The sequence below is a fragment of the Muscardinus avellanarius genome (assembly GCF_963383645.1).
Source record: "Muscardinus avellanarius genome assembly, chromosome: 1".
Lineage (NCBI taxonomy): Eukaryota > Metazoa > Chordata > Mammalia > Rodentia > Gliridae > Muscardinus > Muscardinus avellanarius.
The window spans coordinates 137,143,743-137,215,831 of NC_137786.1; positions in this window are offsets into that span (position 1 = coordinate 137,143,743).

Below are 72,089 nucleotides of genomic sequence, written 5' to 3' on the forward strand. Positions count from 1 at the left end.
AATTCTCTCACTGGCATACAGCCAGAGAATGTAGAGGGGAACCTGGGACCTATCGGTTAATGTGAGACGGAGGCTGTTCCTGACCTGAAGCCGCAGGAGACCCACCTCAGCCAGAGGTGTCTAAGGGCTTATTCTAGCTCTCTTGGGCAGCCCTGGCCAATGACCATGCAAAGTTACTCATACAGAATTCTGGAGGCTGAAGTCTTCAGCAGGGCTGGATTCCCTGGGGGCTGAAGGAGAATCCATTTGTGCCTGTCTTCCCATTTGTGGGAGTTGCCCGTAACCCTTGTTCCATGGCAGAGGCAGAGTCACTCTAGTCTCTCTCTGCCTTTGTCATCATGAGGGCTTCTCCCTTTGTGTGTCTGTGTCCAGCCTTCCTTGTTTTTAAATAAAGATACCAGTTATTGGATTGTGGTGGGTTTACTCTAACACAGGACGACCCCATCTTAAGAATGAATGTATATCTGTAACTATCCTGTTTCCAAATAAGGCTGCATTCACAAGCTGATCATATAGTTTGGGAGGAACATGTTCATTCAGTACAGAGCTCCTTGGGGATGACTCTGTGGGGGGCAAGGTATTTGCCCATTTAAGAGCAGGATGAAGGCATGCCAGAGAGGAACTAGATGGAGAGAACCAGGTTTAATTTGTCCACTGCAGCTTGTGTTGCTCCTGGGTCTCAGGAGGACTGGACAAGAGACTATAATTGGAAATCTACCTGCCATGCATACACACCTGGCCCATCCCCAGCTCTGCTCCTTGCTCTTCTTCAACAATCCTGACTTCTTTGCACAGGCAATAATGTCCAAATATGGATGGAAATGGAATGATTATCAAGCAACTATGATTTCTTAAGCATTTTATCACAGTGCCAGGCACTGTACAAAGAGCTCTGTATGCATTATTTTTTTCTACTCGAAAATATCAGTTATTATTTCTTATCTCCATTTGTTGTCTGAGGAAACAAAGCCGTTGGGAGGTCAATTCATGTGTTCAAGGTCACAGGCATGAGAAGTGGTAGGAATAGGGTTCCAGTCCAGCTCACATAAGGACTGAGGCCAAAGTTACTACATACCCCGATTCCCTCATATATTCTGAGCCTGTGTCCTGGGGATTGGAGGACAACCTAGTAGAATTGGGGGGACCCTTGAATGGAAGGGATGGAACAAGAAGCTTATAAGGAACATCAAGGGGGGGTAGAGAAGTGAGCCCCTCCGTGCTAAAAGGCTTTGAACTATTTCCAGCCAGCCACACTGGAATCTTCTTTCTGTCCTTCTGGGGTTGCTGGGGAACTGTGAGAGGAGGAAATGAAGCTTCCACCTCCCTGCTGTTTCTGTGGGGCCTGCAGTGCTTCCCCACCCTATTTGCAAGGCCATAAATAATCGAGATGTATTACTCAGGGATTGCCATGGTAACATCTTCAGGTTACCAGGGATGCGAGATCCAAACAAAAGTACTCGATTAAATATTTCTGGCCACTAGAGGAATCCAGGCTTGTAACATTGGGATGCAGGGAGAGGAGAAGTACGAAGGCTCATTGCTTCTTTCTCCTTCCTGTCCTCGGCTTCCTCCTCAGGGAATGACAGCTCTGTGGGGAGGGCCTCTCTTCCTCCTCTCTTATTTCTGGGCCCTTTCTCTGCTCTGGAGATACAGGTTTCCCACCTAAGACCCATAGCTCTAACATAAACCAGGATCCTGAAGGTAGTTCTAAAAGAGATGCCCTGGGCTCTCAATAAACACATCCTCTTCTAATTGACTTAGGATTGAGTTGACCATCCAATTTAAAATAGCTCACACATACATCATTTTCTTAAAAGGCATCATCAGGCCTGAAAGTCAGTCCCTCTCAACCCACTGCCCCTGCCAGGTGCATAATATAGGCATACAATGATAATACTTACAGAGAAAAGAAACAAGAGTACAATTGATTCAGGCCGGGGGCCCCTCTGTCTTGGTCCTGGGGGCTCAGCAGCTATGGTCCTCCCTGGGGACTGACCTAGGAATGAATCTCTCTCCATTCCTGGAGCCACACCATCACTATAAATATGCTTCTAATAACCCAGTGGTGTTTGTCTAACATAAACTTGCTCTGCCCTCCATGGTAGCCTGAGAAAGTGCCGAGTGAAGCAGAGTTTAGAAGGTGTAATTTAAGGTCGTGTTGGCAGGCCTTGGTGCACCAGCCTGGCAGAGGATAAATCTCTTAGCAGCGGAGTAACCCTCTCTGTAGGTCCCCCTCAAAGTGGTTAGAGCTGGATTTCAAAGATCTTACTGCAAGGCTCTCCTTCTCAGTGAAGGGAGTCGAGTGGGAACTGAAGGGTCTCACTGAAGCTTACCCAGCCAGTGTGTGACCCTGCTAAAACACAATTTCCTAATAAGACATTTCTTCCCTGATCCAGGGCTCTGGCTCTGTGTGGAACTGTTGGGTGGTGCGTGCAGCCTGAGAATCTGGAACCGGGGAGGCCTGGGGAGCACAGGCACTCAGGCAGCCTCTAAGCCTGCTGGGGAGCACCTCAGCCTGCCAGGTCTGCCCTGTGCTCTGAGCCTCCACTGGCCCCAGCTTGTCAACCAAGCCCTTCTGCTCTCTGGCATCTCTAGTGGATCGATGATTCCCTGGACAGGCTGGGCCTTGTAGACTACTGATTAGCTATCCCTTTCAAAGAGCAAGACTATCCTTGAAAGAAGCCCCTGTTCCACTCAAATACAATACAAGCAAGTGGGCTTTGGGACAGAACCTTAGTCCAGACGGAAGGGAGGAGGGGAGCCTGGCCAGGGCAGAGAATGGCCCCCTCCCCAACCACCTGCATGCTCTCACCTAACCTGGACTTGCTTAGCATATCATGCGTTGTTTATGAAGCCTTTGTCCCTGGGCTCAAGGTGAGCCAGGGAATCAGACAGATGAATAAATAAATAAATAAATAAATAAATAAATAAATAAATAAATAAATAATTCTAAGCAGCTCTGAGTGCAGGGGCCAGGAGAAAAGGCTGCAAGGGCTGTTTATCTTGCATATTTTATCATCCTGCAATCTCGTGACCCCTCTTCCCTCCTCTCCCGTCTTTCCTGATGCTGCTGTGATGAGAGTTTATATTATCCAGCCTACTCATCTGTAAGTCTATTTACAACCTGGGCACCATTAGTTTGCGTGAGAGAGAGAGATGGCCCATCCCCAGATTAGTTAAATTGGAAATAAATTGGTTGTTAAATAAAAGTCCTCTGTGGGATGTGACAGTGATGTATGAGGGATGGATGCGCCTGGGGGAGGGAGTGGTGGTTTTCTGGATTGAAATTGTGGAGCTGAACTGGTCCAGGGAGCTTGGGCTGGAGCCTAGATGGTCAGGTTCTGAGGACAGAGTGTGGTAGAGCAGGACTGGACACTGGAATATAGTTATGGAGGGGAATCGAGGGCCCAGAACTGGAGCATTTTCTAGGACTGTATTTTATTAGCTTATGGCTTAAAGAACACTTCTGCATCTTTGATTTTTTTGTTTTAGGTTTTATACCATTGTGACTTTTTTTTAACTTTACAGGTACAGAAACTATAGCAAAATGACTTGTCAGTTGTAATTGTTGAATAAAATCAAATAGGTTCTTTATTTCTGTCTAGTGGGGTGAAAGTGTAGCACAACCAGATACAGGCCAGTGTTTACTGACGAAGGTGGCTTCTTCCTAGGATGGGCAGTTTGGCAGCTCAGGCTGAGGGTGGCCTGGAGGAAGGAGAGGAGTTAGGCTGAAGTTTGGCTAACAAGAATTTTGTTCAAATTGATCAGTGGGGAAAAGCAGTCTGGCCATTAATTTATGAGGCAAAGAAAGGGATTTGGAGTCTTTGTGTTTGGCCCTGTTATAAGTAAACAGGTTGGCATCTGAGTCTTATATGAATCATAGAGGAGCCAGGAGTAGTGACACATGCCTGTAATCTCAGTACTTGGGAAGCTGAGATAGGTGAAGGTTTGAGGGCAGCTTCAGAAATGTAGGGAGGGACCATCTCAGCAACTTAGCAGGACCCTGCTTCTTCAAATAAAAAGAGCTAGGGGTGTAGCTCAGAGATAGAACATACCTAGGTTCAATTTCCAGTATAACACACACACACACACACACACACACACACACACACACACCATAAAGGAAAGAAGGTTTGATTTTTGTTGTGAGCTATTTTCTAGGACATTAAGAATTGGGGAATTTCTCAACTCCACTGTCTCCTGGGATCTCAGAACAGATAAAATTCAACATTGTCAATCATGCATATTTGTGTGTGTTCTATCATTCCAAAGACTCATGTGTTGGAGGCTTTGTCCCCAGGGTGGCTCTGTGGGGTGGTGGGATCTTTAAGAGGCGGGGACTTGTGGGAAGCCCCAACATCATGGGAGAGCTGCCCTCAGAAAGGTAATATTGGTCTCTTGGAGATAGTTCTTTCCAGGAAAGTAGTTGTTACAGAATTCTGAGCCTAAGGTATGAGTTGCTTTATAACTTTCTCTTGGTGGTGTGATTATTTCTTTCCCCAAAGGCTCTGCCATTTGTCATGGTACCTCTCAACAGAGCTAGTACTGAGCTGTTAGGACTTTCAGCCTCCAAGGTGAGAGTTAAATATACCTCTTTTCCTTCAAAGTACCTGCCTCAAGTACTTTGTTATAGCAATGAAAAAGGGATAAATACATTGCTGTTACATGTGGCAGTGTTAGGACTGAAATTCAGAACTCTGGGCTCCCACCACTTAAATATTTCTTTATCTTCTTACCGCTTTCATAACGGAACTGTCTATATCTTTCTATTCATTGTCTTCTTCCTATTAAAGCCTCCTATCAGGAACAGAGATGCCTGTGACAACTTAAACTATTGCCCTTCCTCGATATGGTTATGTTTGATTAGGCCCCAAAGCTTAATATTTGGAATCTGAAAAAGAGAATTCCTTTCAGAATTACCTATCTTGACTTCTCTTTTTTCCCTGTGTGATCCTTCTGTCTCAGCCTCCCAAGCACTGGAATTAACAAGCATGCGCCACCACACCTGGCTACAAGGTTACCTCTTGAATTTGGGAAGGATAATAGGTCCTAAGGAAGATGGCTGATGATAGAAGTTGGTTGATGGCAGATCACTGAATCAAAAAAAAAAAATCTCAGAGTTAGAAAGGACCTTAGAATATGTTACAATCCCCCATTACACAGATGAGGAAAGTGAGAAGCAAGAAGAGATGGTAGCTTGACTTGATACTAAATAAGGGTGTCTCTAACCATTCATGCAATGAAGAGAATGAAGGTAACACAGGACTCTTCTCTTCCCCCACCAGCACCAAGTCTTTCTTTTTTTACTCCATGGAGTCCCGAGTGGACCAGTACTAATCAAGCTGTAATGTGATCAGTTATAACCAACACGCTGTGTGTAGGTGCCTGCAATTTCACTCCTCTCCTGGATTATACAGTGGAGCCCAGGAATTTACACTTTACCAGAATTTGGGACACACTGATAGAAGCCCTTGCAGGGGTCTCAGAGTATGGTGGACATCCTCAGCAATCAATGACTCCCATCAATTCAGCAGGTAGAGTTAGGCCAGCATGAAGGGAGGGCAGGGGCGTGACCATTATCATCCCGTCCCTAGGAGTTGTTGGTGTTTAGGTTAGCTTTCCCCTTCTTCAATTAGTTTCTCCTCACAACAACACAGAGACAGAGCCTGGGGGAAGGGAAGTATTCTTCAAGGGAATTATAGTCTCTTCCTTGAAAGGTAACACATTCCTCACTAATTATGCAATTATTTTATTATGCAGCCTTAATGAAAAAAATACACAAACCACTCAAAGCCTAAAAAGAAGGCTGAAGCCAGGACTTATCCAATTTAATAAATCCTCTCCATCCTGTAATTATTTCCTTGATTCTTCTTAATGCAAGTCTGCAGGAGGGTGGAGGAGCCATCTCTCCCTGGCTATGGCGGGGTGGGGGGCAGGCCCACCAGGAGAGCGGGGTTGCTCTTCCCCTTCCTACCCATCTCACCTCTCATCTTTTTCCTCCATCCTGCCATCCCAAGAAAAGGGACATGAAGGCAGGAGACGAGTCCCCATCTTCTACCTGTGATTGCTCTGGAAGCTTGGGTTCTATTTCAGCAGCCTTACTCTCAAACAACAGTAATAAGGCCCAGTTCCCATAGGGTAAGATGATAACATGTGGATGTGTTACCCCTTCAAAATCACAGATTTTGATGCCTGGAGCAGTGCTGCAGGGCTATAATTCCAGCTACTTGGAGAGAGAAGAAGAAAGCTTGCAAGTTTGAAGCCAGCCTCAACAATTTAGTGAGATCCTGTCTCAAAATAAAAATTTGAAGCTGGGCATGGTGGCTCACGCTTGAAATCCCAGCATTTGGAAGACTGAGACTGGAGGATCACGGTTCACGGACAGCCTCATCTACTTAGTGAGGCCCTTTGCAACTCAGAGAGACCCTGTTTCAAAATAAACAATTAAAAAAATGGGTCTGGGAGCATAGCTTGGAGGTAGAATGCTCCTGGGTTTCATCCCTAGTACCACAAGGAAAAAAAATTTTTTTGAAAGGGTTGGGGATATAGCTAAGTGGTACACTCAGCACTGCAGAAAAAGAAAAACTCACTGGGTTTTATTGTTTGTTTTTGGTATTGAAAATTAAACTAAGTGCCTCATGCGTGCTAGGCAAGTGCTGTACCACTGAGATACATCTCTAGCCTCAAAGTTACAGATTTTAGGCTCATGGACCTGGTCTTACATTTTATCTTAGCTAAGCACTGGATTGTGCTTAAATTCTCTAAGTCTTTGTCATCTTTATCCATAAAATGGGGATGTCAACCCTTCCTTTCCAGGATGTTATGCAGATAAAAGTTTTAAAGGAAGTAACACATTGATTAACACATAGCTGGTGTCTAGCAGTGATAGTTCCCTTCCATGTCACCACCTCCTTGGAGACAGAATGAATATCCCTGGGGCCTCATGGTGCTAGAAGAGATGCTGAGACAGTGGACACTTTCTTGTCTTTTCTGAATCTCCTTCACTCACTTTGCCACTTTCCCTGTAGCCTTGTGATGCTGCTGCTATAACGGGGCTTAAAATCTAGAGGGGTGTGCGTGGCCATCACAGAGGGCCTGGGAAATTTTTCTGTCCTCATTAGAGGGGCTGGGCCAGGGAGGACACACTGCTTAGTGCTGTCTCCATTACCATCACCATAGTGACTTGTCTATGTCTATACTTGCTTGTTTTCTCAGCATCTCCACTAAGGTGAAACTAGCCATGTTTCCTTATACAGCATGCTGGATGTGGTGGTTTATTTTGTATTGTCAAGTTGTTTGGACCAAGAGATTCCTAAAATAAAAAGACTTCTGGATGTGTTGATGAGGGTGTTTCCAGAAATGACTGGGAGGCAGAACAGCAAAATCTAGGTGGAAGTCTCACCCTGAATGTGGGCAGCACTGTCCAATAGGCTGGGGGCCCAGATGGAACAAAAGGCGGAAGAAAGAACCAGAGTGAAGAAAAGCTCCATTCTCCTTGAGCAGGTGCATGTACTCTTTTTGATCTTGCCCAAGAACATCAGACTCTAGTTCCTTCGCTCTTCCACTGTGGGCTCTCACCAGTGATTCTCTACAGAGGTTCTAGGCCTTTCTATCTTGAACTGAGTCTGCAGTCCATTGATCCTTCATGCTCTGAAGCACCGGCTTTTTGGACTAAGCAGTGACTGTCTCTTTGGCATGCAGGTGGCCATTTGGGGGACTATTCAGATTCTGATTGTGTAAGACAATTTTATAAATTCCCTTTTATAGTACACATAATCTGTTGATTCTGTTCCTCTAGAGTACCCTGAACAATACTCTTGGCATACCTGGGTCTTGATAGCCCTATACCTTTACTGCCACAAAATGATGGATCAGTGTGAGAAGACCACCTTGTAACAGCTGAAACACTACCAACAACCTTTTTCTCTCTGTACTCATTTGCTTTGAAATAGAAAGCACTGAGCAAACTGAGGGTGGGTAAAGTGAGGCTAGCAGAGACTTGAACATTTGTTGAATGTCTATTATTGTGTGAAACTCATGTACACACATTGTTTCATTGCCTATTCATGAAACAGGGTTAAGTTTCTTCATTGTACCCACTAATAAAAGGAGGTTTAGAGAAGCTAAATAAATTTTCTAAGCTCCCTTAGCAGAAAGCCAGAATCTGAACAGCAGTGTCTACTGTGTAAGAAACTCTGAGATCACTGCTCTTCTGGATACTGATTCACAAAGAAATTTTTATTGAGTACTGTATTAGTCAAGGTTCTCAGGAGAAACAGAACCAATAAGGTGGTGTATGTGTGTGTGTGTGTGTGTGTGTGTGTGTGTGTGTGTGTGTGTGTTTATTGAGGCCAAGAAGTCCCATGAGCTGACTGCTGTCTGCAAGCTAGTGAGCCAGGAAAGTTGATGGTGGTAGAGTTCAGTGTGAATCTGAGAATCAGGAGCACAGATTCCCAAGGGCAGGAGAAGATGCATGTTTTCATCCCAAGAAGAGAGAATTAATTTGCTAAACTGCGTTGATATTCTGAGCCCTCAACATATTATATGATACTCAGCTGCACTGGTGAAGGGGATCTTTATTCACTCTACTGATTCAAATGCTAAGCTCCCTGGAAACAACCTCGCAGAAACACCCAGAAATAATTCTTTACTAGATATCTGGGCATCCTTTAGCCTAGTCAAGTTAACACAAAATTATCACAGGTATGTACCTATGAGGAGTATAGGGGACACCAGAACAGTATATGATAGGGTCTTTCTTGACCTCTAGTAGCTTAGATTCCACTTGCAATAATAGAACATGTAAAACAAATCAGCTTCACATGGGAAGACCATGACAAAGTCATGTATGGAGACACACAGCATAAATTCATGAAGGTCAAAAGGGACTTCTCTCTCTGGGATGGTGTCTTAGGTACAGCTTTATGAAGTTTTAGGGACTTGAGCTAGGCTTTAAAGAATAGATGAGATTTGAAGAGGCAGAGAATGTGGGTCAGCAATCTGGATAAGAAGGATGGAGATTCAGACCATTTGTAGAGAATCCTAGAAGTGCTGAAGTGGGGAGCTATTAAAAATGGCTATTGATTATTTTCCACATGGAGCTACAGAGAGTTGAATGTTGCTTCTTGAATCAATAAAACAGCAGAGAAAAATGTATACCCAAACATATACTCTTACAGAATCAGTTCGCCTCAACAGTCACCTTCTTTCCTTTGGAAGTCTGCAGCAGAGTGGGCACTAAGCTGCTTCTCCGTGTTTCCTGCTGTGTCTGCTTCTGATCTCTGAATCAGTCTATGCAGTGGCTCCCAGCATGGTCCTCTGACTCTCCGAACTTCAGGCCTAGCTTGATCAGACCTGACATCCTCTAGTGCTGAGGTCAGAGGAGGTAGTATATGTGCTGTTGGGTCCTGAGGATCCTCAGAGAGGGCTTTGGACCTCACCTCTTCCCAACCATCTGAAGCCCCATGGTGGGGATGAAAAAATCATGCTTGAGTGTTACTGCTGAAATGAATGTAGGTACAGATACTTTCAGGTAAGGGTGAACATAGCATAGGCAAATCATGGGTGCCTGGGAATGGGGTAGTGTTGGGTATATACATCACATATATGCCTCTTCAGGGTTTATACTAAAGAATATAGGGGTTGGAAATAGCCCGGTCTTTAGCTCTTTTCTTTGCACCTTTTTCTGTGCCACTTCAGGTATTGAAACAGGCTAAGATCTTCATATGGTAACTTCTTCTACCTTACATTGGTACTTTGTCCTACCTCCTAGTAGGGTACCATGTGTCTTAAGCCAGGACCAACAGTTGTGTGTAAGGCAATTCTAGGTGTAGAAGATGTACTGGATGACAAGTTTCATAATCACAACCTGGAGACTTAATTCGCCTGACTCAGATGACCATATTAATCAGACTTGCTGACTTACTCCTTATGCCCTGGATTTGGGGCTACTCTGTCTTCATACCCATATCTTGGACACATTTCCTTACAAAGCACTCTTTTCATTCTGATTCCTTTCTTCGAACAAGTCCCCTTTTGATGACCTTCTGTTTTGCATTTCAGGTTCTCCAGGTAAGCATTAAGGCCTGGTGCGGGCCTACCCACAAATGTACCCGTAGATCCTGCCTCTGCTTGTTTTCCTGCTCCTGCACCTGGAGTTTTAGTATCTGGTGAGATGTTCCCCCTCTTTCCTCTTCCTCTACCATTTATTGAACTTGTCATCCTTTCTTCTCTCCCAGTGGGTTTTTGTCTAGGCTTTTCCTCTCCTTACAGTGGCCCTGCAAGGCCTGTTTTTCTCCTCTGGCCTGTTTTTCTGAACCTTTTTCTAGGTCATCTAATCCCCTGACTCTCATAACAACAACAACAACAACAACAACAACAACTACTACTACTACTACTACTACTACTACTACTATACTACTTTTAAATTTCATGGTACTGGGGAGTGAGCCCAGGAGCATCCTATCTACACACTGTACCCCCCCCATCCTATTTTATTTTTACTAAGAATCAGGGTCTTGATAGGTCGATGGGAGTCTCATTATAGCCTGAATGATAAGCCAATCCTGCTAGAATGGGAATACATCATGTCAACAGTAACAGCTTGGTTGACCCTTCTGAAATGGTGTGCAGTCCAGGCCAAATTTCAAAGACAACCCTTGGGGCAGACAGCTTCTGAAGTGGTCTTAATCTCAACAAGGGTCCAAGATTAGGTCTACCAACCAGCTATGGTGGTGCATACCTTTAATCCCAGTACTTGAAAGGCTGAGACAGGAGGCTCCTGGGCTTGTGTCCAGCCTTAGCAATTTAGTGAGACCCTCAGCAACTTTGTGAGATCCTGCTTAAAAAAAAAATTTAAAAGAACCAAGAGCTGAGAGGTAGAATGCCCCTGGGTTTCATCCTCAGTAGCAAGGTGGGGAATGTGTGTGGGGGGGGGGATTGGCCTACCATCTTAGTCATTCTCTGTTTCTCCTTTTCCCTCTAATTTATCCCACACCATTCACATTCTTTCCCTTTAAGAGGAGCATGATCAGGGCTGGGTAGAAGGGGAACAGAATTCCTGAGATATCTAACTGTTCCTCAGTTTTTTCTGTTTATAGCCTTTCCCAATAGGAGAAACATGATCAAGGGGTAGCAGGGTGGGGAAGGGGGCAGAACTCCTGGCATATCCAACAGTTCCTCCATTTTTCTCTTTAGCACTGACGTTTTTGAATGCTCCCAGGGAGAAGTGATAGGTTTTTATGGCTCAAGCCATCAAACACTGGAAGACTGGGTTCAGCCAGATGTGATGGCACATACCTGTAATTCAAGTATTTGGGAGACTGAGACTGGAGGATCCTAGGTTCAAGACCAGACTCAGCAACATAGCAAGATTCTCTGTAACCTAGTGAGACTCTGTTTCAAAACAAAAAGGGTTGGGGGTACAGTCCAGAGGTGTGTCCAGTAGCATACACATATAAAAAGGGTTGGGTTCATGTGGCCCAAACTCCTCTGAGTTTCCAAGGTTACAGACGTTCTCAACCTTTACTTTCTAAGCTTTCACCAATTTCTCATTTGGTTGGCCCCACTATAATACAGGACAAAGCCCCTCTTTTTCCAGGAAGGCCAATTGTATGTTTATAGGCATTTTGTTATTATAGTTATTACTTCCAGTAAATTTCAAACACATAAAAAAACCTGAAAGAGTATTGTTGGGAGCCTATTTTATTGCTATAGCTTTAAAATAAACAAAAATAGTAATTCCATTAGTAGTTGAAAATCATAGTACTACTGTATTGTTAAGCATAAATTTTACTGCTACAGTAACTGTGAGCCACAAAGATAATAAACACACCATTGAAGAGCAGTTACTGGCAGGCCGAGTAGACAGGAGACTACATGTCAGACTTGCAGAGCCACCTGGGGATTGAGATGGAGGTCTGCTCAGTGTTCTGAGAACTATGCTTCCTTGTACAAGGAGAAGGCTATGAGGTGGTAAAAAGAGCACAAGTATAAAATCTCTCCTCAGCCTGTTTCTAGCCGGAAAAGCAAGAAGTTCATTTAGCATTGTCATCAAAATGGTTATAATCCTACCAGGTGGTGAGAATTTGAGGATTAACTGTAACACTAAGTATAAAGGTTTCTTTGAATTACTCAACTATAAATTACATGAGGGCAGGGCTTCTGTCCATCCTGTCCTCCATTTTATCCCCAGTGTCACCTTAGTGTCTAGCAAGTAATACGTTTATTAGTGCAGTTATGAGTGTACTACTTGTGTGTTTGTTATAGCTAGTGCTCTCTCTCTCTCTCTCTCTCTCTTGTTCACTTACACACTCTCTTTTGTAATCAAAGTTCTCTGATCTAGTTAATCCCCTACCTCTCCTAGCTAAACTGGATTCCCCAACCCAAGCCCTAGAGCCTGAGAAAACTAAAGGGTAACCAGTTGGGAAATCTAAAGAAGGCTTGGATCATAAAAACACAAAAAAGCCCAGAGGGCTTCCCACCAACCCATTAGATCCACAAGCTACAAGTATGTATATTTTAACCTTTTGGCAAAGCATTTCTGAAGCAAATTACAATACATGATTTAATAGCAAGACTCCCGGATACAAAGCAAGCCTTGGATAGGCCAGGGATTTGTAACTTGATTTATGGGAAATAGTTTTGGTGTAAATGTTTATTAGAGACAAGTTCTCTTTAAAAGTGATATACAGCATGAATACACATTAGCATGAAAAGGAGTATCTCTGGATCAGGCTGCATAGGGTGAAACCATCTCAGCTTCCCTGACCAGGAGCATTGCTTTCTGTTGCTCTTGCCCCACAGCACTTAGTGTTCTTTGTCAACACTATGCCTCAGTTGTCACACCTGCATGGTTCCAATCAAGCACCTTTTAGCACTGTAGATGACTTTCTGCCTTTTAGATCATTATTTCTATTTTTTGGAGAGAGGTAAGTGAGGGTAGCTAGCTCGGGAACCTCAGTTTCCCTACCTGTAAAACAAGGAAAGCAAATACATCTTCCTCACTATTATGTAGACTTTTCAAAACAGGTGCCTTGTTTTATTTTACTTTCTACCTCCAGTGCAGTGCATCATACCTGATGCTTGGTAATATTTGCTCAACAGCTTTGGGTAGAAGGAATGAGTGAATGGTATCATGTTTGGGAACTTTAGAGCAGTGAAGTTTTGTGCAATTTGTTTTCTAGACATTCAGAGAAATTTAGTTCTATTTAATTTCAATGAACCTTTCTTCTCTCTTCCTTCCCTTTCTTGGTACTTTTGTCTGTGGATATTCCTAGCTAATTTAGCTCCTAAATCCTGATGTTGCTGTGTGTTTTAAGCCCCTACCCAATACTTTCCTAGGTTGCCCCTCATTGTCTATTTGTGAACCCCATTCCCTTGTGGATAGAGTTGGCAAACACTATATAATTATATTGGAAATCACGGGTTCCTAGAGACTGGGGAATAATTATACTTAATAGGAATAAAATGAATTCCCAGTTGCCCTCTACAGGGTGGATGACAGTCCGACCCTATATTTACCTTCTAATGATATGGCAATTACCATCTAATAATTACCCTGGTGCTGGCTGGCACATACCCAGCCATTAATTGGTTAATGGCCATTGTGCCATGCAGAGAACTGAGAAATATGCCTGCTCTTTAATTTCCATAACTTAAAAATCTTCAGCTCTTAGGGAGGCTTTCAGAAGATGATAGGGGAACTGGAAGGAACAGTACTGCCTGACAAAAGATAGGGGTTCTTAGCCCAGGGTTTTGTCACCTGAGTAGTGGCCAAAGGAGGCTACAAGGAGAGAAGTCCACTGAGAGCAGGATGACTCTTCTCATTCCTGTCTTTATCCAAGGAAGGGGCCGGAGATTTTGGAAAAAGTCATATTAGAAGGCAAATCAAATCCTATCTTATCCCTTAAATATTAAATGTTAATTGAAAATATTTTCCCACCTGTCTATTGAACATACACATAAAGCAGCACTTTGCCAGCCTCTTTGGCACACAGAGATTTTGCCCTTTTCTGACCCTCCTCTTTGAGGTCAATGTGTGTGTGTGTGTGTGTGTGTGTGTGTGTGTGTGTGTGTGTGTAAAATGGGGATTGGACCTTGGGGCCTCACACATGCTAGGCAAGTGCTCTACCACTGAGCTACATCCCCGGGGCCCCCTTGAGATCTTGTTTGTTAACTCTGTCTTGTGTACTCTTTTCATTGTTTCCAGAATCTCAGTCTTGCCTCAGAAAGAAGACTGGGAACTTTCTCAGGGTAACATTTGCATAACCAATCCTTTTGTCTGGGCAGCAGAGTGGGCTCTAAGTCCAGCACAGGGGAATTTAAGGTATGTGTTAAGTGAATAATATTTAGCAAGAGGAAAAGTGCATGAAATTTCAGGTTTGGTTTAAATTTAAACTTTGTTTATTGTTTAATGACCTTGGACAAAAAAGTCACTTATCTTCTCTCAGATTTTCCCCCCTCAGAAATGAAAACAATAATAATTAATACACAGTCAACATTGTTGCTATCCTGATTGTTGTAGTTGAACTAATGATAGTAGAAGTTCAACATCTATGACTAGTTTGAAGTAGAGCAGTCTCACTGGCCTGTTGGTCCCCATTGGTGCCATATTACAGCAGCTGTGATAACATCGTTCCCCCCATTCATCAATTAATTCAACAAATATTCACTGAGATGCTAGTATGTGTCAGGAACTATTCTGTGTTGGGGACACAAGGGCCCTGACTTCAGAGAAGTCATATTTGAGTGTGGCAGAAAGATACTAAACAACTTACCAAGTAAACAGAGAAGATAATTTGAAGTTGGGTTAAATGCTACAGAGGAATTTAACAGAGTGATATGGTAGAGAGGAATGGGGTGGGGCAGGCTTCTCTGCAGACCTGAATTGAGAGAAAGCACTAGCTCTGCACACAGCTCAGGGTTGTGGGTGTGCGGAGAAAGCATCCTAGGAAAAAGGAACCTCCAGTGCTATGGGAATGAGTTTGGCTTGTTTGAGGAACAAGCAGCAGTCAATGAAGTTGTGAGAAAATCAGTAAAGTACCAGATTAGAATCTTCCAAATCCTGCTGAGATGCTTGAGTTTTATTCCAAGTACAATGGAGGAAGCTATCAGTAAAGCAACCCAAGCTCCTGGGCTGTGTAAGGACCTGCAGATTGAGAGCATTGGTGGAAGGCCAAGAAAGCAACCCCTGGCTCATTAGCAGTTGAGCTAGCCCATCAGCCACAGACTGTTCCTACCCCTGGGTGGGCCCCATGCCAGCCCTGAGAATGGAAAACCCAGTTATCCTCTCTGCCTACAATGCATGCTAATAGTCTGCATGCGTCTGCTCCCTGCCTTCCTCGGCTTTGCTGTCCTTCTGACTCTTACACCACTCCGTGAAATGTCAAAGAGTCCTGGCCACATCAGAAATCTGCATTTTCCCCTCTGCTGGGTTGAGCAGGGATTGTGACCTATCCTCTCCTCTAAATGAGGAATCCTAGAGTCATGTGGTAGGTCTAAGATCCCACAGCCAGTATATAAAGGAAGTTAAACTGAAAATGAGGTTTTGTGACTACTACACCGTTTCTCCTTTCCCTCCTTCTGCTCCTGAGCCTTCAGGACAGGCTCACCCAAAGAGTCCAAAGTGTGTCCTAAAGCCATTTAAAATAATAGATGGAAGTAGGAGATGTTCTGTGTATAGTGGTCTTTAAGGCCAATACCTATGAGCTGTCAGCTCTGATCTACAGCCAGCCACTATTATCTGCTATTAGTACTGCCCTGTATTAGCAACTATTATCACCTACCAACTATTAGCTGCCATTAGCTACTATTATCATCTAGCTCCTATTATCCATTATTAGCTACTCTTATCAACTATCTACTATTATCTACTATCAGCTTCTATTATCTTCAGCCATTATCCAGTATCTTCCATTTGTTATCTGTGATCTACTATCAGCTACGATATATTATCTGCTATGTGCTACAATCTATGAGCTACTTTTTATTCTCTACTATCTATAGTTACCTACCATCAAACAGCTACTATCTATTATTTAACATCCATCAACTGAATCTAGCTATCATTCTTCATCTTTCCATCTTTCCCTTCTACCTAAGCTCAGCACAGTAATTAATAGCCATTAGGAATATCGAGCCAATTTTTTTTTTTTTTTACATATGTCCCTCTGGGATGAGAGGCTTCTTTCTGACACCACAAGTTTTGAGTGGCACTGTTCATGGAGAAATGGGGGAGGAGTCTTGTGTGTTCATAGCTAGAGAGGCCACGGGCCTTTTCTGCCCCTCCTGACATTCCTAGCTCATGCAGATCCAGAGAAATCTTTTGACAGAAAGAGCCAAAAATCTACTCGTGGGACTAGAAGAAAGGCATAGCTTTAATGACACACATTTGGTTTGTCCAATTAAAATCCGTATGAGGCAGAATGTCTGCTCCCATGGGAATAAGGATTCAGAAAACTGTTCATGGACAAGATAGATCAAAACAGACTGACTTATCTGTCCCTCATCTCCAAAACACATCTGTCTCCAGTATACCCAGATAGACATGGAATGCAGGCTTGGGAGGATGTGCTGCAATCCAGCAAAGGCAAGGAGCACCAGATACAGAAGGACAAGTAACAAAGCACCTATCTTCTAGGGAGCCTAATGGCCTGCATCAGGTGAGGGGGAAGGCAGTGGAGGCTGCCTAGCCACTGACCTTTATCTCAGGAGGCAGATGGCTGTATGTAAAGCTCTGGACTTATGGCCATATCATGCAGGCTAAGTCATTGCTCCAGAAAGTAGTGTGACATTGAGTGAAATATTTAACCTTGGGGAATTCGTGAAAATATGTAAAAGAACTGAATGCCAGAAGAAACATTCTGGAGATGGGGAGGGAGCAGGGAGGCACATGGGAACTCATCAGCTCTGAGGAGCCCCTCTGGAGGAGGAGAAGTCTGGGTAAAGATCCATCAAGCAGCACAGCTTGAATGGTCATTAGAGAGCACCTAGAAGGGGCCTTCAAACTGTGAGTCATGACCCTTTATGGTAGTGAAATCAATTAATGAGCTGTGGCCAGCGTTAAAACCAACTATCAGAAGAACAAGAAAAAAGCAGAAAAATTGTAGGATACATCACATATAGTAAGAATGAGCTTTGTTTTGTGGATAAAACCTATTCACATGCTAAGTGAGTTATCAGAAAAAAATAAATTTCTTACTGTGAGTTTTGCATGTTTAAAAACCACCAACCTGGTCCAATTTTCTAATCAGAGATCAAGACTCAGAAAGGTTAAATGCTGAGCTGGAACAGAATATACCTCCAAAACAATGGTGTCAAGTCCAATGACCTGGCCTCCACTGCCCCCTCCAGGGAATGGGGCCATTGGAGAGGACTGAGTTGAGGGATCCCAAACTGATAGGAAGGAAGAAAGTTGTATTTCTAAATATAAGCCTCAGAAGCACCAGGACAGCTGTGATGCAGGAGATGCAGGATGTGAAGGGCATTCTTGTGGACCGGGAAGCTCTGTGATTTACTTGTGGTTCCAGAAAAACAGCCCAGCCCCAATTTTGGCCCCAAGAAGACATTGAGTCTAAAAGCATCTTTGATCAGCCTCTAGGACCAGCTGTAAATTTAAGGTTGGACAGACTTCGGTTCAAATCCTGCATTTCAGCTTACAGCCTGGCTAGATACCATGTGTGATTCCTGAACCTCAGTTTATCCATACATTAGTGGATATGCCTACTTCATGAGTTTTTTTTAAAGAATTTAATGAATTGAGTGTGGTGATACATGCCTGTAATTTTAGTATTTGGGAGGCTGAAACAAAAAGATTTTCCCAAATTCCTTCCATGAGGCCAGTATCACATTAATCCCCAAACTAAATAAAGATACCTCAAGAAAGGAGAATTACAGACCAAATCCTTGATGAACATAGATGCAAAAATTTAAAACAAAATACTAGCTATTTACATTCAAAACCATACCAAGAGAATTGTATACCACGACCAAGTTGGTTTCATCCCAGAAAAGCAAGGCTGGTTCAACATACGCAAATCAATACACGTTATTCACCACATAAATAGAACTGAGAACAAAAACCACATGATCATATCAATAGATGCTGGAAAAGCATTTGATAAAATCCAACACCCATTCATGTTAAAAAACACTGTAGAAAATTGGAATAGAAGAAACATATTTCAGCATCATTAAAGCAATATACAATAAACCCAAAGCCAACATCATACTGAATGGGAAAAAAACGGCAAGAATTTCCCCTAAAATCAGGAACAAGACAAGGATTTCCACTATCACCACACTTTTTCAATATAGTCCTCAAAATTCTTGCCACAGCAATAAGACAAGAGAAGGAAATCAAAGGAATTCTAATAGGAAGAGAGGAATTAAAACTATCCTTATCTGCAGATGACATGATCCTCTATCTAGAAGACCCAAAGAAACTCAACCAAAAGACTACTGGAGCTGATTAACCAATTCAGCAAGGTTTCAGGATACAAATAAATCTAAAGAAATCAGTTGCTTTTCTTTATGCCAACAATGAATCCACAATAAAAGAAATTTTTAAAAAATTCCATTCACTGTAACTTCAAAACCAACAAAATACATAGAAATAAATCTAACCAAAGATGTAAATCTAACCAAAGATGTAAAAGACCTCTACAATGAAAACTATAAAATATTAAAGAAATTGACCTTGGAACATGAAAATATCTCCCTTGCTCATGGATAGTCAAATTAAATATCAAAATGGACACTCTGCCAAAAGTGATCTATAGATGCAATACATTTTCTATTAAAATACCAACAACATTCTTCATATACCTAGAAATATGGAGAAAGAAAAGACCTAGAATAGCCAAAGCAATTCTCGGCAATAAAAACCAGGCAGGAGGCATCACAATCCCAGACTTCAAATTATACTATAGAGCAATAATAGTAAAAACAGCATGGTATTGGCACAACAACAGGCATACTGGAACAGATTAGAAGATACAGAAACAAACCCACACACCTATAGTCAATTGATTTTTGACAAAGGGGCCAAAATCATACGCTGGAGAAAAGACAGCCTTTTTAACAAATGGTCCTGGAATAACTGGCTATCCATTTGTAGAAAGATGGAACTAAATCCTTACCTTTCACCATGCACAGGAATCGACTCGAGAAAAATCAAAGACTTAGAAATTAGACCAGAGACTGTGAAGTTATTAGAGGAGGGCATAGGCTCAACACTCTAACATAAAGGCACAGGCATTAACTTTCTCAACAAGACCTCCAAAGTGCTGGAAATTAAAACAAGAATTAACAAGTGTGATGGCATCAAACTAGAATGGAAGGATAGGAGAGGAAGAAGGCTGAGGTTGATTAATGAAGGAGCTACATCTGAATTTGTGTAAAAATATAAATATAGCATGGTTAACCTGGACATTCATTGTTGGGAGGGGGGAAATAAAGGGGGGAGGGCACCAAGCATAGTCTGAATACATGCCATTTTCAATATGTTCTACATAAAAATAAAAAATTAAATTAAATTAAATTAAAAATAAATAAAAATTAAAAGGGCTTGCAACACACACACACACACACACACACACACACACACACACACACACAGTAATCCTATGGAACAGTAGATACAAATGTCACCTTGACATGGCTGTTGCATGAGTGTCTGCCTTCTTTCAGTAAAAGCGTCTCTTAATCATCTGATAGTGACCATGATGGCCTCATCTGTAGGGGCATGGCATTCAGTTAATGAGGTGAGACCTGGGATCCTGCTTAGCAAAATGTAACATACATTTTGGATTGGTGTAGGGGGGAAATGTTCACAGCCATTCACAGCAGGATTTGCACTTTCCACTTATTGTTCAGTAAACATTTGCAGTCTGCAGTGTGCCCACCGTAAGGCCAGGTATTGGAGAAACACTGGCAAGTGGCACAGACAGCAGCCCTGACCTCATGGAGTTCATAAGCCAAATATTTTATAGCATGGTTAACCTGGACACTCATTGTCAGGAGGGGAGGGGAATAAGCAGGGAGGGGAGAGGGAACAAAGCACAGTCTGTTTGTGTACCATTTTAATATGTCCCACATAAAAATTAAAAAATAAATTAAAAATTGCAAAAAATAAAAGGACTAAAAATAGGACTCGGGGTGTAGCTCAGAGGTACAATGTCCCTGTGTTCCATCCCCAGTACCATAAAAAAATAAGTTTTTCAAAAGTAAAAATGGCTGGGAACACAGCTTGGAGGTAGAATGTCCCTGTTCAATCCCCAGTACTTTTTAACCACAAATAACCCCCTACCACAAGTAATTTAATGAAGTAACTGAAAGTAAAATGCTTGGTATGTGAATTATTTCAATAGTGCTGCCTCCTGCCATCTTCCCTGTTGCTCCTTGCTCCAGTGCCTTTCTGTTGACCAAGGCTTCCATATGCATTGTCTCACTGACATCTGTCTCCACCTGCAAAGTCACTCCCTACACAAACAGGTCAGTGATGCCAATACATTTACTATTAATGCTTATGCAGGCAAAAAGGCCCAGGTCCTTTTCAAGACAGAGATGACATAGAGAGATCCCAGAAGACAGATTTAGAAGCAGTAGCCTCTTCCAGAGACTTCCTGAGATCAAGAGCAAGGTGTGTGGTGGGGCCACCCTCCATGAAGCTTTGAGGTTGGCCTGTTGGGCGTGGTGAGTATCCTGCCTCTCTCCCTCCTCAATTTGGCTTGTGTAAAACCACTAACCAGGCAAATATACTTCCTTTCTTGTCTCATGGACCTGAGATGAATCTGGTCAGGAGGCCTATTAGTGAAAAACATGATCTAAACCTGGAAAGGCTTTAATCCTCTGGAGGAAAATATTGTTTTTTTCCACATTTAAAAAAAGTGTTTCTATTATCTCCCTCAAGATAAATCCCAGCTATTTACTCACAGCTTCCTCTATGAAGAAAAGCATATGCATTCCCCCGGGGCGTCTTTCTTGCTTGATAACCTCATAACCATATTGTAGAGGTATATTTATCAAGATGCTTGTTACAGCACCTTCTATCTCTCAGATGTGAAGCTAGATAAATGAGAATGAGTTTCATGTATACAGAACACAGGCAGCCATGGCCCTTGCTTTGAGGATTGGCTGCCTCCATACACAGAAGTTCCCTCCCTGTCTGGACCATGCCATTCATTTTGAAGTGGCTGCAACCCCACTTTCTGGTCTGGGAGCTGAGCCCTTTAAGAGGCAGGCCAGCTACAAAGGCCTGGATTTTCTTTGAATTCATTTGGGACAGACTGCAGGCACAGGTGAATGTGGTTATACCCATCTGGCTAGTCTTGGCTTCCTATAATTTGTCCCACTGTCCTCTGAGTGTGTTTGTATGTGCCTCATTTTCTGGTTGCAAATTGCGGATCTTGCAGCCGTATCTTTTCTTCTTGCCAAATTTACTCCCCAGCCTCATCTGTCTCAGAGAGCTCTTCGCTAAAGATTCCTTTCTCTCTCTGGGAAGCTCTGACTAATCTTGCCCAATGCTGTTGGCGCTAAAATAAAATAAAATTCTATATTTAATCAGGACACAAGAAACCCAGATACTTCTATGTGACTGTGCAATTTCACAGCACAAGCTTTTGAAGCTGAAGAGTCTGGGACGGCTCCTAGCCTTCAGGAAGGCTTCACATGGTAGTTGGGGCCACTCTGCAACTCACAGCTCTGCTTGCCCTTCTCCTTTTTAATAAAGCTAAAGCATTACTGGGGGATAGTCTCCGTACCATAAATGTCACTCATTTGGAATGTACATTCCAATGATTCTTAGAATATTTACAGTTGTACAGATAATATCTACAACTATCATCTCAATCTAAATATAGAACATATGTATTACATTAAAAACTCAATACTCTTAGCCAACCCCCTCTCCCCACTTTAATAATTGATATACTTTCTCTTGGAATAGATTTGCCGATCCTGGACATTTCATTTAAGGTGGGGGGTACTAGGGATTGAGCTAAAGGACTTGTACATACTAGGCAAGCAGTCAACCACTGGGTCACTGAGCCACATTCCTAGCCCTGGACATTTCATTTAAAGGAGTGGGGAGAGAGTAATTTTCTAATGTGCATGATGTATAACATATCAAAGTCAATCACTAAGCCAAACCTGAGAAGGAAGAAGAGAGGGAATGGGGATGGGAATTGGGGAAAGGCTAAATGGGTGATGTGCGCATGTATGCCTGTACCATCTTGTACCCTATTAAGATGCATGACAGCAATTCACCAAAAAAAAAAAAAAAAAAGATACAACATCTTAAAAAATAAAGGAAATCTTACAGCTGGGTGTGGTGGCACACAGCTATAATCCTAGTACTTGGAAGGGTGACATAGGAGGATTGCAGGTTTGAATCCAGCCTCAGCAACTTAGCGAAACCTTGTTTCAAAACAAAATAGGGCTGGGTATGTAGCTCGGTGGTAGGGTGCCCCTGGATCCAGTCTCCACAACCACAATACATACATACATATGTAAGTTTAAGCAAAGGAAATTTTATAGTATGCCATCCTTTCTGACTGGCTTCTTTTACATAGCATGCCATTGTAGTTCATCTGTGTTATAGCATGTATGAGTGCTTTGTTCCTTATTATTATTTATATGCTATTATTTTGTTTACCCACTAAGCAATTGATAAACTCATGGGTTATTTTCACTTATTGGCTATTATGTGTAATGATGCTATAGTCACATATAGATCTTTGTGTGGACACATACTTTCATTTCTTATGAGTTAATACTTAGGATTGGAATTCTCTGAGCCATATAATATTATATTCTAACATTTATTGTTAGTATATATTGTAAAATATTAAAAAAAGTACTAACCTATTTTCTAAAGTGGCTATTTTAACATTTTAATTCCCCAGCAATATATGAGCTCTTCACTTTCTTCACCAACACTTATTAGTGTATGTCTTTTTTGTTTTATGTTTTTTGAGGTGCTGTGGATCAAACCCAGGACCTTACATATGCTAGGCAGGTGCTCTACTACCGAGCGACATTCCCATTCCTGTATTGTTTTATTAGTTATCTTAGAGGGTGTGAAGTATTATCTTATTGTGGTTTTGTTTGCATCTTCCTCTCCCTACTAGCTAATGATGTTGAGCATCTTGTTTTGTGCTTATTGGCTATTTGAGTGTCTTCTTTAGTGAAATTGCTTTTCAAATATCTTGCCCATTTTTCTATTAGATTATTTGTTTTCTTATTGAGTTCTAAGAATTTTTAATATATTTTATGTAAAAGTGTGTGTGTGTGTGTGTGTGTGTGTGTGTGTGTGTAGTACTGGGGACTGAACCCAGAGGCATTCTACCTCCAATCTACACTCCCAGCCATTTTTATTCTGAATCAGGTCTCACTAAGTTGCTGAGAGTCTCGCTAAGTTTCTGAGTCTGGCTTTGAACCTGTGAGCCTCCTGTCTCAGTATCCCAGCTTGTTTATTATGTGTTTGTGTTTCTACTGTAACAAATTACCAAAAACCTAGTGTCTTAAAACAAAAATATATTACCTTATGGTGCTGTAGGCTAGAAGTTTGATACAAATATCACTGAGTTATAATGTAAGTGGCAGCAGCCCCAGGGAATAATACATTTACTTATCTTTTCTCACTTCTAGAAATCATCCGCATTCTTTGGCTTGTAGTCCCCTTCCTTTACCTTCAAACCCAGCAACGTAATATCGTTTTTTACCTCTTTTTCATTGTTACATTTTTTTTTATGATTGTAACCTGGAATTCTGGATTTTCTAACTTTAAAAGATACATGTGAGTATACAGGGTCCATAATCCAGGGTTGCCTCCTATCTCAAGGTTTCTACATAAGTCATATTGGCAAAATTCTTTTTGCCATGGAAAACAACAGACACAGGTTCTGGGGATTGGAACATAGATATTGTTGTGGAGTCATATCAAGGCTACCACATGTGGACAAAAGTCCTTTGGCAAATATGTGATGTATAAATATATGTACATATGTTTCCAAGTCTTTGGTTTGATTTTTTTAAAAAAAATTTGGTGTGTTTTTCAAAGAAAAGGGATAATTTTGATGAAGTCCAATGTATCAACATTTTATTATTTTGATTTTGGTATCAGGTTTAAGAAATAATTGCCTAACTCTAAGTCATAAAGATTTGCCTCTGTGCTTTCACTTAAGAGTTCTTACATTTAGACTTCTGATTGAATTTGAATTAATTTTTATGTATGGTGTAATTTAAGGGCAGGGAGTAATCCTTTTATACATGGTCATTCAATTTTTCCAGCACCATTTGTTGAAATGACTATTCTTTCTTTCATTTGAATTATCTTGGCACCTTCGCCAAAATCAATTGGCCATGAACATAGAGGTTTATTTTTGGACTCTCAATTCTAGCCCATAGCTCTATATGTCTATCTTTATGGCTGGAGCATATACTGTCTTGGCTACTATAGCCACATAGTAAGTTTTGAAATTGGTAACTGTCAATCCTCCAACTTTATTCATCTTTTTAAAGAATGATTTGGCTATTCATGGTTCTTGGGGTTTTCATATGAATTAGATGCATTGTGTCCTGGTTTCTTTGTCTGTCACCCTTAGAAAACAATTGTGGATTCATCCATGTTGTCCATCACCCAACACATTGAAGCTTCCCAGGGAAAATGAATCTATTTTGGTTTCAATGTAAACCTCCAGGGAGGTTTGTATGTTTGATGCCTGGCAAAGAGGAGATCCATCTGAGAGACGAAGAACAGGCAATTCAATTCTAAGGGTCCAAGACTCAAATTTTTTCCAACCCACCCTGAGGAACTATCTCTCCCTTCACTTTGTTTTGTGGTATTTGCTCCATATATCATTGCTAGTGCCTGGGCTTGTTTAATTCACTCATTTATTTATTATATGCCAGTTGTTTCTTCAGAGCCCGAGATACATCTCTTATTCTGCAGAGTGGCAGAAAGAATAAACACAAGCTGAGAACATATGAAATCTTAGTACTTGGGAGGCTGAGAATGGAGGATTGTAGGTTTGGGTCCAGTATATGGTAACTTAGTGAGATCTTGTTTCAAAAAAATAAAAAATAAAAAAGGGCTGGTAGTATAGTTCAGTAATAGAGCACTTCTGGGTTCATGCAATAGTAACACACACATGCGCGCGCGTGCACACACACACACACACACACAGAGTAAACACATATTTTTGAAAAGCCACTAGAATCAGGCTTCTATAGGGCAACCAAACTCAATCCTAATAGTTCTTGTAGTCCACATGCCTATTTGCTCCAGGTCATGGAGCACTGAATTTGCATTTGGAACTGGAGCAGGGCCTGGACACTCTTATTTTCAAACAATCATCTTTGGCCAATGCACTACTTTTCCTCTCGTCCTCAATGGGTTATACTTTGGGGTAACTGGAAAACTCACATCGGGGTGAAAACACCTCTAAGTCTTGTTGCATATAATTGCATTTTAGTTAGTATGGTGAGACATTCATGTCTTAGGCAAACAATACTTAACAGGTATACTTGAGAAATACCAGAGGGATTAGACCTCTCCTGGGTAATAATCTGTCTTTTGCTGAGTTTCTTACTTCCTACCTCTACTTGTAGAAAACTGAGCTTGTGGTAGAGAACATGGATTTTCTAACACTGCAAACATAATTATTAATTGTCAGGCCCCTAGGGATTTATATTGCAGACCATAAGCTAAATGGGTTTCTTTTTAGCAAATCCATATTTTCTCTTTTCAGGTAGGCCAATTTTAAACCTTACTGAAAGCTTCAGAAAGTAGCCTTCACCATCTAACATCTTGAATTTTTACTAACAGATTTTCGCATGCTGAAAACTTGGCAAATACATGCTATGAGTCTTGAGATGAAAAAAGGCAGCTATCTGGCTGTCTCAGAACAAGGAATACCAGCCTCTTGGCCCAGGTTGATGGATATTTCGTTGCCCTTCCCCTTACCTTCTTAGCTCAGTCCATTGTGTATAACACACACTGCTGGTACCATATTCTATGTGTGTTTCAAGTACCGAAAAACTCAAGCCGAACCAGCTTAAACAATAACAAAAATGCACTGCTTATAAAATTGTAATATCCACAGAAGTCAGACTTCAGGCATGGCTCAATCAAGAATCTTAACACTATTTTTAAAACTTTCCCATTTTTTGGGTGTACCATCCATGGTATTGGCTTCTCCAGAAGCCTGGATTCAGTTCCTACAAGAATGATGTAGCAATCATAAGGTGTTATAGGCCCATGCCTGGAGAGTTTTAAAAACTACTGATGCCTGAATCCTATCCCCAGAGTTTCTGGAGTGAACAACCAAAGCTAAGAATCAAGACCAACCTGAGAAGTGAGAAAAACATAAAAAGCATAATTCTAAAGCAATTAGTGCTGACAGGTAAAGTCAAAACAATTGGGGATTTACTGTATTTCATCAATTCTAAGATACCATTGAAAAATGCATAATTATTTTATGTACTACTAAAAAGGAAAAATATTGATGTCCATTAAGTTGTGACTCTCCTCTCACTGCTATCTGTGTCTTGATTTCAGAGATTAAATATGAAGAACACTATGTCTCTGAATACATGAAATGATGTATGATTCTAAAGAAGAATTATTATTTAAAGTAGTCCCTTTGGAGCCAGGCATGGTGGTGAATGCCTATAATCCTGGCTACTCAGGTTAAGGCAGGAGTATTGCAAGTTTGAGGCCATCCTTGCAACTTAGCAAGATCCTGTCTCAAAAAATAAAAAATAAAAAGGACTAGGGAGGTAGTTCAGTGTTAGAGCATCTCTGGGTTCAAACCCCAGCATCAAGAAATAATAATAATGCCCCTGTAAGGAGTCATCTATACAGATTACATTGAAGTTTTTTGCTCAACACACCTGTGGAATGTTTCTTCTTTGCCTTCAGAATCCATTTTCTATTTATACAAGAAAATCATAGTGTGTTGGAGCTGGGGGAGACATTATAGACCATCCAGACAACCCCCAGATCAATTTAATTATAGTTACACCTTGTTTTAGTCTAAAAATGGCGTTTCTCAGCCTTAATCTCTCACTCTATTCACTGTTCTTGGCTCTGGATAGCTTTGGGTTGCTTCCAACCATCAAATCCACCCTCCCAGGTTGAAGATGTGCCACCGATGAGGCTATTTAAAGTCATGTGCAACAGGTGTTTCCAGCAGTTCCCAGAATAGGAGCAGAGTAATGGGGTAAGTCATGAAACACTTTTTCAATAAGCTCTGAGTCTTTCCCTTTGCATATATGTTATGTTATACAGTGATCAGTCACTTAGCCAAGTCTTGTTCCAGAGTGAAGCTGCTAAGAATGGAACTCCAGGACACCTTTCAGATACATTCTAAATGAAATGCATTATGATGTCCATCCCTTGCTTACTGGCCCCTCTCCAAATCTAGGAGAACCAATAGTAACTGGAGGGGAAACCTCAAATAAAGGGCAATCTGATGTGCATATGACAGCTTGCAACCCCATCAAAGGGAAACCAGTGAGGATTCCTTTTTCTATTTTTCAGATAAAGAAATTGAGACTTAGAGAAAGTAGATGGATAGCCAGGGACATAGTAATTTGGAGCTGCATGTAAGGTAGTCCCAGGGCTTTTACTCCCAGCTGGCCTGTGCTATTTTCTCTCTTCTCAAGCCTCAGAGCATACTTGTAGTTCAGGAGTTAAAGAGGTGTTGGCTAGAAATAAGACAGCAGGCCAAGGAAGGGACTGGGTCTTCCAAGCCTAGAGCACAGGGGACCAGGGATGACACAGCCTGAAATAAATCTATCCAATCAAACTGGGTGGGCCTATGGCTCCAATATGGAGCACAGATTCAGGATCAAAGGATAATGAAACCCTTGTCCCAGTTCTCCACAAAGTCATTCAAATAATAAGTTCCTTTCCATTTGTAATATAGGTGAGATGATGAACTTGGTGATGGTGGATTACAGAGGGTTTTTCATGAGGCAGTGGTGGCTGAAGCAGTAATTTATGCAAAAGCGGGTTAGGGAACAATCTCATAAAAACTTTGCACATGAGTATAGAAAGGCAAGAGAAAGAGAATATCTCTTAGAGAAACCACTGTGCTTGACTCAACATCCTTCTTCCCTTCCACTTCCAACAAGCACCAATGCAGTGGCAACAAGATGGCATCTCCCTTATTATGCTCAGGATCCCTCCTCCTCTGCCTCACTGCCATTCTTACTATCACCACCACCACCATCACCAACCTCATCATACTTATCTGTATTATATAAGGTCATATCTTCAAGTTTGTAATATGGCCACTCAGTTTACATTTCCAACAAGCTTCCTAGTGATGCTGTTGCTTGTTTAGTTTGGCATTGGTCTTGGGAGTGATTCTCCAGTGTGATTACACAGCCAGTAGCAGCAGCAATATCATTCTGGGGAACTTGTTTAGAATACAGATTCTCAAGCACTCCCCCAGATCTACTGAATTAGACATTCTAGGGGTAGGGTCTAGCATCTGTTTTTAGAAGCTATCTCTATTGTTCCAACACAAACTAAGTTGTTCTCAAACCACTGAGATAATGTTTTTCATGCCTAGCTAAACTTTAGGGTCATCTATTGAGTTTCTAAAATATACTGGTGGCCCTACGTACAATCAATTAACTTAGAATCTCTGGGGTTGCTTGGACAAACATAATTTTTAAAAGGATTTCAAGTGATTCTAACATACAATGAAGGGACCTAACCTGATACCTGTCAGTTTCATAAGAGGCTCAGAGAGGGAAACTGGCTTATTGGGGGCCCCACAGCTGGTACAAGCCTTCTTAAGCCCATAATTACCTCCTTGGAATTGCTAGTGCTTGGGGACACATGTGGGGCTCTTTGGCTCCTAGAATACTCTGTGGGTCTTTGTTCCGTCCCCAATTATCTTCAGATCAGTGGTCCCTACCCCCATGTGTTCTGCCAGATGGAGCCTAGCCTTGCTTTCATCATAGAACTCTTTCCCTGGACAATGTGTTTCTCAGTTCTGCCTTCCTAACTATTTAACATACCGTGAAGAAGGGACTGCCTCTACTAGGCTGTGACTCCCCTTCCTGGTTTCTCTGAGCCCACAGGTGGGGTCCTGGAACTGGGGGCTGCTAGGGGAGATGCATTGGCAAGTCATTCCCAGGTTCCAGTGTTTCGTGTTAGTCAAGTTGGGATGGCCTCACCATCTCTCTGGTGGAGGCTCTGAGGCTGGGAGAGGCCCGCCGTGCTTGGCTCTCACTACTCATCTGTCTTCTGGATGCTCCAGGTTCATCCCTGCTGTGACTTCACTCTTGCTCAGCATCACTGTCTAACCAGACCTTACCCCTGGGGACCCAAACAGGACATCAGAGGGAAAGGGGACCAAATAGGAAGACAGGATGTATAGACATGGAGAGGCCACTCTCAGTTGTCTGATGTGAATCCTTAAATGCAAACGGTTCCTGATGGCTTCTGTTCAGATTTAAAATGAGTTACAGTTTGCTTAGGTATTTTCCCACAAAAAAATAGAGAATTAACCTTTTTAGTTGTATTGAATTTAGTTAAAAATTACAACAGGTTCTCTGCACTTGCCCAGGGAACAAAGATGGTTGCTTGTGGGATAATAAATGATAGGGTGAAGCTAACATGGGTCTTACAGTTCATCCTGAAGTCAGTGTAGAAAATGAGCTATGCACATCCTATCTGGTCAGTTTGGGCCTAGAGTGTGTGTATGTGCCTGCATGCGCATGAGGCTATAGCAAGTTGCAGCACCAGGAGGCGGTTTCTTGGTCTGTCCACCTGCTCCTCAGTAATATTTGGTGCCCATGCCATGAAAGCAGCTGGTTTCCTGGCACCCGCTGCCTGGCAGATGGGCCCTGACCTTTGTAGCAACTAGCAGTGTGTTAGGTAAACAAGGCCCCCTGCCCCTTCTCCTCTCCTGCTCCTGCTGCCAGTGAGTTCTATTTTTTGACAGGCTTGGGTCAGGGAGACTAGAAGAGTTTTGGGAAGAGGCAGAAGAGAGGGCACCTGCCGAATGAAGGTAGGAAGCAGGTGGCAGCTAGAAACATGGCTCCTTGCCCCAGCCAGAGTGGGCTTATCCACCAAGGAGCCCCTCCACATCCCCGGCCAACCAGCTCTGAGGAGGCTGTAGGGTGGCTGAGGTTGGAAGGGAAAAGGGACAAGACTAGGCTGATTGGTTCTACCGCCACAGTCTTTATCTAGTGATTGTGGGAAGTAGGAGCCAGACATCTCCTGACAGCGGGGCCCAGCTGCTTGCACAAGGCCAGGCCCAGTCCCAGGCCCCCTATTAGCCTGATGGATGGCTCTTGTGCTGTAATATGGTTAGGGCTGGCAGTTGCCTGGGGGGGGCTGAGAGCTCAGAGACTGGCCAATACAGGCCCTTCTGTAATCACATTTGCCTGTACACAGAAGGGGCCCAGATAACCCACCCAGAAGCCCAGAGGACATTAGTTAAAGTCATTTAGATTTTTTTTGTATCAAGCTTTCCTTACCTTATTATTATGATTATTTTAAACAATCAGTTTACTGCCCAGGGCATACACAAGAAAAGGAGTAGCTCTGAAAATGGATTATGGAAGACTGGCCCAAGTAGTTTGAGTCTGGAGATATAAGGGTGCAGGGAGAAGACATGTTTTCTGGCTAATAGAGCTTGGAGCCTCTTTCTTTTATTTTTAAGGCCTTGATATACTTTCCCTCTTCTCTCTCTAACTCTCTCTCTCTCTCTCTCTCTCTCTCTCTCTCTCTCTGGTACTAGGGATTGAACCCAGAGGCATTCTACCTCCTAGTTACACCTCCAGCCCCTTTTTATTTTGAAACAGGGTATCTATAGGTTGCTGAGAGCCTTGCTAAATTGTGGAGGTTGGTCTCAAGCCTGTGATTCTCCTGTCTCAGCCTCCCAAGTACTGGAATTACAGGTGTGAACCACCATGCCCAGCTTCTCTTTTTCTTAATTAATATTTTAATTTAGAATAGCTTTAGTTTTACAAAACGTTTTGTTGATAGTGCAGAGTTCCCAGACTCACCATATCCAATTTCCTGTATTATTAACCATCTGCATTAATATCATGCATTTGTCATAGGTAATAAAGCAATACTGTCACATTAACTGAAGTCTATATTTTATTCTGATAGCCTTAGTTTTGTTTTATTTTTGGTGGTACTAGGAATGGAACCCTTCTACCCCTGGGCTACACTCCAAGACCTATTTTATATTTTATTTGGAAACAGGGTCTCTTAAGCCAGCTAGGCTGGCTTCGAACCTGTGTGATCCTCCTGTCTCTGCCTCCAAAGCATGGGGATTACAAGCGTGTACCACCAACTTGGCTGATACCCTTAGTTTTTAACTATTGTCCATTTTATGTCCAGAATCCCATCCAGGATAACACATGACATTTAGTTGTCATGTCTTCTTAGACCTCCTTTTGACAGAAAATGTAAACTATGATTTTTTTTAATTAAGAAATAACTCACAAACTATAAAATTAACCCTTTTAAAGTGTGCAATACAAAGTTGTGCAACAGTCCCCACTATCTAATTTTGGAATGTTTTCATCACCCTAGGAAGAAGCTCTGTGCCCATTAGTAGTCATTTCCCATTCCCCTCTCCCCCAGCCCCTGGCAACCACCAATCTACTTTCTGTCTCTATGGATTTGCCTCTTCTGGACATTTCATACAAATGGAATTGCACAAGATGTGGTCTTTTGTGTCTGGCTGAGCTGGCCACTGTTATATAGGCTTTAGTAACCTTAATTCTTGTCCTTAGACTGAAGACAGAATTTGAGGGAAAACACATTCAAGGGACATAGGCAAAACTTAACTGTGGAACTCTGAGCTGAACCCAGTTTTTCTAAGACCAGACAATTTTCTGTTGTCCTTCTATCCAAGAATGTATTCACTCAGCCAGTGTCCTCTAGACAACAGGTTCTGGAGAGACACAGGACAAAGAAGCCCCACCATGGGCCAAATCCTCTAGTTGACCTGTTTCTTTCATTCCCTTCTTTAGTCTGGACTCATGGGACTCACCTTTGAGCCTGGGTGATTGAATCATGCCTCAATGCTCTGTTTAGAAACATTCAATTAAGTGTGTATATGTATTTAAATTTTATTACAGCAATAACCAAGGTGCTTACAGTGACTACAGGCTCCCTCTAACCTGTCTGAGTTCCCCTCTTACTGCTCTCTCTGACTTAGTCACAATGGCCTTTCAATACTTTTTCCATGTCCTGCCAGGCAGGTCCTCAACTTAGGACCTTTCTTGCTTGCTTTGATATTTGTGCCTAGAGCCTTCTTCCTTCAAATATCAGCATGGATCATTCTTCACTAACATAAAATCTACATAAAAATGTAATTTCCTCAAAAAGACCTCCCCACCTTAATAGCCACCTTCCCTCCAGGTTCCTTATTCTCTTTACCTGGTATATTTTCCTCCATTGTACTTGATCGTGTGCTTTGCTTCTGTATAATCTCTCTCCTCCCATTAGAGCACAAAATCCACAAAGAAAGGAATCTTTTGGGTGTCTCTTACTACTGTAACCTCAATATTCATAAATGTATGTCATATAATATACACTCAATAAGAACTGGTTATATAAGTTATAAATTATTTACTCTACATCCTTTATCTCTTCTAATCAGAAAGCTCCTAGTTGTTTATTACTATAGGATTGTGTGGATGCCACAAGGTGAAGGCTTGTTCTGTGGAACCCCTAAGAGACAGTACCACTCACTGAAGCTCAGGAAGACAAATAGTGTCCTCTGTTCATTCATTCATTATTAAGGAACTTAATCTTTATTAAGTAGTTACTACATGAGATTTTTAATAAAATTAAAAATTATTTGCTCATCTATCTAGAAAATAAATATTTATTGAGTCCTTGTTTATTTACTGGCATCCCAGGTGTTGAAGATATAGCAGTGAAAAAATAAAAGGTGCAATCTGCTCGTATTACTCTGACAGTCTACTGTGGGACAAAGACACTGCAAAACATTAAATAGTAACCCATAACATGTGCTCTGAAGGAGGAGTACGACAAAAAGCTGACAGTGAGGGAATTGACCAAGTCTGCGGGTTAGAGAAGATAAGGAAGAGCTTTCTCAGGGCCAAATTATACAAAGTTGACATGGACTGCTCTGCAGCTGAATTTCCTTTGACCAGACAGTTTACATGGAGGCTGGAAGAATCTCAGTGGGGATGCTCTAAGGTACATGGTGCAAACATTGGGCAGTATGAAGGTTTCTATTCCAAAAATCTAGGAAGTTAGTTGAATTTTCTAGACAAATGTGGGGGGAAAAGGCACTTTCAAGGTTCCTTTTGGAAGTGAATGGATTCTTCCAGTACTTTTGTGGACCCAAATACTCATCTTTAGCTGTATAACTTCTGATTACAATTAAATATACAAGACTGAGGGTTAGAGATTAAGAGTATACCAGGAGGTAGGAGAGACTTATGAATACCAACCCTTAATAATAATAATATACTGTGTTTGGGTGTTAATTCACTGCTGTGATCTCCTACCTTTATCTCAGTCAAGACTAGCCAAGACCTTTGTGAACTAGGTTCGCCAGAAGCTGTTATCCAAACTTTTTTCTTTATCTTTAAGTTACCCAAATTTTATTTTTAATTTTATATTTTAAAAAAATTTAAATTTTTAAAATTGGTAAATTATAGTCATACATCTGAATGGAGTACAAGATGGTAGAGACATAAATGCACACATCACTCATTTAGCCCTTTCCCAATTCCCACTCCATTCCCCCTTCCTCCTTCTCATGTTTGGCTTACTGAATTAATTTGATACGTTTGTGAATGTACATTATGTACATTAAGGAAATTCCCTCTTTCTCCCTCCCATCTTCCTCAGTTATATTGCCTTGTTTGCTCATCTATGGTTTCTCCTTCTTTATCTAGAGTTCTTCCTATGACCCTTTATTTCCCTAGCTTCCAAATATTAGGGAGAACATCTGTATTTTTACTTTTTGTGACTGACTAATCTCACTTAGCATAATGTTCTCCAGTTTTATCAATTTCCCTGTAAATGACATAATTTTGTTTTTATGACTGTGTGAAATTCTATTGTGTACATATTTCACAGTATTGTAATCCATTCATCTGTTAATGGACATCTTGACTAGGTCCATAGTTTGGTAATTGTGAATTGTGTGGTTATGGACATAGATACACATGCATTAGTTTGGTAGTTTGGTTTCCATTATTTTGAGTAGATACCCAGAAGTGATATTGCTGGATCATATGGTAGGTTTGTTCCCATTCTTCTGAGGATCCTCCATACTGTTTTTCAAAGTGGTTACACTAATTTGCAATCCCACCAACAAACAATATATTAGAGTTCCCTCTTCTCCAAATCCTCACCAGCATTTGTTGTTGTTTGTGCTCTTAATGATTGCCATTATAGTTGTAGTTAGGTGAAATCTCAGGGTAGTTTTGATTTGCATCTTTCTCATTGCTAATGATATTGAATATTTTTATACATTTATTGGCCATTTAAATTTCATTTTTTGTGAAGTGTGTATTTAGTTCATTTGCACATTTTTTGATTGGATCATTTTTTTTTTTTAGCAGTGAGTTACTTGAGTTTGCTGTATGTTCTAGATAATAGTCCTCTGTGAAAGGAATAAATGGCAAAAATTTTCTCCCATTCTATTGATTCTCTGTTGTGGTTCTTGATAGTTTCTTTTGCTGTACAGAAGCTTTTCAGTTTAATGCAATTCCAGGTATAGATCCACCTTTTAGTTTCTTGTGCCTTTGGGCTTTTGTTGAGAACATTTTTAACTGTGCCTATGTGTTGAAGTGTTGGGTCTATGCCCTCTTCAAGGAGCTGCAAGGTCTCTGGTCTAATTTCCAAGTCTTTGATTCATCTTGAATTGATTCTTGTGTGGCATGAGAAAGTGGGGTTTATTTCCATTTTTTCCATATATGGTTAGCCAGTTTTGCCAACTCTTTTGTTGAAAAAGCTATCTTTTTTCCAGTGTATGTTTTTGGCCTGTTTGTCAAAAATCAATTGGCTATAGTGTGTGGCTTTGTTTCTGAGTCTTCTCTTATTTTCCATTGGTCTATGTGTCTGTTTTTGTGCCAGGCAGTACCATGCATTTTTTATTGATATGGCTTTGTAGTATAGTAGTGTAGTTTGAAGTCAGGTATTGTGATGCCTCTCCGTGATTCTTGTTGCTGAAAACTACTTTGGCAATTTTGCTTTTCTGTTCTTCCAAATGAATTTAAGGACTAATTTTTCTGTCTTTGAGGAATGGCCTTGTTAATTTAATAGGTATTGCATTGAATCTCTAGATCACATTTGGAAGAATGACCATTTTGGTGATATTTATTCTCCCTGTTGATGAACATGGAAGATCTTTTCATTTCCTAAGGTATTCTTTGATTTCTTTTTTCAGTGTTTTATAGCTTTCTTTGTAGAGGTCTTTTACCTCCTTGGTTAGATTTATTTCTAAGTATTTTATTTTTTTGTGAGATATCCTGAGTGGAAGTATTTTCTGGAGGTTGGCATCCAGGAAAGCTTCTAATTTTTTTAAGATTAATTTTGTAAACAGACACTTTGCTGAATTTGTTGATCAGTTCTATAAGCTTTTTGGTTGTGTTTTTTTGGATCTTCTTAGTATCATGTCATTTGAAAATAGGGATAGTCTTAGTTCTTCTTTTCCTAATTGCACTCCTTTGATTTCCTTTTCTTGCCTTATTCTGGCTAGAGTCTTAAGTACTATATTGAAAAGAAATGTTGATAATGGGCATGCTTGTCTTGTTCCTGTTTTTAGGGGGAATTCTCACAATTTTTCCCCATTTAATATAATATTGGCTGTGGGCTTATTGTGTATTGCCTTTATGATGTTGAGGTATGTTCCTTCTATTCTGATATTCTGCAATGCTTTTAGCATAAATGGGTGTTGGATTTTGTTGAATACTTTTTCGGTATCTATTGAAATGTTCATGTAATTTTTGTTTTTGGTTCTGTTTATGTGATGAATTACATTATTGTTTTTTGTATGTTGAACCAGCCTTGCATCCCTGGGATGAACCCTATTTGGTCAAGGTGGATGATTTTCTTGATGTGGTTTTGAATGCCATTACTTTATTTTTAGCATTTTTGCATCTAAGTTCACCAATGATATTGGCCTATCATTTTCTTCTCTTCAGCTGTCTTTATTTGGTTTGGGTATTAACGTGATGTTGACTTCATAGAATGTATTTCAGAGAGTCTAGTTTCTTCTATTTCCTTAAATAGATTGAAAAATATTGGGATTAACTCTTTTATAAAGGTTTTATAAAATTTACTTAAAAAACCATCTGGTCCTGGGCTTTTTTTATGATAGGCTCTTTATTTCTGCTTAAATATCTATGATTCTTTCAGCTGCTGTTTGTCATGGAAGATATTTTTTCTCTGTCAAATGTGAGAGATAATTTAGCTTGGTAGATTATTTTTGGCTGCAAGTTGTTTTCTTTCAAAGTTTGGAATACATTGCTTCAGGTCCTCCTGGCTTTCATGACTTGATTTGAGAAATCTGGAGTGATTCTAATTGGTTTGCCTCTGAATGTCACTTGGTCTTTGTCTTTTGTTGCCTTTCCTTGGCTTCTACATTTGTCAGTTTGAGTATTATGTGGCATGGTATACCTTTTATCTAATCTTGTCTAACAGGGGTTCTATAAGTTTTCTGTAACTGTGTATCTATCTTTTTTCTATGTTTGAAATTTTTTCTGGTATTACTTCTTTGAAGAGATTGTTAATCCTTTGGTCTCATGTTCTATTCTCTCTTCTATGCCGATTAATGTTTGGTTAGCTCTTTTAAGATGGACCCATATCTTTCTGATGTCCAGTTCATGCCATCAGATTGTTTTTTCTAAATTATATATTATGTATTCATTTTTGGAGTGATCATCTTCTGAGAGCGAGATTCTATTTTCCATGTTGTTTAATCTATTGTTTATAGTTTTTATTGATGCCTTCACTTCAATGATTGAATCTTTCACGTTCTTCAGAGCTTCTTTCTGATTCCTATTCAAGGTGTCAGATTTTTATATTTGTTCCCTTATTTCTTTCAAGCTCTCTCTAAATTTTTTCAGAAATCTGATTTGTCCTTCTGGTGGTCTCTACAATTTTGTGTTGTTGGGTTCTGTTATTATGGGATTGTTGGAGCCTATTGCTTTCTTGCTATTTCTCCTCATGATTTCAGGTTTCTTAAGTTTGTATTTTTGTCGCTTTTGATAGCTTTCTCTCACTCTTAAGAGTCATCTGGCATATAAAAGGGCAAGTTGTATTGCATTCAATGATGAAAGTTGAGTGAGGAGGAAGATGATAAAGTAGTAAATGCCAAACATAGAAAAAAGATAGATACACAGTTACAGAAAACTTATAGAACCCCTGTTAGACAAGATTAGATAAAAGGTATACCATGCCACATAATACTCAAACGGACAAATGTAGAAGCCAAGGAAAGGCAACAAAAGACAAAGACCAAGTGACATTCAGAGGCAAACCAATTAGAATCACTCCAGATTTCTCAAATCAAGTCATGAAAGCCAGGAGGACCTGAAGCAATGTATTCCAAACTTTGAAAGAAAACAACTTGCAGATACTACTGGCAGATAGCATTGAATAGAATGAGTGTTTGAGTTTGGTCAGGTAATATAGAATAGAGATTAGAGATAGTGAATATGTAGTAGGATTCTAGTAACCAATGTAGAATATTTTGTATAGTGGTATGAAGTGGATTTAATACAAGACAAAGAAAAGAAAAAAATAGAAAAGGGACAAAGAGAAGAGAGTAGATATGTGTGAGGAAAGAAGCTTGTAAAATAAGTGGGGAAGATAGCAAACAAACAACCACACACAATAATAACAAAACAACAACAAAAATACAACCCTACAAATATATGAATACTGAGCAGACTTGGCCTCTAAAGTCCTCCCAGATCTGTGTGGATTCTTTCAGCCATTTAAGGTTCATATTTTATAATAAGTTCTTAGCCTGTTTCAAGCATTCTCATTTTCTCTGTAACCTATAGTAATGATGTCAGTTTATAGCCCTGCTTTTTGGTCTATTTCAATGATTGGGACTCTGGCCTGGTGTCTCTCTCTACAGGTGCAAGTGCCATGGGCACCTTGAAACCTGGGTCTGAGCTCTCAAAATGGACCTGCCACTAGACTCTCTCAGTCTACACAGGCAGCCAGTGTAATGGGCTGGAAATAGTGTTATGTGCAGGTTTCCAAACTTTCCACTGATGCTGAGCCTGCATCTCTCCCTGCCTGTGTAGGGAGTGGGTGTTCTGGGATCAGACCCAGTATATACATGACTTTGCATTCTCCACAGCTAGGGCTTGGTTGGTCTGACTTCTCTCTGATCACCATTATTGGGTGGTCTGTGATGATCTCCAGAGGCCCTATTAGGGCTCTGATCCCTGGGGACTGTAGTCATTTTTTTAATCCTTATTGGCGTTGGAGGCTGTTTGTTAATCTGCTCCTCTGCTATGTTTTACAGCAGACTTCATCTCCACTTTCACCAGGGTGAACCACAAAGACTCAGACCCTGTGAGTCTATTGCTTAGTGCTCAAGTTTCTGTGGCCTTGCTAAGTGGTCTCTTGCAAGGACAGCTGGTTCAGCTGTCCTTTATGGTGTTGTTTATGTCCTTTATGGTGTTGTTGAGCACCCCTCTGGATCTCTGGAGGATGTGGTGAGTTTGGCTACCACTGCTGCAAGTCATAGCCAGGGTCTAGGAAGGAGAAGTGACCTGCTTACAATTCTGATGAGCTGCAGATGCCTACTTTGTATTAAGTCATTGGCTTTTTGCTGAGTCTCAGGAGGCCATAGTGCCAGCTGGCAGTCCTGGTGCAGTGAGACAAAATGGTGCCACCATGGCCCCTGTGGCTGCAGCCTTTGGAGGTGGGCAGGGTACTTTTCTGCTCTCTGGTCTGCCTTCTAGCCTTGTTTCCACTGCCTTGCAATTCTTGTTGCCCTGTTCAAATTTATGCTGGTTTCTTTTTTTTTGGTCAAGACACTGTTTTCACAATGATAGAGATCCAAATGTCAGCAGGACTAATATGTGCTATATGTGCTGCTTCTCTTGTTAGCCATCTTCCCAGAAGTTATGTATGTATGTATGCATGTATGTAGGTATGTATGTATTTATTTTTGTGGAACTAAGGGTTGAACAAAGGGTTATTTTATCTCTTAGCTACATGCCCAGACCAATTTTTAAAAATTTTGAAATAGGGGGGTCTCACTAAATTGAGGAGGACTTCACTAAGTAGTTGAGGCTGGCTGAAAACCTGTAATTCTCATGTCTCAGGCTCCCAAGTACTGGGATTACAATTGTGTGCCACCATGCCTGGCTTAAGTTATACAAACTTTAAAGATAATTGGGTAGAATGGAGTCTCAGAGAGAAATTCTGAGTTTCATAAACCATGGTATTCTAACTAAAAAAAAACTCATTGTGTGGTTTTCTCTATGTAATGGTCATTTATTGCCAAAATAATGCTCTGTAACAATTCAGCCCTCAAATTCAGCGGATGTAACCAGTAATCAGTTATTATTATTCATGATTCTACAAGCTAGCTTAAATGTGACTCATTTAGAATGGTTTCAAGTCTCACTTCATGTCCATTGCAGCTTGGGTGACCCTGCTTAAGGCTATGAAACTTTGATATCTCTGCTCAGAAGCTATCTAGAACATGTTCTCTTTATTATAAAGTCAGAAGTGCAAGGCCTTGTAAGGTCTAGGCTTAGAACTTGAACACTTTCACTTCTGTTTATATAGATGCCCAAAGACATGTACATATGTAAATTCAAAGTCAAGGGGAGAAAAGTTATTTTCTGCTCCTTCAGTGGGAAGAATTACAGAGACATATGGAAAGGTTATGTAGATATATGGAGGGGGTGGAAAATGGGGGCAAAAAATTGCAATACATCATGTTTTGTTTGCTCTCATAACTTTGCAGGTCATCTGAGATGTGTTGAGCTAGAGTTGGCTTGGCTGCCTCGTTTTGCTATGGTAGCTGGGGTGGCTCATTAGTTTATTTTTTCACTCAGGCCCAAATGATATGGCTGGCATGCTATAAGTTGTTGAGAATACAAAAGTAAATAATGTAATCTTCATAAACAGGCAATTTTGGCAGAGCATAAGATGTGCTATAAGAGAAGCAAGCACAGAGAATATTGCGAGCAGATACTTTCAAAATCGAAAAGAAGAGTCACAATATGAATCAATAAAGAAACACCATAAAGCCGAAAAAACATTCTAATTTTAGTCATTTTTTTACCAATTAAATGGGTTATGTCAAGCATTTAAGCTTATTTATACATTGTAAGTATCCACCTTTTTTTTTAAACTCCTATTATTGCTCAGTGTCATTGCCAAAACCTTGGAAAGCTTGTTTTAATTTTAAACTGAAGTGTGGGGAGCAGGATGAGCGTGTCATTAATTATAGAAGTACTATTTAGTAATGAATTTGAAAAGAAAGTGTGTCTGGGACATAACAGTGAATCAAAAGACATTGGAGAGTTCCTAGGACTAAAGAATAATAGTATAATAATAATATATACTATCATTTATTAAGCTCTTTGCACAAGTTATGAGACTCAGTGCCTTGTATAAGGTAAATTATGTTAATTTTTCTATTTTAGAGATGAGTAGAGTGAAACTCAGAGTAGAGCAAGGCGATCCTACTCCCTTCCTGAATGGTGAATTGAAAATGAGTGATCAGTCACAGCTGACCAGATCAGCACCACGGACAGCACCCACAGCTACCTGCAAAACTCTTAATAAGATTCTGCTGTGTGAACTTCCACAAGCAGAATATCAGAAATCTTTTTAGTGTGTTATTTATAATATATCCCAACCATCCGGAATGAGTTTTGATAACTAGGGGCCACTTTTTTTTCTTTTGCTAAGGACTTGATAGCATGTGTGTTGAGTGAGAATGGGGGCATCTTGGGATTTGAAACTTTGAAGAAAGAATCTGGGAAAGAGCCACATACTTCAGCATAATAAAGCATCAGTGAGAGATTTGGAAGCTAAGTTGTCTAAGGGAGTGAGAAGCTCCCAGAGAGTATGTGGGTAGTCAGAAAGAAGAGGTCCCATGTAGAGGCAAGAAAGAGGGGATTTGGCACAGAGAGAAATGTTAAAAGGAGGGAAATGTTAAAAGGAGATTTCATTGGGCATGTGATCGGCATGTGAAGAGAATCACACTCATCTTCCTTATTGAATGTTCAGTAAATTCCACACCATTGACTTTTGTGCAACTGTATTTATCTGGGAGCACAATAAGGAGGCTGAAGGGGACAGAGAGATGTGTATTCCTCCAGGAATACATGCAGATTAACACTGACTGGATGGAGAGTTTCTTTCACTGCATGTGATAGTGGAGGCCTTCCAGCGTTTTGACTGCTGTGTTTCGGCCTGGTCTCCCTAACCACCTTACCCCCCTTTGGAGGGAAGACCTGGTACCTTCTTTTCCTCTTTCTTTCTCCTGATATGGCACATGGGCAGTCATGTGTCACAGACTCAGTTCATACTGAGGAGTTGATTTGTTTTCTTTGGCTGAGTCCCATTCAGGAAATAACCAAGAGTTTTCCTCTGCGTACAACAATCAGAATTGCTGGGGTTTCCAGGTCACTGGCAATTTTAGATATTTTTTTCCCTTGTCACTATGCATGTACCTCAACTAGTCAGATCCTGCATTTGAATTTCAGGCTTGTGAAAAATGGTTACATGCTTTTAGGATCAATGCATAAATGTACAAAAACAGAACTGACTTGTTTGTTGTAATTCACATGCAAATTCCCAACCTACCAACACTTTGACCTAGGAAGAGTTATATAAAATGCCCAGGGGAAGTCTCAGTTTGGTACCTACATTCTCATGAGGGCAACTGAGCTTATACCCTAGTTTATAATTCTTAGGGAGTAATTGATCAAGAAACCTCCACATCTACAGGAACAGCTTCTTTTACTTAGATCTAGGTTTGTGGTTGGGGATGACATGGTGGTAGTGGAATGAATTTTCATAGTTTGGCATTGACCTCAATCATTGTCCAAAGAAATTTCTATAAATAATGGCAAAGGGTGTTTGAAAAGAACATTGAGTGTTTGGGTGGTAAAATAAAGTTCTCTGAGTGTCCTAGGAACCGTGGATTGTGGTTGACAGAGTGAGAAATTGCTGTCTTTGGAGTCTGACATAGGGTTTGGATCTTGGCCCTGCTGTTTGTTTGCTGCACAACCTTGAGGCAGTTGATATGTATGGATATAAGAAGTTCAGCTCTATGCAGTTGTTTAGGGACCTTGTATATTTCCACTTAGTTCTCCAGAGTTTAGGAACCTTTCCCTGAATCTTCTGATCAAGCACATAGATGAGGCAGGAGAGAGAGTGTGAAGAATTGAGCAGGGCTGATTTTTATGGGTCAGATTTGGAAGTAGTCCAAATTATTTCTATACACTTTCTATAATCACATGGTTATACTTAACACAGAGAAGGCTGAGAAATAACTGTGTACTTAAGAGGAGATGGTAACTGATTTGGTGAGCAACAAGCCACTATGTGCCACTTCTGTGAGATTATAATAAGGCGAGATTGTAATGAAAAAAAAGCAGGTTCAATGTTGATTCTATCTAGCACTTTATAAATGTTAGTTCTAGTTGCATTATTTACATAGGAAAGTGAATTTTGAATTTTAAACAAGCAACTTATAAAGGACTTTCTAGTCTCAGTTCACTCATTAGATGTGTACTGTCTTGTCTGTTTGTTCTTATTACAAGGCCATGAAGAGTTAAACTACCCTACCCCCAACAAGATACTTAGATACTGGACAGCTGGATGTCTTTCCAAGAGCCCTCAGCACTCTTTCACTGCAGTAAATACATCTGGCATTCTCTATTCTGGAAATACAAGCAACTAGTCAATTGAAAAAGGCGTCTGCTGATGGTGGCATGACAAGCAATATCCATAACTGCTTGTAATCTCCTTCAGACATCCGCTTGCTCCCATCCAGCCCCACTGAGCACAAAGGGACTCCTATTATCTCTGCAGCCTTCTGTCGCCAGAAATGCAGATGAACCCTGACCTGATATTCCACTCAACATGCCCTCTGAGCAAAGGGCCTTCTTCAAGTGTTTACCCTGCCAGAATAGCAGATGAGTAGGGTGAGGGAGCAGGCTTCCAGGAGGCAGGCAGCTGTAGCACAGTGGCAGAGAGCACAGATTTTGCATTTGGGAATTAGAAGACTCAGACCTACAATTTGCTAGCTTCATGGCCTTGGAAAAGTCTGTCACCTCTCTTGCCTCAGTTTACTTCTTGGCATAATGAGCATGAGCACAGTGCTTTTTTTATTTATAGTACAGGAAGTGTTGGGGCTCAAATGACGTAGCTGATTTCAGCCTACACCTACAATTCTGATTTTAAAAACTACCTGAAAAGGAGAGGTGGTATCATGTTCCCAGATAGATGGGATACAGAAATGAAAATACAATGATCGCATCTTAGCCTAAGAGGAGCCAGTCTGTCTCTTATCCATGGGCAAGAGGTGACAGAAAGAACCTCATATCTAAATTCTCTACCCATGATAACCTAACCTGGGCCAACTTGGTGACAGGAGGGGAGAAAACATGGGGATACTGTCTGATATGGACAAGCAGTTCCTCCCTTCCCACAAGAAGATCCTCAGAGGAAAAAAGGGAAAATCATGTGCCAAGACCAAGGGTCCCCAATCCCATATCACTATGGTCATGATAGTTTCTGACATTAATAGCATATTCTATAACAAAGCCTTCTTCCAGGCAATATAATATCACATTCACTTCTCAAAATAACTTTTCAAGCTAGACATTGTGTTCACCCAGAAGACGAGGCTCTAAGATGTTGAGTAATTTGTTTGAATTCCTAGAACAAGATCTGTCTGATTCCAAAGTGACACTTCCTCTCACCCACTCCCTGCTGTTCTGTCTTTCAGTTCCCAGACACACCCAAGAGAAAAACTTTATCTATTACAGATGAGAAATGGACAGGGACATGCTCTCTGATCCTCTTCAGGTTAGAAAATCTGATCACTTCTTTAATGTAAAGTTCCCTGTAAATGGTTATAAGATGGAGGGATGAGAGAGGAAATTACCAGAAAGCAAGGGAAAGCTTTGGTGCTAACAAGAGCTCTGAAATGGGTGGTTAACCATTGGTCTGGTGCTGTGTGTCCTGAAGGGGAAATATTATAAAAGGCAAAGACAAAAAGAGGGTCAAAAAATAGACAAGATTTTCTCACATGCTGTCTGCTATTCAGAAACATGAAGCATGGTTTTCCCAGGAGGAGAGGACTCAAATGCTCCACAGAGAAACTTAGTGGGGCTTCCAGTAAAGTGGTATTTCTGAGGGTCATAGAGGAGGATCAAAGCTATGCTGAAAAATGGACCTGGGGAAGCTGGGCCAAGAGAAGAGGCTGTACTAAATCCTATCACTCAGAGAAGGGCTGATTATTCTCTGACTCCAGCCAAACTAGAGTATAAGCACATTGTAGAAAGTGGGAAACAGGTTAGAAATCCCACATATGGCATGTAGAACATAAACATGGCATCATGTTGGGATAGAAAGCTTAGACCCATCTCTCCTGAGATGGGGAGGAAGTCAGGATCATATGATGTGAGAGACAGAGATAGAGGAAATGGAGCTCACTGAGAAATGTAGGTAACAGTTACAGTCAATCCTAATCCTGGTGATAGAGGGGTCAAGTAGTCATAGCACAAAGACCCAGCCCACACAGGCAGCAGCACTGGAGAGAAGGGGAATAGGGAGCGGTGATGGCTAATTTCATGTGTCATCTTGGCTGGATTAAGTTATGCTCAGAGAGCTAGTGAACCTTCTGAGTGTGTCTGGAAGAGATTAACATTTGAGCCAACAGACTGAGTAAAGATCACCCTCACCAAGGTGAGTAAGCTTCATCAAATATGTTGAAGGCCAGAAGAACAAAATGAAAGAGGAGAGGGTAAATGCAACTTTAGCCTCTGCTCTTTGACCTTCAGCTTTGGATTGGAGCTATACCACTAGTTTTTCTGAGCTTCCAGCTTGCTGACTGGATTGTGGTCTTCTCAGGTCCAATTACCATTTAAACCAGTTCCTCATTATATATCTCTTTCTATACAATATAAATCCTATTGGTTCTTTTTGTCAAGAGATGCCTGACTAATACAGAAATGTCCTGAAGAATGAAGAGAGCAGAAGTTTTTCTGCTTGTAAGCTTGGTGGGAAGTTGAATTTTCAGGAAGGAAAAAGTGTGTGTGTGTGTGTGTGTGTGTGTGTGTGTGTGTGTGTATGTGTGCGTGCATACGCACACATGCATGAGTGATGGGGGAGACTTCTCCCTGAGCCTGGTGTAGGGATGGGTTGTTGAGGATACCTGCCATAGTTTAAGTGTCTTCTCCAAAATTTATTGAAACCTAATTGCTATCGTGATGGTTTTAAAAGTTGGTCTTTTAAGAGGTCACAGAAATGCCATTGGGATGAATAGATTAATGCTGTGGTAGAGGGAGACAGTAGCTTAGTGATCACTGGAGTGGGTTCCTGATAGAAAGGAAGAGTGAGTTCCACCTGAATTTTCCCCTCTGTCTTGTGAGTGGTTATTTCCCCTTCCACCATGCTGTGATGTAAGCAGGTGTTATTCACAAATGTAGCCCCTTGTCTTTGAACTTGCCAGCCTCCAGAACTGTGAGTCATATAAACTTCTAATTGTTTATAAACTATCTAGTCTATGATACTCTGCTATAGCAGCACAAAAAGAACCAAGATAAGATGCCAACTAGGTGAGGAGTGACTCATCTGTTGAGGACATGAAGTAAATACTATTTCCATCATTCTCTGAAGGGAGACACAGGAGGAAGCTCCATGCAGTGGTTCTCCTGTCTCCCCCTCAAACCCCAGATGTCCTCCTTGTGTGTATGGGGTATTGCGAGCAGTGAATCCTGCACTGCCAGCTTGCCCTTCTGGATTCACAGCCCCAGCCCATCCTCCCTGATGAATGTGACCCAGCACTGAAACCTCATCAGCGGCCAAGACAGAGGAGGTCAGGCCCAGCGGCTGCAGACAATGGCCTTATCTGCTGCTGCTAGCGAGGGTATAAGCAGGGGATTGGATGGTATCATTCTAATTTACACGGGATTTTGTTTCTTTCCAGGTACTTAGCATGTGGATCTAGGTGATATCAAAGGTAGAACATTATACAATAAGTAGGCTTAACCTCCATCTCACCCTCTCTCATCCTTCTGTCTCTTCATTGAGGCCATGAGGAGCTGCAGCTGGGGTTGCCATAGTGACCAATTAGGATTACTGAGATGTTCTGGCAGAGAAAAAAGAGAGTATCGATTTAGCTTTGACAGTGGGGTATCTGGGGACTGGAGAGCCCGGGGTATTCAGTATTAATAGGGGGCAGAGTATGCCACCCTTAAGTCTGTTCTGGGCTTGTGCCACTTTGGGGTTGGCCTGTATTTGTGGTAGAGAGCAGTGGCAGGACCCTGCCTGCTTGGAGCTTATGTGACAGTACTGAGGGGCATGTGAGGGTACCTGGGGCTAGGGGGGAGTGATCTCCTCCCTGATAAGAGTGGCCTTCTAGGGAAGTAGAATTCCTTGGCTCAGTTATCAGGAGGTTTAACTGCCAGTTACCTGGCAGCCTCAACCTAGCCATAAGCTTCCTGTTACCAATTAAATATTTTCAGGTGGTCTGATATATAGCCCAAGTGATGGGGTAAGGTAGAAATCATGAGGAGAATGCAGTGTGAATGCTGAGCTACGAAAGTTTTGAATGGTGCAAAACACCGTGTATCACCACATGCGTATTAGCTCTCTTGGATTATTCTGACTTTCAGAACACTGAAACCAAGTGAATTTGTGAAGGTAAGAGAGCTTTTGGGGTGGAAGAGGGATCCAGGCTGGCACAATGCAGCTCTGTGGCTGTGGACAAGCCACCAGACAGAACCAAATCTTTGCTAACTCCTCTGTGAACAAAGGGTATTAAAAAACGGAATAAAAGGACTATAAGATTAGCATCTATGCTTATAAAATGTTTGGTACATTCTAAGTGTAGTGGACTGAGTAAAAAAACTGGCGATGGAGAACCAGCAACTTGACAAGTAAAAGGACATAGGGTGAGAATTTATGTGGTTGTGGGTTGAAGAAGGGAAAGATAATTGTGCATGAGGGAGCACATGGCCAGAGTGAAAAGAGAGAAGCTGTGTTTGTCCACTTTATATTGTCAAAGTAGAATACTAGAGAATGGGAAATTTATAAAGGAAAGAAGTTTATTTTGGAAGCTAGAAAGTCCCGGAGTATAGCTTTGGCTTCTGGTGAGTTTCTTGTGTTGCTTCAACTCACAGTAGAAAGTGTAAGGACAAGTGTATCCTTGCAAAAGAGAGAAAAGGGGGCTGAACTCCTGCAATAACCATTCCTGTGAGAAGAGCATTGCTCGGCTCCTGATGTCTCCATGCCCATGACTCAAACACCGCCCAGCCTCTCCCACCTCTTAACACTGTTATATTGGAGGCCAGATTCCAACAAGAGTTTCAGAGGAGACAACCCATAATCAAACCAGAGGCAAAGGAGAAAGGGCACTGATGCCATGGAGGGGCTTTGGGAAGGAGGGAGCAGAGAGGCAGGAGGATTGTTGGCAGCATGAATCGACAGAGAAGTCCCCAGAGAAAAAGGAGACTTTTTCTTCTCAAAGTTTGGAGAAGCAGATTTGTCTAAAGTTCTATGGATGTAAGAAGGGAGTAAGGAGATAACTTCCCTAGTAGGTGCCCACATTAAGGCAGAAAGGTGGTCATCCTGAGGCCAAGCAAAGGTCCTATGTTCATAGTTTACAAAACAGCTGCCTCTGGCCTTGCCTACAAAGGACCCTGGTGGACAAACCTCCCCTCTACCCTGCATGGCCAGGGACTACCAGGAATCAGGGCTAAACCAACCTTTACCTCTCTGAGCCATTAGGCAGACCACACCAAGGGCATCCCTGCCCCTTCTTCTCACTCCCTACCTGCACCCTCAGTGGGCTCCACCACTTCTAATTAGTACAAAACTATGAAGAGAACCCAGGAAAAACATCTTCTTTTTCCCCCTACCCCCATCCCTGCCTCTGCAGGATTTAATAACTGCCCTCCTTAAAGATCAGGAGACATGATTAATTCTGACTCGAGGATTATTAAAATGCTTCCACCAAGCATCTGGCATTAAAAGTTTTAAATCAATTAATCTGTTGTTTGTGGAAGAGCATTCTAGTTAGCACAGCTGCAAAAGGCTGCTCAAGTTGCTGTTAGATTGGGAGAGGCTGAGCTGGAGGGAGGGCCTCGCCTCCCCCAGGGAGCCCAGGGTCTCCCACTGGACTCCAGGCAAGTCCCCTGGCTCCCAAGCCCCCACTTCTCTTACCAGAGCCATGTGTGTCCCATTTCTCCCATCCCCAGATAAAATACAGGATACATACTTGAATTTGAATTTTAGACAACAGATACTTTTTGTTCAGTATAATTATGTCTTGTGCCATATTTGGGGCATACTTATGTTGCAAAATTGTTCTATTTGTTGTTTATCTGAAATTCAAATTTAACTGAGCATCCTATATTTGCTAAGCTTGGCAACCATGCCTGAAGTGCTTGGTACACTGTAAGTACAGGGGGCTGAATTGGGAAGCATGCTTTCACAACTGAAGTAGGACTCGAGGGTGTGAGCCCTAGACCTCCTGTCTTCATGCCAAATGTCCTAGGGTGACTTGAGTGGACTCTCGCAGCTGTGCTGGTGTTGTTTCCCCTTTCTAGGTCAAGCGAGAAATAAACAACCGTGAACTCTGGGGCACTAAAGCATTTGTGGAACTCTCATATATTGTTTGCAAAAATCTCCATTTGATTGATAAATCATATGGAAAATTATATTCTCGACCTATAGTTGCTCTCTCTTGAACTCGGGGTGCTCATGACATTCTCCATTGATTCTTGATGTAATTATCTAACCATGAGTTCCTTGATGGCAAGGATGCATTTGGGCCACATTAACATCCCCAGTGCCCAGCCTAGGACTGGCACATGGAAGACTCTCCATAAGATGGTATAGTGAGTTCAGAAGTAAACAAACTTACCCTGTGCTTTTCCCCTGTCTTCTAAGAAGCCAGAATTGTCATTTATAAATCACAAGGGGTTGACCAAGGTAAGAACCAATCTCAAACCCACTGGACCAGAGTTCAAGTTTGGATGCAAGTTGTCATTTTTGATAGAATCTCATACCCCTGGCTAAGTCCTTACTCCTCTCTAGACCTTGGTTTCTTCATCTTTGAAGCCACAGAATCATGCTTCGGGGATCTACAGTCCATACATTCTGGGAGAACCCCATCAGTGCCAAGCTTTGTGGACCAGTTTTGAGTGGATCAAGTTAAATGCTTCCTTCCAGGGCCAAGCTGAGTCCCATTGCTTGGTGAGCCCATGCATGGAGATGCCCCATCCTGGAAGTCCAAAAGAAGGCTCTATCTCATGCTGTTTATTGGTCCTCTGTACTATAGTCTATTTTGTGTTTCAGTTCCCTCTCTGCAAACAGGAACTAGGCTTTGGCTTCCTTGTTCCCTAAGTAGGAGGGGAGAAGGAGGCCCATCCTCGCTGACTTTGCATCCCAATCCAAATTTCCTTTGACCCTTGGCCATACCTTCAATATTTCTTTTCAGACACTGCAGTCAGCTGAGATTTATCCTGCCTTGTGTCTCTCATGTAAAATGCATCTCCCGACACTTTGCCAGGTTAAATGATTTAACAGCTGAGGCAGAGAGAATTAGGGGTCCGGGAGCAGAAGGCAATGCTTGCGTTTCAGATGAGATTGGAAAGGAGATGGAGATTGGTGGTGATGATAATCTCTTATTTTAATAATATAAAATAACTGTCCCACTGAATCAGAGTGAGCGATGAATTCTGTGGCCTGGGGTTAGAGACAGTCCATCTTGGAGGAGAAATCTGGGGGTGCAGAGATGCTTTTCTTTTTTGGAGAAAATTTGCACCAGAACCATGCTGTGTGTGACTATCCCAGACCTGGTGTTACTAAGAATGTGGGGAGAGTGATGGATTTGGGATCATGTGTATGTTCACAATTGTGTGTGTGTGTGTGTGTAAGAGAGAGAGAGAGAGAGAGAGAGAGAGAGAGAGAGAGAGAGAGACAGAGACGGAGGGAGGGAGAAGAATGAGTGAGTAAAAGTGAACAAGTAACTATAAATTCAGGGAAGAAAAATGAATAGCCATTATTTTCTTTGTGATCCATTGATACCCTTATCTATGACCCCAGAAAAGGAGCTCAAATGCAGAGGCTTGGACAAGATGACCCCTAAGAGATGTGGGGACCTCTATCTGGAGTCCTAGGAGGCTTGCTCCTGTTTCAGCAAACCCAGGAGGAGTGATTTACTCTTCAGTCAGTATGTTCATAGTCAGATGTACCTTAAATACTTATCATGTGCTGATCCACCTGAAGTCATCTGGACCAGACCAGAGAGGTTCCAAAAGCAGCCAGGTGGTGGGGAGCAAACTCTGTGGCACATGTCGGCTCAGCAGGGCTTCCTTCGCAGCAGGCTGCTAATAGCCAAGGAGCTGCAGTCCTGTCTTCTTCCCTGGGATGAATTCATTACTCCAGCCCTATTCGGATTCCGTCAGGTTCAAACGTCAGAATTTAATATGCAGCTAATGAGTCAAATGCTCTCTCTATCTTTCCCTGTCCAAGGTTTGCTCCTTTCCCCCCTCCTTTCTGTGCAGGTGATTGCAGGGATGGGATGGGGTGGAGCAGAGGCTGGTACTGCATGGGCCTGTGAGGAGCCTTTTTCCCCTTCCTTAGTCAATGGGAAGTCTGTTCCATTTACTCCTCTTGTTTGTTGTAAGTCTGGTGTGCTAGGATGATGGAAGTTTGCTTCCACTGGGGGTCCTGAGTCAAGAATCATGAGAGCTTATGGAGAAGCAGGGAAAGAAGAACACAGGGAAAGCCTGCTTTCCTGTACTTGGAATTTCTGTTCTGATTAGTCAATACCAGCTTATAAAAAACTATTATGCATTAGGTCCATGCAAGGTACCGAAGATATTAAGTTGAATGGATTGAATGATTGTGTTAAGAGACTGTGGAGTATTGTGGTTAGGTTAAAAGACTCTGGAGCCAGGCTTCTTAGCTTTGGATCTTAGACTTCTTGGATATACAAATTTAGTACGAATTAGTTTGCTTTTTGCCTCTATTTTCTCATCTGCAAAATGGATATAACAATCTAGTACCTTTGTGCAGTTATAATGAACCTCAAATGAGTTGATCTAAATCGTTCTGGCAAATGCCAGATAAATGTAGCATTGTTCATGTGGTAAGAACTTAGAAGTTCCAGCATCTAAAATAAAAAATACACCAACACCGAATGGCTGGTTACAATATATCAGAAAATGTGATTTATATACGTTAATATAATCCTCAAAACAACCTTATAAGGTAGGTCTCATTATCCTCATTACCATTTATACAGGAGAAATCTGGGACTATGATATGTTCTGGCTCAAGGGCACCCAGCTAGTAAACGATGGAGCTAGAATTTGATCTTTGCTCTGTTAGACCGGTCTGAGCTTTGGGCCACAATTCTATGTCTTGGAAGAACAGACATAATTACAGAAATGGCATTGGCTTGTTATACAAGTTCAGATGCACCACTGTGGGAGCCACAGAAAGCAATGTGGCTGCCTCTTTCTAGAGAGGTCAAGGAAGCTTTCCTGTTGGAGGCAACATTTGAGATTGAAGCTGAATGAGCATTCTCTTTACTATTTTATACTTCTTTTGTGTGGTACTGGGGTTCCTGGAAGCCCTCTACCTCCGGGCTACACTCCCAGACCTAATTTTTATATTTTTATTTGGAAACAGGGTCTCTTAAGCCAGCGTGGCTGGCTTCGAACCTGCGCGATCCTCCTGTCTCCGCCTCCCAAGCACGGGGATTACAAGCGTGCGCCATCACCCCTGGCCTACTTTATACTTTTATTACTGCCATGCAATTATACATTGCAGTGAGGTTCAATATGATACAAAACATACAAGCACATGTACTTCTCTTCCCATTCGAACCTACTACCCCCTCCTTCCTCCCTATGCCTGCTAGTGAAACCATTAGCAATACTTTAATATATTATCGAGGCATTATTTGAACTATTTCCTTCCTCGGTCCTCCTTTATGCCCTCCCCACTTCCCTTCCCTAATCCCCTTCCACTATTCTAATGGTCTCTTTCCAGATTCAACCAAAGTCTCCCATACCTCCTATTTTCTCTTTAGCTTCTACATATGAGAGCAACACATAAAAGCTTTAACTTTCTGAAACTGGTTGATCTCGCGTAGCATAATGTTCTCTAGTTCTATCCATTTTCCTGAAAATGACATCACTTTGTTTTTTATGGCTGAGTAGAATTTATATATATATATATATATATATATATATATATATATATATACCCCATTTTCTTTATCTACTCATGTGTTGACAGACACCTGAGTTGGTTCTATAATTTAGCTATTGTGAATTATGCTGCTATAAACATGAATATACATGTATCACTACAGTATTCTTGTTTTTCTTTTATTTGTGGTAATGGGGATGAAATCCAGGGGTGTTCTACCTCTGAGCTATACCCCCAGCCCTATTTTTTTATTCTTTATTTTGAAATAGGATCTCACTGAGTTGCAAATGTCTCACTAAGTAGCTGAGGCTATTCTCAAACCTAGATCCTCCTGTCTCAGCCTCCCAAAAGCATGTATCACCACTCCTGGCTTCACTATAGTATTCTAATATTAGTTGCTTTGGAAATATACTGACCTGAATCATATGGGGGTTCCATTCTTAGTCTTTTGAAAAACCCCACCGACAATTTATAATCCCACCAACAGTGTATAAGAGTTTCTATTTCTCATATCCTGGCTATAATTTATTGTTTATATTCTTGAACACCATTTTAGAATTACAGTATTCTAACTGGAGTTTAATGGAATGTCAGTGTAGTTTTGATTTGTAGTTCCCTGATTGTTAATGATGCTAAACATATTTTCATATATTTACTGATCTATTGTATTTCTTCTTTTGAGAATTTTCTATTAAGTTTAATTGCCCATCTTATGGATTGGGTTGTTTTTTTCTTATTCTCTATATTTATGGAGTGAGTTAGGCAGGAGTCAGAGGCACTATGTATGAGCAGGGCACATTTGAAAATCTCCAATTTTGGCTGGAAGGGAAGTATGGGATGGGAAGTATACAGGGAGGAGACTGGAAAACAGTTGAGAAATGCATTATGTAAGGCACTGTGTGTAGCAGATTCCTTGCAAGAACAATGGGAATTGCTGGGAGTCTGAATCTGGGGAGTAGCACAGTTATGCTCTGGAAGCTCCTTCTCCCACTGAGCTGTGTAATACAGGCCTGGTAGGGGAAGACTGAGGCAAGGAGGATGCTTAGGGCACTGTTGGCAATTGTCAACTTGTTGCTCTGGACAGGATGACTCTGCTGCCCAACCAAGGAGACTGGAGTGTGGGTATTCAAGGAGTGGCATTTCCAAGCAGAAATGGACACAGGCTATTTTTCTTATCCACATTGTCATCTCTCAAGTTCTCCTGGAAGTCCATGAGAGGGAGGTGTGGTTGAACCAAGGTGCAGAAGCTGAGCTTACCTGGGAAGAGACTAAGAACAACTAGTACCTAGTGGTTAGCAAACATGTAACAAATGGTTTGGGTGGGTGAGAGTACTATTCCAGCCCCAATGAAGAGGATCTTTGTGTGAGTTAGCTTTCTGTTGCTGTGACAAAATACCTGAGAAAAAGAGAGGAGAAGGGTATCATGTCCTAATAACCCCCTCAGGGGCACACATCTGCTAAGCCTCATCTTCTATTGGGAGATTCTGCCAATAGCACCATCAGCTGAGGACAAAGTCTTCAATGCATGAGTCTTGGGGGAATTTTCAAGAACCAAAGTACAACTGTCTTCAAAGGAAGCAGGACTGCTGGTTAGTAGAGAGAGGTCTAGGCTGAAACATGGGCAAAGAACAACACACTCAGGAATATGTTCCTGCTGAAGAGAGCCAAGGGTGTCTGCATAGCAGCACTAGTCCAGTGGGGGGACAAAGGATCCAAATGTAGAGAAGTGACATAGCACCTGGGAGTAAGGCCAGCCTTAACCTGCTTGGAGAAAAGTTTAAGTATATCTTAGATACTCAGAAAAGGCTGAAATGATATAAGGAGACAAAGTCTATGGGCCTTGCAGGCTGTGCCTGCCAAGGTGATGTTTTGCTCAATGCTTGGTTTGCAATCAGAAATGAGCACTCTGAAAAAAATGTTTTCTTTTATAGTTCTTGGTATTTTATCTTTGTTTTCCCCAGAAAGCTTTTTCTTTTTTCAATCTCATTTGTGGGTGTGTTTTCAAATCACAGAGTGGGAGATATGCCTTTATAGCTGTATTGGGTAGCAGTGGTGACCTGCAGATTCCTGGACCATGCAGAAAGATGAAATAAGGGGGTCTTGAGCCGGGTGGGTGAAGCCCTACTGACCATGTCCCTGGCAGCCATCCTTCAAAGATATGCAGTTCTGGTGGAAATAGGCATATTGGACAAAACATTAGAGACATTTGAAGGTTTTTCTGAATTTTTAAATACAGAGCTCATTAAATCATGTTTGACCTTGAGTTACAGTCATTCTTTACATGACTTACACCTCTATACTGGATTGGAAGCTCTCTGAAGGCTGTGGCACTATTGTGTTGCTATTTCTTCTCTCTCCCTTTCTTTCTCTCTCTTTCTCTTTTTCTCTCTTTCTCTCTCTCCATTCTGGGGATCTAACCCAGGGCCTTATGCATGCTAGCCAAGCCTTCTACCACTTAGCTGCATCTGCAGCCCTGCAATAGTGTTATTTTCATTATGGTGCAGTGTAGCAGGGGTGAGTAGGTCCCAAGAATAGAGGTCCAGTTCCAAGGAAGGCAACATCTAAGAATAGCCTCAAGCAATTTTGAACAGTATTATAAGCTAGAACACCAGCATGAGAATCTTGGGATAAGGTCCATCACAGAGGCCAAATGACTCTTCCTGGTATACTCAGGTTGAGGATCAGGAGAGGATTTGGAGGTTGGGAACAAAGTGAGGGATTCATTGCTAAAGCCAAACAAGAGGGAAGATATTAGATCTCTGCCAACATGACTACTGCAACTGCCTCCAGAATGATCTCTAGTCCTTGGTCTCTTCTGGCTTCCAGTTATCAGTCATTGATTATCATCCTATATCACTATCCAGTTCAAAATCCTTCAGTTACTACCCTTGGCCTCAGAGAGAAGTCCACCCTCCAAAGTCCCAATCTAACTGACTTCCCACTTTGTTCTCTCCACCCATGCAACATTTACTATTTATGACTGAAGTTTTTTTTTTATATCCTTCTCCCACCCTGATATAAGTTATAGTTTTCTGTCTGGACATCTTTTCATAGGCCTCATTCTGTCTTCTACATATCCACACCTTCAACCACTTCCTGAGCCCAATTTAAATCTTACCTCTCTCAGGAAGACTTTTTTGGCTTCCCTGGCCCATATTCCTTTTTAGTCTAACATCTGTTGAGAGTATAGCATGTGCTGAGCGTGCTATGTGTTATCTCATTTAGCCCTCCCAGTAGCTTCGTGACTTCAGCAATGCTCTTAATTCCAAAGGTAAAGCAACTTGCTCAAACTTACGCAGCTGGCAAACAAGAGTCATTATGAAACCCTGGTATCTTAAAATTTAAATAGTTATAAAAAATTCTGTTATACACAAAATAATCTGTTAGTCCTTTCATTTATACTGCAAAGAATATGTCTTGCCTCCCTTAAAACCAGCAGCCATGGGTATAATGTGAAAAAGTAGACAACGTGATATGTTATAAAAATACCAAACTACAGCTCAGGGGATGTGTCTTTTGGTTCTGCTGCTGAGAAAATCACTTAGTGTTTCTAAGCTTCTTTTTATCTTTGTTAAAAGCAAAAGATGACTCTTATGACTTGGGCCTTGGTAATGTTCAAAATAAAATTTATGACAGGACCCTATAAACTCTAGATAGAATAATAATAATAATAATATCATTGTTATCATCCTCATTTTTGTTCTCATTCTTCAAAGATGAATTACATTCTAAAGAATTATAATATTCAGTATACAGAAAGTATGTCCTGAAAAGTAAAGGACAAAAGATGAAGGTATACAAGCTGACAGTTGGCAAATTCCCTAAAGTCTATTGTGATTGGTAAGATTTGGTCAGTAGCAACAATCAAATCAAGAGATCTCTGCTATGTTGTCACACAAACAAGGCTGATGGACAATGTTCAAGGTGTTGGAGAAGATTCTAATATTAGACATTTCTGGAAAAAGACCCATTGGTTTTATTAGATTTTCAATAAGGTCCATGGCTTCTACATCAGGGAAAGGAGTAAGTAGGATGGCGTAGACTAAAAGCGAAGGTTTGGCTATAAAATCTGACACAAGCTGGCATCTGGCAAGAGGATGCCTTTGATTCAGAAATGCAGGCAGAACGGGAAAGTAGTAGGTATTGCGATAGTAGAATCTTTTTCCAACCAGTTTGGAGCTCACCGGGCAGACTGTTCCTGGACAAGTCAGGGATCCCAGTGAAAGATCATATAAGGAGGTAGGTAGCCTTATATTTTCATGTGAAGTCAGAACTCTCCAGAGAAAAGATCAGCATCTGGGGAACAGAGAGTTCCTGGGCATAAGTGCTCAAGTACTAAATGAACCTGTAACTGACTTTGTGGATAGATCCTCTCATTGGGTGAGGCTGTGAGCTTAAAGGGTCCCTGGACTTCCTTATACCTTTAAATTGTTTCTATGATTAATGTGTTGAGCAGCACCAAGCAGACAGGGTCACTTAGCTGAATACATGTCCTGTATTTACCTTGGGCTCACACGCTTCTCAACCTGTTGTGAATTCAATTTTGTGTTTCATAGCTGGTTATGTGGTGATTTTTTCTTATAGCTCACACTGAAAAGATCAACATGGAAGGGAACAGAAACTTTGGACTAGGTTGCCAAGGTCATTTCTAAGGAGGAGAAAAGTGGTTCTCATGGTTCTTTGTACAGAGAAATGGGTAGACCCAAGTAACAGGTATTTTGACCAAAAAAAAAAAAAAAAAAAAAAAAAAAAAAAAAGGGCTTGAGGGTCAAATGTGCTTGGGAAATTCTGATGAAACAACGTAAAATAGTTTCTGTTTGTTTAGTTGCTTGTTTGTTTTACTTCTTGGATCCCTGTGATTTTCCAAGAAGGAGCATGATATGTAATATCTCCCTAGTTTTTTGGAGCATGAAGCTTTTCCCCTCCTTCCTTAGATAAATCTCATGGCTGATGTTGCAAAGAATACACTAATATTGCCCAAGACAACTTTGTCAGATGCTGTTTTTTCCTACCCGCAGTTTGCATCTCCTTTCATTCTCTCAATCCTTCTTTGCAGCCAGGATTTTGAGGGAAACATCTGGAGCCTCAAGGAGACCCTTCCTCAACCCGGTAGGATTTCCGCAAGTGGTATAGGTTTAGGCGTGTAATGAATTTAGATTTAATTTGCAAGTGAAAAAGCTTGCTTTCTTTTGTAGCTTACACCAAAGCTCAAACGTCTAAGCTTCTAGGGTTTAAGTCTAATTAACTGTATTTCACAGCTTATTTAAAGAAAAGAATGGAGGCATTAAAATTGTAAAATCTAATTTTTGAGTAAATCTTTCAGTGCAAAATTAATGTTGCAGTATTAGAGCTGCCTTGGCAATATATCTCTTGTCTTCAAATTTCAAAATGAGCTTTTGCAAACATGAAATTATTCATTAGACTGTCTGGTAAAGAGATAAATAAGTGTCTCTTCAAATCCTCCATCTCCTCTTCTCTATTTAGCCAAAGACCAAGTTATTTGGTTTGAGTTGGTCAGATTTGTGAATTTTGACAGGTAAGGAGAGAGAGGTAAATGAAGCAGGATATTCTGTATATTTAGGGAGGGAGTTGAAGCAAAGACTGTGCCCCTTCTCTGTCCCTTGTCTAATTCTGAGGGATTGATTTGCTCTAGGGGACAATAAAACATCTCAGCAGAGTGTACCTAATGGTGCATGCCTATGATTCTAGTACTAAGGAGGCTGAGACAGGGGGATTCTAGTTTCAAGACCAGCCATAGCAACTTAGTGAGACCCTCAGCAATATAGCAAATCCTTATTTAAAAATAAAAATAGAGCTGTAGCACAGAGGCAAAATACCTCTGAATTCAATCTTTTGTGCCAACAAACAACACATACGCACACACGCACAAACACACACACGATCTCAGTGGCCATACAGTAGTATTTGGTGGTACTGGGGTTCCTGGAAACCTTCTACCTCCAGGCTATACTTCCAGACCTATTTTATATTTTTATTTGGAAACAGGGTCTCTTAAACCAGCGAGGCTGGCTTGGAAACTGCACGATCCTCCTGTCTCCACCTCCCAAGCATGGGTATTACAAGAGTGTGCCACCACACCCAGCAAGTAGTCACTATTTTTAAACATTGTGAAATGGAGGGATAAGGCTTAAGAAAGCTACCATATATATACACCGGTATTTATTTATTTATTTATTTATTTATTTATGTATTTATGTATTTATTTATTTATTTATTTGGTCCTTAGGTCTTCCATTCATTTACTGATTGATTCAGTAAATATTCATCATTCATTTCTACTGAGCATCAGGGAACATGTTAGGTGCTAGCCACATGGTGCTGAGTTAGACTCTTACTCTGTCTGCCGTTTTCTACATGTCACTAGACTCGGGTACTATTTCCTACTTCCCTTGACAGTAATTTGATGGTTTGAATTTAGACTGTCCCTCATACCTCATGAGGATAGGGCAGCCATGTTGGAGGTGGGGCTTGGTTACTAAGGAGTGGTCCCTGAGGTGTGGCTTGAGGATGATACATGTTCCCTACTTCCTGCTCCCTCTCTTCTCTGTCCCTCATGATGTGAGAGCAGAGGGCTTGTTCTCTTCCTCTCTCTATGCCTCCTGCATTGTTCCATGATAACTGTCCTGACATGGATGAAACCCTGAAACCTCCAGGACTGTGAGCAGATAAATCTTCCTACCTATAAATTGTGTGGCAGTCAAGTGTTTTGGATTACAGTAATGAGAATGCAGAGTGAAAGAGTAACCTGGCCCAAGCTGCCATTCTCTCTTTTCTAATCTACTCCAGTAGCCTCCTGGTCTCCCTGCCTCCACTCTGCCTCACGTCAATCATCTTCAACAGAACACACAGATGAGTACTTTCAAAATACAAATGAACCACACTACTGTCCTCATTCAAACTCCCAGTGGCTCCTGATTGCCCACTGGACATAGCCCATTAACTTATCTAGCTCCTGAGGCCTGGCAGGGTCTGAACCCACATTCAGACCTATTTTCTCTTAATTTCTGCTGCAGGATTTCTGTCCTGTCACCCCAACCCCACCTGGATCCTGGTGTCTGCCTTCCAGGTCTTTCCACAAGCTATGCCACCCCCTGGAACAGTCCACACCCTCCTCCTATCACCTTCCACCTATGCTGGCCTAACACTGACTCATTCGCATTTTAGTTTAAAGAACTCCTCCCTGGGGCCCTTTCCTGACTCCAGGTCAGGAGGGGCACCCCTCTCCCTGGGCACTATATACCTGGTACTTCCCTATCATGGCATTTGCTATGTTTTATTGAAATTCTCTCCCTATGCTCACCTCACAGTGTTGCATTCAATAGAATGAGAAGACAGACATCCAAAAGGTATGGAAAAATAATTTAAATCTTTTATGAATCCACTTGAGAAATGCCAAAGGGGTGTTTATTCCTAACATACAGCAACATTTTTAAAAACACATTTTCTTCATCCCTCTCTTTCCCTTTCTCTCATAGAACAGGGCAGCAGTGCCACATCTTCCCCTCCCCCACCCCGCCTCCCATAAACTTTCCCAAAGCCATTCTGAATGAGCCTTTGCCGGCTTTGATTTCTTTCACCCTTTCTTCATCTTCCTAGACTTTTACTTGCAAGCAACTCTTTTTACTTTCATTCTTGTTTTTGAATTAAAAAGAGATTCAAATATTCATATAAAACCAGAGCATAATAGAACAAACACTCATGCACCTGCTGCAGATGAAAGAGAAGTTAGCATTTTGTCACATTTTCTTCAGCTGTCTGCCCCTTCTAGCCCCCCAGTATAGTGGAGGAAGGAGGTCACAGGCTCCATGGCAGGCAAAGGTCCAAAATAAGAGAAGTGGTCTAGGTGGATAGTTTGGGATGGTAGAGAACAGGGCCAACCACAGTGAACATTCCCTTCATGGGGCTCCTTGAAGGCACGCTTCTCAAGGGCCGTGACCTTGATTTCCCCATTCACATTTGTATTCCACTTATTGAAAGGGAAACATGCACATGTTTAAATGAAAGCATGAAAGAATTGGGCCCCAGCTGGCATGGTGGCACACACCTACAATCCCAGTACTTGGGAGGTCAAGACAGGAAGATCACAAGTTGAAGGTCATCCTCAGCAACTCTGCAAGCTCTTAGCAACTTAGTGAGACCTTGTTTAAAAAAATTAAAAAGGAAAACAAGAAAAAATAGGACCCAATGTTACCATATTCCCTGAGCTGAGAATCCTAAGTCTTAATAAGAAATTAGAATTGTAACTGTTGGAAACTATTTTAAAAAAAAGTTTTAATGTACTGTGTGCCAGGTTTCCACATTGGCAATCATGACCCCTGACTCAACCTTGCTAGGCTTCTTGAAAATTCTCTTTAGCTTTCACCTGATTTCAATACTGAGGGCAGGCCAGCGGCTGGTCAAACATCCAGGGCTTGTTCCTTTGGAAGGCAGGAGAATGGCTATAAACACACATTAAGAAATAAGTTTTGGCTGGGTGTGGTGGTGCATGCTTGTAATTCCAGTACTTGGGAGGCTGAGAAAGGAGAATTGCAGGTTCACAGGCAGTCTTAGCTACTTATTGAGGCCCTCCACAACCTAGTTAGACCTTGTTTCAAAATAAAGGGCTGGGGTGTAGCTTGGAGGTAGACTGTCCCCAGGTTCAACTCCCAGTAATGAAAAAAAAAAAGAAAGAAATAGGTTTTGTTCAGGCTGAGATGTAGTTCAGTGGAGATGTATGTACAGTGTAGCTCTGGATTCTATGGAGGGTGGGAGAGGAGATGGGGGAAGGGTAGAAAGAAAGAGAGAGAGGGAGGGAGGGAGGGAGGGAGGGAGGGAGAGAGAGAGAGAGAGAGAGAGAGAGAGAGAGAGAGAGAGAGAGAGAGAGAGAGAGAGGGCGCGCTTTGTGGTTTCCCTGGTTTAGAGTCTTTGTTTCTGCAAGGCTCATGCTGGGCCCACCTCTCAGCACCAACTATAGCAGGCAGAAACCTATCTATCTTGGGGCCTTGGCCCTTCCAGGTGCCAGGAAATACACCCACATGCTGTTATTCCTCCCTCCCTCAGACATCTTGCTCCAGTGTCCAGTGAGAATTCTTTGAAGTGATCACTTCCTAGGGCCCATTAGTGTCTGGGCACACTCTGTGAAAGGACATGGCGGGCTGGCTAGGAGGGCCTCTGGATGTCCTAGAATGGAGTGTTGATAGGTTGGCCTGCCTCACTGCTTCTCTGACCCCTGCCATCTCTTAAGCCTCCAGGAGAGGCTTCCAGAAGGCCCATGGCTTGGGGACAAGCAGACAAGCGGGAGAGGGCTTCCAAAGGCAGGCAGTTGGGGTTGGGACCCATGCACAGCACAGCTTCTTGTCAGCTAGTGATCTTGCCAAGTGAGACACCTTTCTTGGCCTCCACTTCCTTTTTGCAAAAATGGGAACCTCTGGCTTTCTACCTGGCGGCCCTTGGTGAGGATGAAATGGGTGCCAGGAGCCAGCAGAAGGGCAAGTTGCTTAACCTTTTTCTCTGGTCTGTAAAAGGGGTTGATTAAGAAAGGAGTGCATCTGGAGAGCGTGACATGGAGTAAGCACTGTAAAGATGTTAGCCTCCCTGGTGGTGCATACCCCTGCTAGGTTGTAGCCCCCAGGGTCAAGTTTCCATAATGAGGGAAAATGTGTTGTTAGAAACAGATTTTTAGGGAAGCTGCAAAACAGAACCTACAACTCATGAGAACAAAAGTAATTGGGCAAGGCAATTTACTTCTGCACAGAAGGGTGTGAGCACATTGAGCATGCAGTCCACTCAGCCTTTTATTTCTAAACAAGAAGGTCACTACACCATTCCCACTGGCTAGAGTATGGCTTTTGCATTCTACTTTGTTGGCTAGTTTTCACTGGGTAGATTTTACAGTACTCCTCCCGTAAACATGAAACCAATGCAACCAGGACTGGAACTTACAGACAGATGTACAAAAGTTACAAAACGGATGCTTAAGGGATTGTTGTAAAATGGAAGCCTGCCTATCTTTGGTAGAAAAGATTTCTTTGTCAAGGTACTACCAAGAGGTTTCCAATGGGAAAGTGAGTCCCAGGTGGGAGTGTGCAGGCCTCTGAGGCCCTTGCAGAATTGGGTCTCTATTTTTCTGGGATTGTGCAAGCTGGGGAGAACAGGAGTCAGGAAGAAGCCTGGAGACTCATTGGTGGAGGGAACACAGAGCCCAGAGGCACCTCAGACAGGACCTTTTATGGAGACAAGGTGCAGAGGGAAGCAAAGGCTTGGCATTGGGCAAGGTCATGGCAGATCTAGGCCTGTGCCCTAGATCTGTGCCCTGGACTCCAAAAATCAGGACTCTGTACTCAGCCTCACAAAGGAGACTCACAAGGACACCACTGTCTGTATCACACCCACCTGGGGATCTCTTGAGCTTAAGCCTGGCTCTCTGCCTCCCTCATGTATGCTTCTCTGCCCCGCAGCACGAGCCCTCAGAAAGCTGGTGTGACTGCCTCTTCAGGTTCAGGGCAGACAGTAGGCCTTCCAGCCTACTGTAGCCTAGCCTAGAATTCAAGAAACATTTAGGGTCCTTTGAAACTGTCAGGCTTGTATACTTTGGCTTTGAGAAGCAGGATAAACAAACCTGGGCCCAAGAGGAAACTCATTCTCCTTTCTTTCCTTTGCCTTTCAAACTCATCAAAGTCAAGTTTTCAGAGTTCTACTGTCTCACAAGTACCTTCAAATGGGTCTCATTGTTTTATTTATTGTGCTTATCACAAGTGCAGGCAGCCTGGAGATTTCCTGGGCCAGTAGAGACCTCTTTCAAGGAGTGTTGACATTTCTGGGGATCTAAACGGCCCTCCATAACTCCCCCTTCCCAGGTGAGTCTGATTGAGAGCGATGTTGCTGATGGGGTTCTTTCTGAGCCTAGCAGGCCTGGGATACTTTTCCATCCATACTCCACTGTCTCCAATCAGAAAGGTCACTGTCTAACCCATATTAACATCCCAGCAGACTGGCTCTATTCTGTGCCCTCTTGGTGGAACCCTGTAAATGATACAAGTCTCAGCAGTAGCACTGATGGCATTCCTAGGGACTTTGTGATGAAACATTTAGTAAATACTAACCAAGGGCCTGCTGTGTGTGTGGGGGTGGGGAGTGGGACAATGCTGAAATGAAGGGAGCCTGTCCTTGATTCCCTATGGGCTTTAGGCTTCTTGGGGGTGATGGAGACATCTGTCAATCACTCTGCCACGTGGCAGGCTAAGATAGGTGTGATATTAAGATTGAGACATAGTTCTGGGAAAAGGAGGGATGGAGGGAAGGATGCAGATGTGAATGGGAGGAGGAGGGAGTTTTCATGGGAGACACAGTCTGAAGGTGAGCAGGGAGTCTGGGGACAGGGCAGGGGTATAAGGCACTAAAATAGCGAAAGTCCTGAGGCAGAGAGTACAGGTAAGTTTGGGCAATGAGTGGTGAGCTCCTTGATATTGTAGAAGAAAAAGATTGTCAGAGAGGGATAGTGGGAGACACTGTCTAGGGCTGGACAAGATGATAGAGAGCTGGAAATTAAACACAGTCTGAATTAGGAGCAGTGGCTCTCTAGCCATGGGCTTTGCTGGACATCTGGCCTCTCCTGTCCTTTTGGAGAACTGGTGGAAAGGCATGATGTGATGAGATTGATCCTCAGAGCATATACCTAGTCAGGCCCTCTTGGTGGGCTCAGAGTGGGTCCATGCTTGCAGTAGATGGGACCAAGGCCAGGTGCATGACCTTAGCTAGCCCCCCCCCCCGTGTCTGGTTATCATCTTTGCAATGTAGTCGATAGTACGTTTCTTGCCAACATGAGCTAATGTATATAAAAGTGCTTTGAAAGCTATAAAGCATTATATGGATGCAAAGGATTATCTTTTCCCCTTTCCATTTATTATCTTTTCATCTCTTCTCAGCCTGGCCTTTTAATTGAGCCAGGTCTAAAAACCTATCTCCTATCATATCACTGTCTGCTGTGGAGGGCAGATTGGATCACCTTTCTGTTTCAGAGACTCCAGGAAGCAGAAAATGGAGAGGTAAAGAGTCTTGAACTTGGTTAGGAAGTACTGAGCAGAGAAACCGAGTCTGGGTCCGTGAGATGATTCTAGAAAGGGATAAGAGAATTTTTACTGTTGTCTCCGATGGTCTTTGACATCATCATTATCATCATCACCACCATGATCCTCTTCATAATTTCCTGGACCCTAGGTGTACAGTGGCCATATTTCCTTTTGAATCCATCATTTCTGTTATTAGTGGGCCAGTTTAAATGTTTCTCTTCTTGGAAACATTTTCTGGTTTTCCTAGGTGGCAGAGGTCTTATCCCCCATTCCCCTTTTCTGTCATGACACCTTTTATCTGTGCTCTGTATCACAGTCCTTTGTGGACACTTTCTTTCCTTCCTATTGGATTTAAGCCCCTCAGAAAAAGTGGTCACATCTCATGTCCCTCCTTTGTTATTCTTCTGTCAATATTCCTGGTACCCAAGAAGCTTTTGTGAATGGTGGAAGGATTAAGCATTCACCTGTCTTTGGGAGGAATCAGTGAGACCAGAGTGCTGAGTGGCTGCTGGGATGTGTCCTGTACAGGCCTGCTTTGAGGCAGCTCCAGACTAGCTCAGCTCTGCAGAATATGTGTCCTGACCAGCCTGAGTCCACAGGCAGAGGACTGGAAAATCCATCCATCAGCCATTGCTGTGCTCCTGCCCTGAGCTTCAAACTGGGCTGCATCTGGGCTCCTTCATACTGGATGCATTTCATTCCCTTGGCATGGTTAGAGAATGAGGGCTACCTGGGTACCTGAGATCAGAAAGAAAGCAGGGCTGGAAGGACATGTATGACTCTGACAGTGAGGGTCCTTGCTCTGCTCCAAATACGAGAAGGAACAATTTCTCCATCCTGCTTACTCCTGGCCCTCAGAACCCCCTGAGCTCATTCTTTGTCCTGGTGAAATAATGGCTTGTCAGACACAATTATTACTAACTACTAGATTGCTTTGTGCCTGTTGTTCTCAGACAGGCAAGGCGGGGCCTGTCTCTGGAGGGGCTCTGAGTGACCTCTCCTGGAGAGGAAAGAACCAGCACAAGTGAGGAAGGAGGTCCTTGTACTCTCATCCATCCTGGTTCATAGCTGGTGGTTCTTTCAGGATGCTGGCCAGGAAGTGTGAATTGGGGGCTGTGAGTCACATTCACACCCCAAGACAACATTTGCTGACAAGTACATAAAACCATTCACACCCACATGAAAGTACCTGTGCATGCAGCCATGCCATGCTCGGTGATTCACACACATAAAAGCAGGTGTTTAGCGACCAGTGTACACAACCAGTGACCCACAGATGGGCAGGCACTACAGGCCCAACTAAAATAGTCGGATGCACACAGATATCCCCATGTACAGATGTGTGCAGCTGTCTAGAGATTTGAGGGTGATAATTAATTGCTTCCTTCTTTTCACCAATTTCTTAATCAAGTGAAAAATAGGCACAAGGGGCAGATAGTGATCCAAATATTGTTAAATTTCATCTCTTTGGGAGGCACACATATTTTCATATTGTTGAAACTGGAGTATATTTTACAATAGGTAGCTTAAAGATTGTATAGCACATGCCGATTAGATTTGGTGGCATACCAGATTTCTTGCTAGCAAAGTTGATTTAAAGAGATGAAGCTCCCCTGGGCTTCCTGCCCTATGTTTTGAGGTTGCTCAGAGTCACAAACCGAGAACTTAGACCCCCACTACTCTCCCTGCTTTTGTGCAGAGTTCCTCTCAGCCAGCTTACCTGCTGAGGAGGGTACATTCTATCCCTAACCCTGCAGGCACCATGACCCAGGTTTTTCCCAGCCTTACCAATTAGGTAAGGAGAGAGTCAGGGAAGGGAGCCAGGAGTACAGGAGGGCAGAGAAGTTCTCTAAAATGTGTATGAGTGAGGGCAGGAATACAGGAAGTGGTTTTCCCTTCAAGGTGGATATATCTGGTACCTATGAATGGGTCAAAACATACATAAATATGTTTAAACACAATTTGCATATTCAAGTTTGTATTGTGCAAGAGGTTCAGATGGCCAAGGATGCACATGTAAATAGTTATCCCTATGTGGTATAGACAGCCAGGCAGTTGCAAAAGGATCCAATGAAAATACACACATGGCTTCACTCACAGATCCACAGATATACACAGTGCTACATACGTGAGTACATTTGTAGCTAGGGGCCTGTAGTAGGCAGACCACTGGAGCTGGGAGCCATTTGACTGTGGAAGATAGAGTGCACAAATACTCTGAAACCACATTGTGGAGATCCTTAAGCCAGAGGCTTGCTGCAAGTTCCATGTTGCAAGAGTGACCAGCATCCAGTTACTAAGGCTAGATCTTATTGGTCACTGAGTGTCACCAGTTTTCATGTAGCTCTAGCCTTCCGGAAGACCCCTGTACACATTTACTTGTACCTAGTGGTCCAGAAGCTTCAGAGAAAGCTCCTACCACCCTTTCCTTCCTGAGTCCTCCCTAAAACATGCCCTCCTCAGGCTGTACCAGCCTGCCACTGCTTGAAAGGACAGCAGGCCACATGGCCCACCTCCTAACTGTCCAGCTGAGGAAGCCAAGTCTTTTTGAAAGAAAGCTCTGGTACAACCTTTGTTTGATCTCCTTCTATCCTGCTGCCTGCAGAGAAGCCATCACTAGTCACTGATACATTGATAGTTACTACTTGTCCCCCAGTTATTTCACGGCCTCAGTATTCTATGTCCTGGCTCATGGACATGGGCTACATCTTCTATCTTAATTATAAATAAACGTTTATTGCCAATTTGGACCTGGTGTTCAGAGATTTTCTTGTGCTGCCTTAATATTTTATGAGTGAGGATACCAAAGCCTAAAGAAAGGGAAGGTTTCACCTATGTCAACACACCTAGCCAGGGTTTCAGATGAACTCCAAGTTTCTATATGTATGCATCTCTGAATTGTGTGGTTGGTTGTAAGATGTTTAACTGTGTGTACTCTTTGTATATGTCTGCACATATGCATGAGAATAGTCATATCTGGGTGGTTGCATTTGTGTATTGCAGTATATGTATTTCTATATGCATTTCTATCTGTGGGAAATTACGTGAATATCTCTGTGAACAGGATAAACAATAAGATTTCTATGTGTTAACAAGCACAAAGAAGCCATCTACCATACACCTAATCATATATCTCTCCTTTGTCTTATAACATCCCAATGTGCCTCTGTGCATATCTAAGTATGGATAATTCTAAGTGTATGCATAAGTCCACGATTGTTTACTCTGGAAAAGTTTGTACTCTTGGTGTGTATCCATCTATATGTAGCTCTGCATATGTACCCATCCATACGTGTGTGCATCAGTGGTGTATACCTGACAATGGGCATTCACCCACAAAATGCTAATTGAGTTGTGGTAACAGATGGGCTGTGCACGTCTCTTTGTCTATAGCTTTGGCATTTTCCGCCTGTGTGCAACCTGCTTGCTTTGTGACTCAGGCAGCATGGGCCCTTCTGCTCAGTCCTGTGGTCCCTGGGGGCAGTGTGGCTCCTGACGCTGCCTGGCTTATTGGCCACTCCACCAGCAGCCTGTGTCTTTCCACTCAAGGAAAGGTCGCTTAGACCCCCCATGCAGGCTCAAATCATGTAACCTTTCATGTTTCCTCTCCTATGGGGACCGTTCAATTTTCAGCCTCTCTGGGGTCCCATTTGTATGATGTCAGGTGGAGAGAAAGGCTGTGTCCTGGTACGATCTTTCTAAAGCAGTGTGACTTCATGCCCAGGGAGTGACTTGCTGGGTGGAACTTTCTATGGGCTCAGATAACTATTCCTTCTCCACAGCACAACCTCAGTTTCAGCATTATGGTCAAAGCCTACTGGAGGCATTACATCCAAATGTCCTCACCCCCATTTTAGGGATAGAGTGAGACCTAGAGAGGAAAAGAGACTTATTGTAGATAATACATTTTGCTTAATAAGAAAGCCTGGAGTAGTCACAGAGCTACTGGACTTCCAATTCGGCACTCTTTCCCTTATTAACATCAAACTTATCTACATGGGAAAGATGATTAGGTGTCCATCAAAGATTGGTATTTTCCCTTTATGGCGTCATATTGTCATGGGAAGTACTTGTGAAGGGAAGGACCACATCTCCATGACCACCATATAAGTGGGACATAAAACTGACTGGAAGTGACTGATAGATGCCAGCTCTAGGGCTTGCTCCTAATACCTTTCAGGCATATATTCACAGTCTCACCCTATTTGCTGGTTTTGAATTCAGCACTGAGGTGACCCTGGGGTAACTACAGGCTAATGATAGTAAAGTTTGTATTAATTAATCTGGGTCCTAGAATAACTTGAAACAGAGTAGTTTTCCATAAGAGGAAGAAATAAAACTTCCATTGAGTTTAACCACTAAGATTGGAGTTTATTTGTTCTAGCAGCTAGCATTATCTTTTTTTATTGGTGCATTATATTCATACATCATAGTGGGGTAATAAAAAAGACTTGTGTAGATGTACATGCACACATCACCCAGTCAGCCCCCATTCAATCCCCACCCCCTTCCCTTCCTAACCCTCCCTCCCATGTTTGGCTTAGTGATTGATATAGATACGTTTGTCTAAATACGTGTGCCTCAGAGAGCTTTTATCCCATCTCCCTTCCCCTAATTCACTTTAGCATTCACATATAAGTGAAAGCATCCGATTTCTTACTTTTTGTGACTGACTAATCTCACTTAGCATAATGTCCTCCAGTTCCATCTATTTCCCTGAAAATGCTGTATTTGTATTTTTTTATGGCTGGGTAAAATTCCATCGTGTACATATCCCACAGTTTTGTAATCCATTCATCCCTTTATGGACATCTTGGCTGGTTCCATAGTTTGGCAATGGTAAATTGCGCAGCTACGAACATAGATACACATGGATTAGTTTGATAGTTTGGTTTGCTTTCTTTTGGATAGATACCGAGATGTGGTATTGCTGGGTCAAATGGTAGCATTATCTTAATAATACATTGTCTCTTCTTTTACAAGAAATGGACCTCAAGAAGAACTTTCCCAAAACCTTCTCACTGCCCTTGTCTCCAAATTCCAGGATACCATAGATTGAGGTCTTCCCTGGCCTTCTGGAGGTGCCCAAATCTAGAGAGAAGCCTGATTGCCATAGCGACTATTTCTGTAGTGTTTAATAAAGTGAGTGTGCTCAGTACAACAATTCTTTGAGCAAATTTCCCTCTTCAGAAGGATCACTGGCTTTCACACATGGTGCTTGAGAATCCTTATTTAAGATTGTGGATAGAATCGGTACTCCCTACACACATCTTCCCTGGAGGTTAGAGGCTTTGCCTTTTGGAGGATTGCTCAGTGTGATATTTGGTGACTAGGAACTCATAGTTGATTTTCCTTTATCAAAGACTCTCCTGGATCCAGGGCCCTTCCTCTTCTCAAATGACCTTGATCATCCTGCACTGAGCCCCATAAGTTTCAGAAGGAAGTGAATTCTATTGCTGTAACCTTGGTCAGTGCTAATGATCTGATTAAATGGTTTCAAGGATTTTCCCCAAGCGAAGTCCTCAAAGTCAGTATCTATGCCATCATTGTACTTTCAGCTTTGCCAGAAGGAGAGTCAGGGATAGAGCCTATGAGACAACCTGGGGTAATATGAGCATGTCAGGGGCCAGAAGATCACTGAGGTTTGTGGTCTCTTTAGCAGGAGGGCCAGGCTACTTAGTATGCTGCATACATGGATTGAAAGCATGGAATGCTCCTGGTAAAGCACCTTCCATGACTACCTGCTGTCAGTGTCAAAGTCTTAACTCTTCAGCTTACCGTTCAGGATTTTCACAACCAGGGTCCAATTCATCCATTGCCTCTGTAGCTCCTCAATATATTTTGACCTTCTATATCTGGTCTTCTTTGTTTATAGTTTTCTCTCTGCCTGAAATGCCTCTTCCTTCTCTTGGATTGTTAATCTCCTCTTTATCCTCCTAGACCTGGATTATTATCTTTAGGCCTTCACTGCAGCCTCCAGCAGAGAGAATTAGGGATTGCCTCTATTAAGATCATGCCTCATCAGAGAGTTTGTTTGAGGGCAGGGAGCACGTCTTAGTTACCATTGGACCCCAGTATTCACTCAGTGCTTGGCATGTAGTATGTATATTCCTGTGGATACTGCTTTAATGAGTGTGACTCCTGTCAGCTCATGCTAATGGAGACCAATGCTGCTCCAACAAGGCTCTGTCTGAACGTCTGCCCTGTTGTTTGAGCCTTTCTAGTTCCATGATTTTCACCAGACCTTCTCAAGGTAAAGAGAACTGAGGGCATGAATGTTTTCTCCCTCTTTTTTTGAGCAAGCAGCTAGACAGACTCAGGATTTGCATTGTGAAATGAAACCAGAGGCATTGCCCCCATGATGGGGACAAGGGATGAAATCAGTGGGTGAAACTTGTGTGACTAATCAATTCTGCATTTGTTCACATTTTAGTACCTCTGACATTGGAATGCATTGTGCCATGGATGCCATATCATGGTCTGAGAGTATGCCTTCTTTTTTTTTTTTGCATTTTCATTCCATTTGTCAGATGATGGCATCTTAGATTTGATGATGAAATAAATTACCATTTGTTCACACAGGTCAGGACTGAGACATGGATGGTTTGCATGAGTCAACACCAGAGTCAACTCTGGGAAGAGGCAGGGTTGGATCTGGGGTAAGTCAAGTGAGGTGTCTAACAGAGGAAAGAGAAAACAGAGGCTCCACTGACATCTTTTAGGAGGAAGTGAGTGCCCCTGTCACTCTGAATGTTCCTTTTAAATGACGCTCTATGGGGTGATGATGGTTACCCCAAGTCTTTTTTTAGTATCCCCAATTCTAGAATTGTTTTCCTCCTTAAACATCTTTTTCACAAGATCCACAATAGATGGGGAATCTGAGGAAGGAAAGTAGGTGGAGGAGAGTTCACTCCTGGACCAGGGTGATATGTGATGGCTACAAATGGAAAAGTAAAATGTGAGTCATTGGTTCTCAACCCTGGCTGCAACATTGGCCCACCTGGATGCTTTTCAAGAATACTTCACGTCTCAACCCAGACTGGCAGAATTGCTATTTTTTTCCCTAGGGTTAAGAATCAGTGATCAAAAGTATTACTGGCACTGGGTACTGAGCCCAGGGTCATTCTACCTCCAAAGAGCACCCTCAGCCCTTTTTGTTTATTTATTTGGAAACATAGTCTTGCTAAGTTTCTGAGGGTCTTGCTTAGTTGCTGAGGGTGGCCTCAAACCTGTGATCCTCTCATCTCAGCCTCCAAAGTACTGGGATAGGCACACACCACTGCATCTAGCTCAAAAGTATTTCTTAATAATTTAATACTAATCACTGAGAAGTTCTTTCAAAATCTAAATTATGTTGTGACCATTGCATTGTAGAAAACAATGCAGTTCATGTTTGAGTAGGCTTATTGGTTTGCAAAGCACTTACATCAGTGTGATTCTATCTGATCCTCTGAGGTAGGTAGGCAAGTTGTTATCAGCATTCTCATTGGAAAAAGGAGGATATAGGGCCAGAGATCAGGAAACCTTGTAAAGGGAGATGGTGTCTGAGCTGCATGATAGGAAGGATATACCAGCTGTCCAGGTGATTAAAGAAG